This window comes from Eumetopias jubatus, unplaced genomic scaffold (genome assembly GCF_037043125.1).
Source record: "Eumetopias jubatus isolate StellerSeaLion01/CBP00866 unplaced genomic scaffold, mEumJub1_p1.0 scaffold_6, whole genome shotgun sequence".
In the NCBI taxonomy this organism is placed as follows: Eukaryota; Metazoa; Chordata; class Mammalia; order Carnivora; family Otariidae; genus Eumetopias; species Eumetopias jubatus.
In genome coordinates this window covers 11,590,109-11,662,197 of record NW_028274812.1, presented here as the reverse complement: position 1 = coordinate 11,662,197, position 72,089 = coordinate 11,590,109, and positions in this window count along the sequence as shown.

The following is a 72,089-nucleotide window of genomic DNA, read 5'->3' as shown; positions in this document are numbered from 1 at the left end:
TGTGGCAATGTCAATTTTTGTCACAACTGGGGGAGGGCCTCCTACTGGCATCTGATGGGTAGAAGCCAGAGATGCTGCTTAACATCGTGAAATGTACAGAATAACCTCCAACCACAAAGAATTATCTGGCCCCAAATGTCAATAGGAGGATGTTGGGATACCCTGCGTTAGATGAACCGTCACCCAACCACAGCAATGAGGCCACTAAGACTGTTTCTTAGACATTTCTGTATCCCTGGCCCCTAGAAGACTATCCGGCATATGATAAGTCTATTGACTTTTTTATTTTTATTTTATTTTTTTAAGATTTTATTTATTTATTTGACAGAGACAGAGAAAGCAAGAGCAGGAACACAAGCAGGGGGAGTGGGCGAGGGAGAAGCAGGCTTCCCGCTGAGCAGGGAGCCCGATGTGGGACTCGATCCCAGGACCCTGGGATCATGACCTGAGCCGAAGGCAGACACTTAACGACTGAGTCACCCAGGCGCCCAGTCTATTGACTTTTTAAAAAATCCCTCACTGGTCTTTCAAAGATTAGTAATCTTCAATAGCAGGAAATCGTTACTTAAAGTCTAACTAGAATTCTTTTTCCTGCAAATTAGACCCTTTCTTCCTTGCTCTGCGCTTACTGAAGGTAGAAAACTGCTATACACACTCTTCTATATAATGGATCTTTGCATCCACCATTTGAACCCTAGGATATGGAGTCCGACTAGGGGTGGAGGCTACCTATATTCGTGAGAATTCCTAGCTCTGTTGGAGGATTCTACCAAAGATACTCTGGGATGGACAAGCAGGCCCTCTTATGCCTAGATTAAGGCTCTCATAAAGGAGAGGGACATTTTATCCTATCTAACACTGAGAAGGGTCTCTGGGGAGGTGGGAGCCACCTCCAGGTATAAGAAAGTCAAAGGACAGTGTTATGGACAATGGCTTAGAAGGACATCTCAGATGGTGTCCCCGTAATACCTTTCCCAGCCAGACCCTGGGATCTAAGATCTTGAAAGAGGGGTTGTAACTGAAAGCATGAGCTCGGGGGCGTCTGAGTAACATGACAGCTGCAACAGCAAACAGAATCGGCCACAATGAGAGTCGGAAGTGGAGGTGAAATGGGAAGTGAGATCCGAATCTGGGAGGGAAGCAGCATGAAAGGAAGTGCACAGAGTGTCCAGCAAGGGCACAACTCTGTGGACTGTTCTCTAGTACCACCGGGTGGCTCTCCAGAAGCATAAGGAGTATTTCACAGCCCCTTAATGTTGCAGAGTCCAAACTGATCCCTATAATGCAATTTCCCTAGGAGGGCTCGAGGAAACAGCATCAGGCTGAACCCCGTGGGCCTATTGCCTTAGGCTGTGGTGGTACTTATACTCTAAGATACTCTGGTCTCATGCTGGGACCTCTGATGTTTTAAAATATTGTTAAATCACCGAGCCTCTCAGCCTCTAGGAACCTGAATGTCTTTTTGAGTCATATGATCACTGAACTTGTAGAATAATATTCTCCTTTGCTAACAACTATTGACATCTGCCCTAATAGGTGACAAAGATTTTTAAATTTTTAATTATATGTAAACATATAATTTAATTATGTATGAATATATATAATTATATATGAATGTATAATTAAGTTATATAATCTATTATTCTATTGTATATACTTTGATTATATGATATATAATTTATTATATATTATTTAATAATTATATTATATATGAATATATGATTATACGTGAATAGATAATTAAAATACAATTTAATTATATAATCTAATTATATACAAAATTGTATTATATACATAACATAGCTATATATATATCACATAGTCATATGCATATCTATCTGCATTTAGTTATGGTTCTGCACCAAACGCCTCCACAGCGCAGCCATTAGATGCCCAGATTAACTGGTTTGGGTTCCATGTCTTTTACGTACACTGATCACTCCCTAAGGAAGTTCCACTTAATTATGAGGCCTTCTTTCTATGCGCATTACACAATTCACCTGGAGGGAATTCAAGTTCTGATTGCTGATATTATTTGATCTTTCTTTGTATTAGAGCTCCTCCTGTGTCTAGGAATTTCGAGTGAGAAATTGCCTCTTATTCCTCCTCTCTCTCCCTCTTTTCTACCTTGCCCCCTCCCCACCTCCCCTTTCATTAACCAAGCCTCCCATCCTGTCCGGAACTTTTGTGATCACTTCTTCCTGCCTCCCTCTCACCCCAGCCACCACCATCAACCTAGTTCTAATGATATTCCTGGGCTCCTAATTCATGGTGGCACTGGGGCTGTCCCAGATCCAAGCTCTGGTCCAGCTGGCCACCCAACTCATTCCTGGAATATAAGTACATGTGTTTGTCTTGCTGCATCTCTGCTTCTTGGTACTAAAGGTCCAGGCAGTAGGTTCTAACTGCCTCCTTCTGTCCAGCCTCCCGTCTTGGGAATGCGAATGGAGGCTGGAGGTGCCCTCGGCTTTAATCAGTGAGTGTGATTTACCTGGCCTGTCCCCTAAGGAGCACATTTAGATAGTTCCTACAGACGTTAAACCCTTAGTCATTGGTCCCCTCTTCTGGCTTCTAGACTTGTGTACCAACTTCACTCAGCATCTTAAGTTACTATTGTGTTTTGAGCCCAGATATTAATTTTCTACTCTCCTGTTTAAATATATATATATAGAGAGAGAGATACACATATATAATACACATATATCATATATATTCAAATATGTATATATAAATATTTGAACTTGTGTTGCTACATACTTTGAAAGAAGAAATGCTCTAAAGCATGAATCCGTATGCCATCTCAAAAGGAAGACTTCCAATGGCTGCTTAATTTTTTATTAATATTTATTTTCCCCTAATTATAGAGATGATGGACATTCTTTGCAGAAAACTGGAGAAATATACTTAGCGCTGAGATAACCACTATTAATATGTTAGCATATTTTTTAAACTTTTGTGTCTATAAATTCACACACACAAAGAGTCAGTTCATACTGAACACTCACTTTGGTTTTCTGCTCTTATCACCAATTACTGTTTTTCATGTATTATAAATATAGTACCTACTCACTGGTAGAAAATGCATAAAATACAGGAGTACAAAGTTGTATCTCTTTTAATTTCACCTAAGATGAAAATCGTAGTATTTCATTCTGCACATTTAAAATTTTGGGATAATAAAGTTTATCATTTTGAAGGACCCTTTCTTCACAATCCTATATGTTCATAATATGAGTATCTTCCCTGATCATCTCAGTTGGTTTGCAGCACCCAACAGCTCTGATTTTGTGGTTTCGTTTTCTTTGGAATAAAGGCCAGTGCATATCACCTATTGATTTTGTGATTTTTTAATAATTTTTAGCTTTGAAAATGTGCTCAACCCTCAAAAAGAACATGTATTCTCACCTTAATATATAATGATTGCTTCAGTCTCATTAAATGTATTATTTACATTTTCTATGTCATTATGCATTTTTTATTTCCACAATCTTTGAAGACCTAAAAGATCATGTTAAAGGCTTCCACAACAGTCTTTTAACAAAGTTATCATTTTTTCTTTCAAGAAATGTTGACTGATATGTGTAGTTAAGACAGATGGCTCTTAAAAGGACATTTCATAATTCATTGTATTTTTTATCAAAATAAAAGAACTGTGGTTAAATGTTTGTTACCTTAATTTCTATTTTGTCTGATATCAATTCTACCACCTCATACTGCTTTCTTTTGTTGTTTCCCTGATAAATATCTGATAAACACTTAATTTTAAGTTTTTGGTGGTTCTTTCTTGACAAGCAACTCTTGTAAGCAGATGATAGTGAGATTTTATTTTACTTTAATCTTTTCCTCTTATTTATTCCGCATGGTATATGTGGAATTGTTTTTATCATTTTATGATTTTGTTAATGTCCTTTGGATATTACTTTAGTTTTTTGTTGTTGCTGTTGTTTAGGCAACATTTTGCTGCCTTCATCTTCTTTAGTAGTTTGGTAAGTATATATTTTATTTATGATTCTATTAGTGGTTAGACTTACGCTTTCAAAAACATCTTTAGTTGGGGACTGGCTTCAGTTACCTGAAATAGAAAATCATCCAGACCAGGACTCACTGTTCTCACAGAACAGGAAGTCAAAACACAGAAGTACAATGTTGTTCAGCTGCTCCCCAGGGTCATCCATATTCCAGACTCCTCCCCTTGCTCTGCTCTGTGGCCCTGTAAACATAAGACGAGCATCCCACAGAGGCCACCATGTCCTAGAGGAGGGTTGTACCTTTGCCCTCCCACCCACATTCCAAACAGGAAGAGAAAGGAGCAAAGGGAGAAGGGGAAGGGGGGAAGGAGGAGAAGGAAAAGGAGAGAAAGAGAGAATAGGAAGAAAGAAACAGTTGTCTATACCTGTGTAATAAAACTTACCCAGAACCTGCAGTGAGCTTTCTCTTCTGTCTCATGGCTAGAATTGTGTCACACAGCTTCCTCTGGCAACAAGCAAGCTGGGAAATAGAGGATTTTTTTTTTTTTTTTTTTTTTTTTTTGGTCTGGGTCATTTGCCACTCCGAACAAACTGGGTTTTTCTTAGGAAGAAGGGGGAATATTTTAGGCAAACAATTAGAAATGGCTTACCCTTATTTCAAAGGTTGTCAAAGTCAAGAATGAAGCAATCTGTTTTGTCTGCCTGCTTCTGCTCGCCCCCAATTCCCACCCACAACCACGCTCCTTCACAACTGCATTCTAACTCCGGCTGTTCATAAATTTAAACATAAAATTTAAACCCATTTTCTTCCCTAAGTTATAATTTTACATTATATAACTTCTCTTTCAAAGGTTTTAAAATCACACTAAAATCACATTAAATTTATAATGATTGAATTTCACTCTTCAGATTCTTTTGAACCATGAAATTGCCTTTCTTACATTTTAGGTTTTGGTTCTTTTCTCAATTGTCTAAAGTAAAGCATTCAAGTGATTTTTGAAAATATGTGTATGTAGGTGGCGTATACCCCACTCTCTTGCATGTGGGAACTTGTCTTCCCAACTCCACACTCACATGCCGAAATTGTGCATCACATTTGAAGATAGTTGTCATTGAAAATGATCTCAACTCATTCCGGCCTCTGATTACTTTATAGCCAAAAAAGTACTTGCTCTTGCTTAAGTCTAGGCTCTATAGTTTTCGAATTCCAAAAATAAAACAAAACATAAATGTAATTATGAACAGCACGGATCTTAATCAGAGTTTTCTGGTGATATGGAGGCAGCAATCACATTGGATACCATCAACGAGACTTCTAAAAATGTATTTCTCCCACTGCTCTCTTTTCTTAAAGTTCCATCCTTTATAGCAGGTCCCATCTTGCTGCATCTGTGATTTTTCTTGAACATCTGGCTTTACATACCGTCCAAACTCTGTTCATATACTTTTCATTTTTAACTTATTTTTTAATTTGCTCCTTTTTGTGTACAGTTTATAGATTTTAACAAATGGAGTGGTGCAAACTTCACACCAAACAGGATACAAGAAACAGGAAACATCACCCCCAAAGTTCCCTCATGCTGCTTCTTTGCACTCAAACCCTCCCTCTTCCCCTAATCCATGGCAACCACTGATCAGTTCTTCCTCTCTACCATTTTGCTTTTTCCAGAATGTCATATAAATGGAATAATGTGATATGCCATTTGAATCTGGCTTTTTTTCATTAACATAATGTATTTCAGCCTCATCCATGTTGTTGCATGTACTAATAGATTGTTCCTTTTTATTTCTGAGTAATATTCCATTGGATGGATGTACCACAGTGTCTATATCCACTTACCATTGTAGTGAGTGGAATTACATCTCCAGAAAAAAATGTGTTCCTGTTCTTACCTCCATTATCTTCAAATGTGACCTTATTTGGAAAGAGGGTCTTGGCAGATATAATCAAGTTAAAATGGGGCCACACTGGATTAGGGTGGACCGTAATTCCAATGACAGTATCTTTATAAGAAAAAGAGATTTGGATACAGAGACATGAGAAAGAAAGCCATGTCAAAATGAAGACAGGTATTGGAGTGATATATCTACGAGCCAAGGAACGCCAAGAATTGCCGGGAGCCACCAGAACCTAGGAAGAGGCAACGAAGGATTTTTTCCCTAGAGCCTTCAAAGGGACCATGGCCCTGCTAACATTTTGATTGTGGACTCCTAACTTCCAGAACCATAAGGAAATAAATGTCTGTTGTTTTATGCCACTGAGTTTATAATATTCTGTTATGGAAGCCCCAGGAAACTAATAAAATCAGTTGGAGGATATTTAAGCTATTTACAGTTTGGGAAATAAATTACAAATAAAACTGTGATACAAATTCATGTATAGGTTTTGTGTGAACATAGGCTTTTGTTTCTTTCCTTGAGTCAGTTAGGAGTGAAATTGTTGTGTCATATGTTAAATGTATGTTTAAGTTTATAAAAAAACAGCCATGATGTTCACCAAAGCAGCTCTCCATTTTGCATTCTTACCAGAGATGTATGAGCATTCCAGTTGCTCTTCAACCCCTCCACCACTTGGCTTTATCAGGTTTTGTTTGTTGATTTTTAAAAAAAAATTTAGCTCGTAGAGAAAGACAATTATCATATGATCTCACTGATATGAGGAATTCGAGAAACAAGACAGAGGATCATAGGGGAAGGGAGGGGGAAAATGAAACAAGATGAAACCAGAGAGGGAGACAAACCATAAGAGACTCTTAATCTCAGGAAACAAACTGAGGGTTGCTAGAGTGGGGGGGCAGGGTGGCAGGGCTGGGGGGGCCTGGGTCATGGACATTGGGGAGGGTATATGCTATGGTGAGCACTGTGAATTATGTAAGACTGAAGAATACACATACCTGTACCCCTGAAACAAATAATACATTATACGGTAATTTAAAAAATAAAAATAAGTTAAAATTTTTTAAAAATTTAGGTCTTAGATTTTTTAGTTCAAATCTCTCTTCTTTTCCAATACAAGCATTTAATGATAGGAATTTTCCTCTAAGCACCACTTTAGCAGTACCCCACAAATTGTATTTTCATGTTGTACTTTCATTTTCATTTGGTTCAACATATTTTCTGATTTTCCTTAAGATGCTCTCTTTGACCTATGGGTTATTTACAAGTATCTTGTGAGATTTTCAAGTATTTGAGAATATGCCAGGTATCTCTCCCTGGTTGTTATCTATTTTAGTTACATTATAATCAGAGGACACACTTTGAATGATCTCAATTCTTTTATTTCAAGGTGGGTTTTATTGCCCAGAACCTGGTCTAATTTGGTGAAGTTTCCGTGTGTACTTGAAAAAAAAAAGTGTATTATATGGTTATTGGGTGGAATGCTTTAGAATATGTATTTGTTCAAGTTGATAACAGTGTTTTTCAGGTGTCTGTAATCTTGCTGATTTTATATTTACTTGTTTTATCAATTATTGAAAGATGACTGCTAAAGTCTTCAACTATAATTGTGGATTTCTCTATTGCTTTTTTCAGCTCTGTCAGTTTTTGCTTCATGTATCATAAACTTTTTAGGTGCATGCATGCACATTTGGAAGTACTACGTATTTTGATGAATTGACCCCTCCATCATTATGTAATGCTTGTCTTTAATCATTTGAACTCTGCTATATTAATATAGCACCTCCGCCTGTCTTCTGATTTTGTTGTTGTATTGCATATCATTTTCTATCTTTTTAATTATTTATCTCTCTATAAAATTGTATTTATTGTGGGCTTGTTACAGACATAGTATATTTGAGTCTTGAATTTTTCTCCAATTGAACAATCCCAGTTTTTTCTTTGGTTTACTTAAACAATTTACATTCACTGGAATTATTGACATATTTTAATTCAAATTTATATTTTATTGTTTGTTTTTCTCTAGGGCTCCTTGACTTTTGCTTGGCTCACCTCTTTCCTGTCTTCTTTTGTATTATTTGAATATTTTAAAATATTTTCTTTTGACCTATCTGTTTGATTTTAGGCTGTACTTTCTTTTTACTAGTTTTTTAGTCATTGCTTTTTCATAATTCACTTAATTATATTAGTAATTAATATTTCTTATTAAAATAAGCAATTAGTATTACTTATATCAGTTTATATTCACTTAATATTAGTTAATATTTTATTGCTTTTAGCCATATAGGTCCCTGTTTCCCTTTTCTTTACAGTATCCCTATTATATGTATTACAGCTACATAGATTTAAAATCACATCACAAAGAGTATAGGTTTTGCTCTCAACGTTCATATATATTTTTTAAAACTCAAAATGATAATAACTATTATATTTATCCAAGTATTTAACAATTCTGTTGTTCTTTTTTGCATTCTTGATGTTCAATTTTCCACATGATGGCATTTCCTTTGGCCCTGAAGAATTCCTTTAGCTGCTGAGAATATCTTCATTTCACTTTCATTCCTGAAGAAGTTTTTTTCCTTAACATAAAATTAAGGGTTGAAAATTCTTTTTGTTTCCACTTTAACGATGGTGTTCCACTGTCTTCTGGACTCCATGGCTTCTAACAAGAAATCAGCAAACTACCTCCTATATATAACCTCTTTTTTTCTCTGCCATTTTCAAGATTATTTCTTTATGTCTAATATTCAGCAGTTTGATTACAATGTATCTGGGCCCGTATGTCATTAAGTTGATCTTGTTTTGTGTGCATTAAACTACTTTAATCTGTTCATTTTTATCTTTCATCAAAGTCTCCTGTCATTACTTTTTCATAGATTTTTCTTGCATCTTTACTGTACTCTTTTTCCTGCCCTTCAGTGACATAAATGTGAGAGGTTTCTCTATTGTCTTATCTAGCCCTGAGCCTCTTTTCAGTTCTTTTTGATTTTTCTCTCTGTTTCAGGTTGGGTAATTTCATTCTGTTGTTTATGTTCCCTGATTCTTTTTCTGCATCGCCATTATTCTGCTGAGACCACACAATACTTGTTTGTTTCAGACATTATATATATTCACTCTAAAATTTCCATTTGGTTACTTTTTAATTGTTTCCCTTTTTCTGCTGAGGACTTCTGTCTTTTCATTCATTTCAAGTGTGTTTGCCTTTACCTCATCATTTATGGTCATAAAAGCTGTTTTGCATGTTTTATTCGGTAATGCCAGCATCTGAGTCTTCTTGAATTTGGGTTCATTGATTATCTTTTCCCTTGAGAATTGGTTATATTCTCCTAGTTCTTTGTCTGTTGAGTGATTTTGTATTGTGTTATGGACATATTGAATATAATGCTGTGAGACTCTGGGTCCTGTAAAAATCCTCTGGAAAATGTTGGGTTTGGGTTGGTTTGTTTGAGAAGTCAGTCAATTCAGTAAAGTTCAGACTCTAAGTTCTTTCTCATCTTCTGTAGGTGGTAGTTCCAATGGTGATTTAGTTTTGAAAGGTTTCGCTATTCTTTGGGTTTTTTCTGCACATAAAGCTCAGGTGTGATTTCAGGACTTGTGTTGGTTTATGCCTCATAATTAGAGGATACTCCTCTAGCTGTCTTCTCTCAAAAATTCCCCAACTCTTTGACTCCTAAAACCCCCTTTTACCAGTTCCTTTCGTAAAAATAATGAAAGATGAGTTTCTCTTTGGTTTTAAGCCTCATAGTGTTGCACTGTTGTGTCCAATGTTGGGGGTGGGGTACCAGTAGGAGTCGGCCTTGGGATGAAGATAGAACAAACTAAGGATTCACACACACACACACACACACACAAACACACACACACATACTCTCTTTTCAGGCTACTGGGGCCCCTTTTCCCAGATTCTCTGACCATGGAGATGGGTTATCTCTTGGGATTTAGATACCCACCACCACCACATCTGAGTAGTGCAGCACCATGGCTGGAGCTGGATCAGGCATGACCAAGAAAGAAAAGAAATAAACAACAAAACAACAGGGTTGGTATCCTACATTCTCTGACTTTCAGAGGCCTCTTTTCCTGGCTTTCTGACTAGAAAGATAGCTTTATTTTGGGTTTTGCTCCTCACACCTGTTGTATAGTTCCACATCTCAGACTGTTGGCCTTCCATGAATCAAAGTTGAGACATAAAAGAGAAAAAATTAGGAACTTACCAGTACTGGCTGTTCTTAGAGTTTTGACTTCCCTCATCTGCCTGACTGCTATTATTTATTTCTCTGAGTCTTCAGGTAATTGCCTGTTGTATTCTGTTCAGAGGTTTGACTTTTAATCAGTGGGGTAGATAAGAAGTAGTAAGCTTACTCCACCTTGGTGAGTACCAGAAGTCTGTCATTTGCTTATTATGTAGAACAATTTGTCTCTTGACTTCTCTCATTTTTATTCTTTATTCATCACCTAGAACTTTTTTTCAGGTTTTTTTTTCAGCACCTAAGTTTTTTTTCTTGCCATAACATTGATTATACTGAAGTAAAAAAAAAAAAAAAAAAGTAATTTCTCTTCAAGAATTATACCTACCCACCACAGGCTTTTGATTTTCCAGTTTTTAAAGGGTGTCTCACATTAAAGTCTTTGCAAAGTTAAATTAATGCAATCTTTAGGGTATGCGCCTATCATTCAACTTCCTGGTAAAGAAGGTTAAATAATCCAACAAAAGAACATTAAAACTACAAAACTTTAAATCAACTATCTGCTTTTAAGTTAGAATTGTCATTTCATACAACTAAAGGATCAGTAGTCTGTAATAACATGTCTCTTCCTCTCCCACGAGAGTGTGATTAGAAAGGCACCATATGGTAGCAGTCTGTGTTTTATATATAAATGGGGCAGGGGAAGGAGGAGGAGTGAGAAAGAAGGAGATGAAGGTAGTTTTGATTGCTAACCAAGTATGGTAAGAAAAATCAAGATGGATTCCATTTCCGCAACATATAGAACACCTACTATGCAAGGAAGGCTGTGTGCTATATGCTGGAGGAGATTTAAAAATGCACAAGATAAGTTTTCCTATTTCCTAGGAGTTTGGTAGGAGAGAAAACTTGAACACCATTGTTTTAAAATAAGTTGAACTGTGATAATGCCAGAGTGGTCAATGTAAACCATAATGGGTATTCTAAAATGGAAAGAAGAATGAGATGAGTAACATAGGCTTCATGAAAGAGAATCCTTAAAGGCAAGACAGGATTGGAGAATATGATGATTAGGGGAAATGCAGAGAGAATAGACTAAATAGAGTAAAACAGCAGAGAAATATAAAGCATAGAAAGGGAATATAACACATTTCAGTTTTTAGCCAAGTGGTAGGACATAAAATTAAAAGGTACAGGAACCAGACCATCCAGGGTATTAAAAGCTAAGGCACAAACAGTAAACTTGAGAGGTAATAAAGACCCATAATTGAAAGTTGTTGAGCAGGAACAGTAGCATAATCAGACCTATGATTTTGGAAGACCCATCTCTAGTGGGTCTAGAAGAATCTCTAGTGTGTGAACTATGGCAGTGCTTGAGATCAGAGGGATGTGGAGGAAAGAACAACAGCTTCATTACCAGAGCAATCTGGACAAGAGGTACCAAGTGCCTAAGCAGGGTAATGAAAATGGGAATGGAATGGAAATAAGATGGGTTAAAGGTATGATCAATGATTGTCCTGAGTGTCCTGGAAATAGGGAACACAGAGGAGTGGTATGTTAGGGAAAAAGTAGGCAAGTTCAGTTGGAAATAATGAATTTGAATTGCTTATAAGACAACTTGTTGGAGATGCTCATCAGGCAGGTAGGAAGGAAAAGCTCACAAGCACAGGAGAAGTGTTAGCCCTAGAGATGGGGAGGTAAATGGTCAGATCATAGGCATGGATAGAATTGCCAACGGGTGAGGAAAAAAGAAGAGAAAACCATGGGAGATATCCAACTTTCTAGAGCAGAAAGCAGAGAAGAGAGAGCAGCTTTGTAAAAGGGGAAGAGATGGTTTTAAGGAGAAGTGATAATGTGGCAGGTAGTTTAGGAGGATGAGCACAGAGTTTGCAATGAAGAGATGAATGGTGATCCTTACAGGAGCAGTTTCAATTGAGTAGTGGAGGCAGAAGCCAGGCCACAAGGGGTAAGGATGCCTCAGGGACGTGACTGGGAGTAGGGGGTGCAGTGATGTTTTTCCCTTGAAGAACTTTTGCAGCAAGGACCTGGGCTCGATGCATCAACCTGAGAGAAGTTTGGCCTCTAATGCGTAGACCTAATCCGGAAGAAAATTGGGTACCAGCAATCTGAAGGAGACAATTTTCCGATGGTGTCAGATGTTCTTGATAAGTAAGGCAAAAAAAAATGATGTGGAAAACAAGAACTGATGGAGTTGGGAAAAGAGAAGGTCTTCCTCAGAGTGATATGGATTTTCTTTTCTTCAAAAATCTTTCTCATCTCATTTCGGAATAAGATATGTTCCTCTACCCCTATCTTTATTGGGTTTATGTTGCCAAAGAAGGCAAGGGAATGATGTCAAGTTCCAAAGATACAGACTACAAGGAAAGAATATGCTCTTTTCTAGCAGCTGGGGGTGGGGGGTTGGAGAAAGAAAAAGCAAAGCAATAATCTGGGAGGCTTTGATAGCAAGCAGATGTACCACTTTGGCCTAACGTTCAAACTTGAAGCCAAATTCTTGCTATAGCAGCTTCTCTGCTTGGGAATCTCCAGTGGGAAGTTAACTGCCACTCATTCTTCTGGGCTCCACTTCAATTCCCCCCTCCCCAGCCATTAACTGGGAGCACAACCTCAAGGTCCCCCTCTTTGATGCTGGGGAGGTAGAATGTCACTTGTTGCTTAATGGAGAGCTTGGGGAAGCATTAGAAGGTCCGTGCTGTATTTTTCTCAGGCCCTCCCAGCTTGTGCTCTGGAATGGCTCCCACTGAAACTTTCAGGGAGCTGCTACGGTGCCCCGATGAAAAATGTCCTGGAATTTAACACCTGTTTGTGAAAACTGCATTGACATTGGAAGTGAGTAAATGACCACGTCAGCTTCTGCCCAGTTACTCTGACCTCATCTTAGCAGTGGCACTTACATGAAGACTAACACCTCCATGAGGGACAAATGGCACCTTTTATAGCACATTCTTAAGTCTAGGAATGGGGATACGTTCTCCCAGGAAACAGGCTGATGAAGTCTTTCTCCGTCTCTCTGTCTCTGCCTGTTTGTGTGTGTCTCTCTGTCTGTCTGTCTGTCTCTCTCCGTGTCTCTTTGTCTCTGTTGCTATTTTCTGTGTCACTCTGTTTTTGTCTCTCCTCTTTCTCTCTTTCCTCTCCCACCTCCTCTCTCTGTCTGTGTGTGTGTGTGTCTCTATCTCTCTGTCTCTCTCTCTCTCCTCACCCCCTCCTCCCTCCCTGTTTCTCCTCTCTCTTCTCCTCCCCCTCCTCTCTCTCTTTCTCTCTGTCTCTAATGTCTCTCCATCTTTCTGTCTCTGTCTCTATCTCTCTGTTTCTCTGTCTCTCCTCTCCCCCTTCCTCTCTCTCCATCTCTCTCTCTGTCTCTCCATCTCTCTGTCTCTTTCTCTCTCTTTCTCTCCTCTCCTCTCGTCCTTCTGCAGGGACATTTAGGGAATGAGATTTCAGGCCAGGAATGCCTCTGTGCAGGCTACACCTTAGACTTTGGAGGGGCAAAGAGCTGGGGAAGATGAGGGTAGATGGGGTGATTATGGAGAGGAATGAACGCTAGTGGCTCATGACTGGCTCTACCTAAACTTAAAACAAAATCAGTCATTCAGTTCATGAGACCAGACAAACAGGGTAGGGATTAGAGACAGAAACAGGACTGGAGACATAAACTGTTCGACCAAAGCTTCCATATCTTCCCTTGTATAAATATCTCTTGGCAACCCCAGTGAGGGGGTGGCAGCTGGACTGGGTGCCCATACAGCCAGGGACCAAGCCCTAATCTATTGCCTCATGGTGGATGGATCCCTCAAAGTCATTCATGGAAACATCTGGTGGGAGGCTAGGAAGATGAAGGAAACCCAGAAAGTCAGCAATGTGCCAGGTCTCACAGTTATGAAAAGAACAGGAATGGAATAATGAATTCTGTAACCCACAGGCTCCATTGTCAATGAGGTAGCAGAACAGTGCACTTCAGAAGATCCACGGGAGGAGTGCCAGGGAGGCCTTGCTGTCACCATTCTAAGGCCTCCTATGGCTGAGCTGAGGAGTGGAGGCCCAGCCCTGCTGTCGTGTGCACTCCACAGGCTGCCAAGGAGACCTGGATTGCCCACAGTTGCACTCAGGCAAGCCAAGAAGGACATAAATAATCTGTTATTAAATATCCCTATGCTAATGGCATGACTCTGTATTTATCCAGTGCTCTGCCAAGAGCCCACACCTTTATCCAGGAAACCAGAACAGTTGATCTTAACACCTTTGAACAGGTGGAAACTGCACAAATGGGAGAACCAAGAATAGAAAAGCAAACTATACCTCCTATGCACTAACTGTGGCCCAGAAAGGATATAATGTGTAAAGGGGAACTATCAAGAGAAAAATCGCAATCTCTTCAGAAGTCAATGTACCTTTAATTTCAAAAGTACAACTGAGTACCATTTTCTAGACAGATGAGTCCCCACTTCATATCTCTTGCTGTTCTTTGGATAGCTTCTGTTATTTCTCTTCCATCTGTTATTTGCATTTATTTCAGCTAGATTTTTCCAAATTGGAGGATCTTATTTTGGGAGCAATGTATTCCAGAGATGTTACCCCATTTAAAAAGAACGATGATTTTTTTTTTTCAACTTGGAAGAGTATTTTCTGGATCCAGGAGTCAAGTATATTTTCTAGGTTCAGAAATTAACAGTCAGAAACATGCTGCCAGAGCTCCCTACCGAGCATCAGGAAGAGGGGGTGTGTCTGGCCATATTCATGCTGCCCCTGGGCAAGGGTCTCCCTTTGTGCCTCCCTTCTGGAGCACATCAAGTCCCCTTGAGGAAAGGCTTCCATCAGGCCTAACACTCCCTCCTGGGTTTTGGCAGGCAAAGGAACTGAAATAGAAGTGTGTATCTGTGCTATATCCAAGGAGTCACTGTTCTCAGAAGGAAGACCTTCCATCAGAAAAGCAGGGAGGAGGAAAGGGGAAGAAAACTATGCACCTGATGGGAGCATGCTGGGCAGAGGTGGGAAAGATGCCAGGGCAAAGGCAGGGAAGGAATCCAGAGACTCCTCCAGTTACGTCACAACCCAAGAAGAAGGAAGAAGATACCAAGACACCGATTTCTTACCCAGAAGTGACATTTTCACTTTGAGTCTTCTCCTAGATGTTAAAATGTTAAATATATGAAATCGAACATGTGACATTTCTCTCAAGTTACTTTCTTAAGCCTCATCTTCCTTCCACCCTCAACTTACTCTTGGCTCTAACCATGGTGAATTACTACTGATTCCATATGTGCTGCGTGCTTTCCCATAAACATGCTTTTGTATGTAATGAGTCTGCCTGGATGCCATTTGCTCTTTTCTGTGTCTGGCAAACTCCCACTCATCTCCTCCAAGCCAGCTGAAATGTCATCTCTGTGAAACCTTCTCAGTCTCCCAAACCACAGTTGTTATGTGTTCCCCCAGCTGTGTTCCATGCACCCAACTCCTGTCTCATTTATGGCACTTACAAGACTTTATCTTCACTGTTTTCCCCACTGGACTGTGTTAAACTAAGGTGTTCTGTCAACATTTGCCAGTGGAATAAATGGAGGTAAATCATGATGGGTGAACATGCCTTATAATGTAGAAGAATCAAAGCGGGCCAGAAGCAGGTTGACTTGATCAGCTTCCTCACAGTGTGTTGCTTCACTGACAATGTCCACATTGTCACTAAGTGTCTTTGTGGGTCCCATTGCACAGAGACATGGTGGGAAAAATCATAAGGCTCAGACCCAAGAGACACTGGTTCTAATAAGCCTTCTGCCATTAACTGGTTGAGTGAAGTCTTAAATCCACTCACTCTTAGTTTCCTTAGCTGTCAAAGGCACTAATGTTATTTCCTTTACTTTTTCTCACCTATTTTGAGGTTAAAAAAAAGAACTAACAGATGTGAAGGTGTCTAGTGGTTGTATAGGAAAATGATAGTCTAATTGGATTTCCTTAAGCTTTGCCTCCTCTTCTCATCCCACCAATCTGTGCCTGTAAATTTGCCAACAATAAAATAGCAATCATAGTAATAATCATAATAAAATTTAAAATATTTTATTGAAGCTAAAAAACTCTTGCTTTTGTTTTTCATTTATATATTTTAAGTATAAAGGACTTTCATAACAAATTCTTTAGGAAAGGGCATATTAGAATATGAAATAAAATCTTATCACATTAAGCTATGCTTTTAAAGGAACACCTGAACTTCTGTGTTGAGAACAGCTGAACATCTATGAGTCCAACTTTCTATCCTTCTATCATATGATGATGACATCAGAAGAGGTCACATGATCTATGTGCATTAGGGACAAGAGTAGGATTCAGGCCTAGGTCACCATTGCCAGGTTAGAGCTGGACAGCCCACAGTGGGACCAGGGAGATGCCCAGGAGAAAGGTATCAGTAGTATTTCCCAAACTGGAAGGGCTGGGGGCTTGCTGGGCCAGTTTGCAGGCAGGCAGGACAACAGAGGAGCCCCAGCTCTCTCCCTTCCCCTTCCTCACTCTGATCTAGCCACACGGGTCTCTAACACTCGAGGCACATCCAACCTCAGGAGCCACACACTTTTCTGCTTGGCCTGGAATGCCTTCTCTCCACCAGACCATGTCCACATGACTAGCTCTCTCACCTCCTCCATGGCTTCGCTTAAGTGTCACCTTCTCATTGAGAATATCCTTTACCCATTGTAAACTGCAGGCCCTCCACCCAGCATTCCTTTTTCCCTTTCCAGTTTTACTCTTCTGCATAACATTCTATTTATTTGTTTATTGTCTGCCTCTCTCCCCTCACATGTCAACTCCATGAGGACAGGGATATTTGTCTATTTTGTTTACAGCCATAACTCCAGTGCCTGGAACAAGACCCAGCATTGCCTTGAAAATATTTGTTGAGTAAATGAATGAATGAGTAAATGGATAAATGAGGAGGACTTGCAGCAGAAATCATTCCTGATAGACAGTGAGAGCACATTATTCCTCATTGTTCTCCTCTCTTTGTAGGTAAGAACCTCGTCACTAAACACCTGGAGGGTTCCCCTAGTCACAGTAGGCTCTTCCACCCAAACTGAGGATTGCCTGGTTGTGTGCAGCTCAGGGCATTCAGAGAGGAAAGCTGCCACCATTTACTGATACTGGAAAGTGACCTTCAGCTTACTGAGGTTCACTAAGACAGCTTGCCAGGGTTAGAATATTTTAAACTTTCCTGGACATCCTATCCTTCCATGATGATTTAGTTAGGGTTCTAGGATCTTATAAGCCTTAGTTCTTGCTAAGGGTAGAAAGATTAGATTGAATTTGAACTTAACAGTTATTATATTTTAATTCATCCCTGATATCAAGTCATTCACTGGCCATTGGTGGATGGCACGCCTATTTATGCCTAGAGGGGCAGCCTCTAGGGCCTTGTGATGGAAGTGACAAACCAGAACTTGCTAAAACAAGGGTCATTATACCAGAAGTTGCAACCAGAAAGTTACTGACCAGAATGAAAGAGCAGGGACAGAAGAATTTAGAGTCCGGAGCTGTAGATCTAGCAGGTCTTAATAGAGGCAAGATGCAGAAATGGAAACTGCAATGAGTGAGACATTGTGGAAGGAGAACCATGCACGAGCTGGAGAATCCCTGTGGTTCAGTGGTGGGATCTGGTTCAGTGATTTATTACAAAGCAGTTTCTTAAGTAAATACAAAGTCTTTTTTTTTTTTTTTAAGTAATCTCCACACCCAATATGGGGCTTATACTCACAATCCTGAGATCAAGAGTCACATGCTCTACTGATGGAGTCTTAAAGGGACTAAGCTGAGCCAAAGATGAGAAGAGAGGTAATGATATTGGTTAGATAACAAACTCCTCCTTGTTTTCTGGGCCCTTCCTACTTTTAGCCCTGAAATCCCATATCTCAATAACCAGCTCTGTCTCAGCAAATGAGATCCACAGGTGGATTCCTCTGAGAGGCTCCAGCTCAGATGTGTAAGACAAGGGCAGAAGCTGAGAACAAAAGGTCAGGAGGACACACAAGGAGGCTTATGGAGAAGGCTAGGGTGGGAAACGGCTTTCATGAGGAAGGAGAAGGTGGCAGTCAAACCGTGTTGAGAAAGGGGAGCCTGATTGTGTTGAGGGGCTTCTCCAAAGTCTTTGCTAGAATCCAGATATACGGATGTGTTTAAAACGTCCATAGCGAGGCTCAGTCGTTTTGTGTCTTTCAGAAAAAAAAAAAAATGATGACTTTACTTAGACTTACCTAACTTAAAGTCAAATGCACCCAATTCATCCTCAACATCTATGTTTTATCCTGTACAGTAAGAATTTGGGGAAGCATTCAGTCTTCTTCAGGTCACTGCAGCATCTCAGCATCTCAGTGCATCCTGAATCTCCTTGTCCTCAAACCCCATGCTTCCCAGAGTTTCAAACTCACAAATAAGTGTTGGAAAATGGCTTTGCTGCTATAGAAAGATGCAATAATCTATTTCCTTTGTTTTGACCCACAACATGTAAAAATTGATTAATTTGACCTATTATACTTCCAATGCTTTAAGACGGATTGTATTTATCCACCAGGTGAACCAGGAGGCTATTCTTCCAATAGCAGCCATGGATTTGCCCTCCACCAAGTACTTTTTAATTGATTTCATCTTTCAGCAACAGATCCCTTTTATACAGCACAGAACTATACATGGTAGTCTGATACATAAAGCAGATAAAACTTGATCTGCTATGAGCAAAGCAGATAGGGGGATCAGGAACCATCTTATACTCCTTGCCAACACATGAGATACCCTATGGAATACAAGGGGATCTGAGAGCATAGTTTGGAATCTTCTGCACCAACACATTCATACTCCTTTGTCCAGACCACAGGAAAAACAAACAACACATGCACAAGAGATGCGTAAACTTGGGGCGCCTGGGTGGTTCAGTTGGTGAAGCATCTGCCTTTGGTTCAGGTCATGATCTCGGGGTCCTGGGATGGAGTCCCAAGTCAGGCTCCCCACTCAGTGGGGAGTCTGCTTCTCCCTCTGCCCCTCTCCCTGCTCATGTGCTCTCTCTTTCTCTCTCTTTCAAATAAATAAAATCTTTAAAAGAAAAAAAAGAGATGAGTAAACTTAGTGTCATGGTCCCAAGGAAAAAAAAACCTTAATTATATATGAACAGTATGCACCTCATGAGAGCCACACACTAACTACCTGAGCCCTTAGTCAAGGAAACCTATAAATGGTCACCAATATCGACATGTTCTGACTCAGAGCTGTTTGGAGTCCTTCAGTTGCAAGCTTTGCCAACCTTGAACTTTAAAAAAAACTTTAAGGGGATTCCCCAAGCCTGTGTAGATTAATTGTCCTGAGTGATCGACCCTTGCTCTATCAACAACCATAGTTCAGCCATGCGTGAAAGTTCTGATTTGACATGAATAGGAAGAATCAACCCCAAAGTGAATGAGGAGAAGAAACTATCATCTGTTTTAGGATTGCTTTTCATCTTTTCCCTAGTAAATGTATTCAAATAGGCACCTCTCTCTGACTGCTCCAAGCTGCAGGCATCTTTTGGTCACTATCAAATCACAAATGCTATGTGAATTAGAAAAACTAAGGCAAAACAAACCACCTGTGAAACTTGCCATCAGGATGAGGAATTGTTTCCTTCACTATAAGTCAATTTTGTGTAAAAATTAAAAAAAAGGAAAACCTGTCATTCCAAAGATAAATGAGGAAGTAAAGAGAATCACCGCAACCCCATAAACAGCCTACTCTGTTCCGGATTCTTCTGTAGTGCTTTCACATTTTCATGCATAAAATCTAATTAACTGCACAATGCATACTGAAATATAATTCTTGTATATGTGATTTTCTCTATAAACAAATTGAGATATGGATTGACTGTGTCAGCCTAGTAAGGAAGTAAAAACCCCACCCAATCTAAGACTTTAATTCTCTCTTACATCTAAATGATTTAGGGTTAGGTTTGGTTGTATGTGACAGAAAATAAATAAATAAATAACAGTGGTCTAAAAAAAGATACAAAGTTGCCTTCTCCCTCCTGCAAATGAAGTCCTGTGCAGGGCTGGTTTGACACCCATGGTCCTTTCAGCTTGTGTTAGATTATAAACTCAGAAAAATTCTGAACTTTGAAAAATATTTAGCTGATAAGATTTTCAGAAACAGGATTGTTGAGCACTTCCAATAAATTTTCATTTAAAAGTTTAGTGGTTATGGCGCACCGGGGTGGCTCAGTTTGTTGAGCATCTGACTCTTGATTTCAGCTTGGGTCATGATCTCAATCCCTGCATTGGGCTCTGTGCTCAGCACAGAGTCTGCTTGGGATTCTCTCTCTCCCTCTTTCTCTGGCCCCCTCTCCCTGCTCACATACTCTCTCTTTCTAAAATAAATAAATAAAATCTTTAAAAAATGTTTAGTGATTAATAAAGATAATAGCCTTACTAATATTATCTATTATTTTACTATTTTAAATCTTTCCACCCCACCTTCAAAGTAGGTATGGCGGTGATCTAGGTGAAGTCTCTAACATCTTTTCAGACCAGTATTTCTCAAACATATCTTCACATCACAGGTGGGTCACTGTCATAACTGAGGGTCATTACAATCAGTCCGTCATGAGGCAAGGGGCTGTGCCACCAGTAATATGAGTATGAATCCCACAGTAGGTTTTAAAAATTTGATGACTGAGGGCGCCTGGGTGGCTCAGTCATTAAGCGTCTGCCTTCGGCTCAGGTCATGATCCCAGGGTCCTGGGATCGAGCCCCACATCAGGCTCCCTGCTCCGCGGGAAGCCTGCTTCTCCCTCTCCCACTCCCCCTGCTTGTGTTCTTGCTCTCACTGTGTCTCTCTCTGTCAAATAAATAAAATCTTTACAAAATAAATAAATAAATAAATAAATATTTGATGACTGAAAGCATATCTTCTTAAAAGGAGATTGGGATATGAAAACAGAATACCCCTGTGTTCCTGTGACAAAATTTTAGGGATTCCTTTCAATTATGTCAAAATAAACATCCTTTCCTGGAATAGGGAGCTGAGATGTCATTGAAGGGCTAAATTATTAATAATGTCAAAAAAGACACCATAATGCACATAGTTTTTATTTAGAATAAAATATTTTATTCCCTGGGGTTCTCAGAAGAGTTCACTGAAGCAGGTTGGAGAGACCCTTATGAGGCAACCATTTCCAGGATCCCTTATAAGATTTCTGCTTCCTAACATTTTCTATAGGCTATCTCCCAACTTTTATTGAAATGTACCAGAACTATGACTCAGCCTGGGATTCAGCTATAAAGTTTTGGAATGTGACCAGCATGAAGAAAAATTGAGCAGGATAGGGTGTTAAATGACAGGCCAACCTGGTCAGTGACAATCGGGAGACTTGGAGAAACATGAAGGCCTTCCTCAGAGAGTCTTAGAAACACCTGGGAAAGCACCTCCTAAATGTCAGTCATTGTCTAGGTGATGGAAGGAAATAAAACATTCCAAAGTGTCCTAGCTGAGATGAAAACTGGATGCCTGCCTTGGTTGAATTTGATCAACCAGTTGGTGGGTGGCCCCTCCTAAGTCTCTGGACAGGAGTTAATTTGAACACAAAACAATAAAAAGAATCAGATATCTGGTTGTCAGCCTGGCCCCACTGACCAAGGCTGGCCCCTGAGAAGAAAATAAAAAACAAAAACATTATCCCCATTGTTACACAGGGACCTCTAGCAAGTGCAGCTGTGGATAAGGCAAACATCTGAGGGCCTTAAAGATGCTGAGCCCCAGATACAGCCCCCAACACAACAGCAGTGTCTGCACAAGGCCACCAGCAGGAAGACGTGACAGGGTGATGTCCTCACTTCTAGATGCCCCTGAGAAGTGCCAAGAAGAGACTCAGTCAGGAATGCTTTGGTTCTTCATCAGCCAGCAAAACGCATGTCAAGTTATTCACTCAGGGCCTCATCTGAAACCTAGTAAGGCCCAGGGAATATTAAGGTCACTAAAGATGAAAGGCTCAGTTTGAAGTGGCCAGAAATGCACAGTCTCGAAGGAGAGCAAACATGCAAATGATTACAGAACAGCATATCGTGCTCACTGAAGCTAATATAAAACACTATGAGAACAGAGCAAGGTGCAGTGAGTGACATCTAACATGTGAGCCCAGAGAAGGCGTCGAGGAGGAGACAGCACTTGGAAGCACAGACAGGTAAACAACAAAGGGAAGGTGTTCCTGGCAAGGGAACAGGTATGCTGGGGCACAGGGGTCACAGAGACAACGCACAGCGGAGAAAGCTCATTGGGGCAAGGACCTGGGTGACCATGGGGAGGGTTACTGAGTGATTTTCATCATAATCATCAAGATTGCCAATGCAATGTAGGAAGAGAACTCCGGTTAACAGTGTGGTGGAAACACTGGCGAGATCTTCACAGGGACACAAGTCAGGAAAACATCCCAAGGCACTGGTAAGAGTAGGCCTGAACTAAGAATGCTCTCCTTCTTTTAAGACTCAAAATAGCGACAGTTTCCTCGATTATATCCCCTACAACTAACACTACCATCCCCTTCTCCTCGGTACTTCTAGACTACACCTTAAAAATATTTGCTTTCCAAACCACAGTGAGATATCACCTCACATCTGTCAGAATGGCTGGGATCAAAAAGGCAAGAAATACTAAGTGTTGGTGAGGATGTAGAAAAAAAGGAACCCTCGTGCACTGTTGGTGGGAATGGAAATTGGTGCAGCCGCTGTGGAAAACAGTATGGAGGTTTCTCAAGATACTAAAAATAGAATTACCATACGATACAGTAATTCTACTCCTGGGTATTTACCCAAAGAAAATGAAAAAACTAATTTGAAACAATAGAGGCACCCTTATGTTTAGTGTAGCATTACATATAATAGCCAAGATATGGAAGCAACCCAAGTGTCCACTGATAGACAAATGGATAAAGAAGTGCTGTGTGTGGGGCGCCTGGGTGGCTCAGTCGTTAAGCGTCTGCCTTCGGCTCAGGTCATGATCCCAGGGTCCTGGGATTGAGCCCCGCATCGGGCTCCCTGCTCAGCGGGAAGCCGGCTTCTCCCTCTCCCACTCCCCCTGCTTGTGTTCCTGCTCTCACTGTCTCTCTCTGTCAAATAAATAAATAAAATCTTTAAAAAAATTTTAAAAAAAGAAGTGCTGTGTGTGTGTGTGTGTAATGGAATACTACTCAGCCATAGAAAAGAATGAGATCTTGCCATTTGCAACAACACGATGGACCTAGAGGGTATAATGCTGAGTGAAATAAGTCAGACAGAGAAAGACAAATACCATATGATTTCACTCACATGTGGAATTTAAGGAAAAAACGAATGAACAAAGAAAAATAAAAAGACAAACAAAAAACCAGACACTTAAATACAAAGAGCAAACAGATTGTTGCCAGAAGGGAGGTAGGTGGCAGGGGATGGGTGAAATAGATAAAGAGAATGAAAAGGTACAAACTTCCTGTTACAAAATAAGTCACGAAGACAGAAGAGTACAGCATATGCAACATAGTCGGTAAGATTATAGAATCGTTGTTTGGTGACAGAGGGTGAGCCCACTTGCCGAGCTGAGCAGTAAGTAATGTATAGAATTTTTGGATAACTATGTTGTACACCTGAAACTAATACAACATGTATGATAATTACACTTCAATTAAAAAATAAGATAAAATAATTATTTGCTTTTCTGCATTTGAAAGAAGTTATGTGAATTATCTGTCCCTAGCAGTCTATCATTTTCCTGAAGGCTTTGAGTCAGGTGGTGGGTAGGGGCTTGCAGCTAACCCCAGGGTAGAGATCTTCCCACAAATTAACTTTTCTGTTCAGAAACCATTTAAAGAAACTGAAATTCACGGTAAGGAAGAGTGTTTTACTTAACAGTTTTAAGTTTCCGATGGGCCTTCCTGAGTCATCAACTGACTCATTCCACCTGCTCAATTTTATTATTAATTCAAAAAAAAAACCTAATAACAATAGAGTCAAAATTATGCCACATGTTTTGATTTCTTTCCTCCCATGGCATAATTCTCTCATTTTGCCCACATTTTGGCAGTTTCTCTCACTATGCATGCAACAGTGAGAAACATTCTTTTAAAAATATTTCCAACCCCCTCACATTCGCATGAAATTGTTTCAGTTCTACCTTTGTTTCAGTTCTTATATAAGATCCATTGCTGTCTAATATTAGATCCTTGTATTATATGTGACATACTTCTAATGCCTGGTGGGAGTTTAAAAGATCCCAGACTTCCTCCTCAAAAGCAAAATAAGCATTTTGTAATGGGAATAATTAACTCCAATTTCATTATTTGTTACATGTTGGTTTCTTTTTTTAAGTCAAAATCTGGTCACTTTGAAAGGAAATATGTTTGTTGTAATTATTCATGTGAATATGAATGGGTGTATGTGTGCATGCCACACACTTAGGAACTACAGTGACTGATTAATGCCCAATATTCAGTAAAATCAAAGCGAGAAGCCCCAGCCACCCTCCCCCAGCCTTCAGGCCTGAACTCTGGGGACAGCTAAGGTATCTAAAAACAATCACAAAGCTGCAGAGACATTCCACCTGAGTGAATGTTTTCTCTTAGCTTTCCAAATTGGAGTGAAATTTGTGTAGGCACTGAACACCGGCTACCACGTTGGAGCCAAAAAATGTGAACTAATCTTTGTCACTAATTTGGCCAAGTCCGTATCAAATTATCATGGTGAAAATAGTGTGAAAGAGGATAGATAGGTTTAAAATGAGCTTGGAAGTGAGATCCTTGCTTTAAGAAAGTGGGTCTGAGCTTTTTACAGCTGGGTTCAGAAGAGAGATGAAGAACAGGAATGTGGAGGGGCTGGTGAGGAGAAGATGCAGGTTCTTGCCTCCTTGGTATGTGGAGTTTTCTGTAGCTGGAACTCCTCAGACTCTACAATTTCCTCCTGGCTGCTAGGTTTGCAATTTGCACAGGAGGCCCTTAGCCCTCCTGTCTGGACTAAGCCACCTTGCCCCACGAGAATATACAACTGCAGTTCAGCCGAATATAACAAACTTTCTAAAAAATGTGAGTTTCTCTTCCACAAAGTTCTAGTCGATACCAATTTATTTCCACACGGCTCTGCAACATCTTCAACATTTCTGCTCCAATCGCAAAAGTGGTGTTTCAGCTTTCAGTGGTGGAGTAGGCTGAATGGGGGAGCGGCGGAAAAACAAAGAGAAACTTTGCTAGAAAATCTTGGGAAAGATAACTAAAAATGAGGAAAAGTAAACCCATGCTTCGAACTGCACTGGAGCGTGAGCTCTGAGGAGAAAAAGACCTGAAACCAGTAGAGAACAGAAGTTTTTTTCCCAGCTCAAGCACTCAGTCACCCTGTATCTTAGCACAATCTCAGAGGTCCTCAGGACCAAGGGGGAGAGGACTGGGGAAATATCCCAAGAATGTCAGAGAGGCATTGAGTCTCTTGTAAAAGGACTGGCTAGAAACAAACTAACAAACAAACACACATCTTTGCAAAGAAAAAAAAAAAAAGGTAAAACAAAGTTCCAACAATTTCCTTGAAAATTCCGGAAAGTGTCTGGCAGACAAGAGACGGTGGAAAGAAAACATGCATATGAATTGGTATTTTTGTCATTTTACATGTGAAGAAACAGAGCTTTTGAAAGATTAGGACCCAGAGTCACCCATCTGCTGCGTGTGTAAAATGACATTTAGGTTGTCTTTCCTGAGTGTGCTGTCTACTCGAATAGAAACAACAATCTTTACGAGGATTTTCGGCGACCCGAGACTGACCGTTTCTTTTAATCCTTTTTTCTGAGCAGGACCTACTATCTTCACCCTGCTAATTCTCCTCCTAGAAACCCAGATTTGGGGAGGGACCACACTTCCCTCCATTCTGAACCCAAAACAACTCGATTAAAGGAGTATAGTTATGGATGATATATTATCAACATCTCGATCGTCAAGAGGATTTCTAGAACCAAGGAGAGCAACAATTATTATTTCCAGTATTCAGTTGAGGCAGCTAAAACTTTAAGGGGCTGGTGGCTGCTTCAGTTATATAATTTATAGAGAATGGACAAAAGGCCAAACCCTGGTTCTTTGTTTTCTTGTTTCCAAATCCCAGGTCTCTGTTGGGTACGTCTAATGGATCATTTGCAGTGTGATTTACAGAAATACGAACCTGTGGAAAAGTCAGGTACCTCTCTAATGAAGTTCTATATGTATCTAATTCTGCTGAATATAACTCCACTTGTGTTTTTGTTTCCCTTTTTGTGTTTTCCCCCCTGCATCTATAATTGATGTCTTTGAACTTTAAGAAAGATGCTCCAGGGGGAACTATGACAAGCTTAAGGATATCAGGAAACTTGGTACAAAAGCCCCTTTGGCATCTCATCCGGCCTTGAATTTGTCTTCTATCAGGGCAATCTTTTATTGCCTCTTAGGTAAAAAAGACAAATGAATACATTTAGCCTTAATAGCATGCCTTTTCAACTAGAATGCCTCTACCATTTCTCTTCTCCCCTTTGTTGTCCCATCAGAATAAAACATTCATCCATTTATTCAGAAATGTATGTTGAGTGCATTTTATTTGCAAGGCACTAGGGGACAGTCGACAGTGAGGCAATGAAGCAAGGTATACCCAAGCTAAGTTGCAGCTTAGTCGGGAGGGTCCTGCTTGTGGGTCCATCTTGTCAGGTCTGAGTCCTACCTTATTGAGTAATTAGGATCCGCCTCTAATAGACCTTGGGGAAAGCTAAAGCTGAAAATTTAGGGGGTATCCTCCAGCTGTGGGCAAAGGCACAATATTTGTTACATGGGGATGTAAGCTAGCACCTACTATTCTGGAGACAAATATGAGGGTAGATGAAAAAAACTAGAGTTCAAACCAAGCACAAAATGAAGAATAAATAGAAGGTAAGCGAGAGAACAGAGTCCAAGGACCAGTCTGTCCGAGCCAGGGCCTTAGTACCCAGAAGGCTCTAATGAGCCAAGAGCAGTCTAAGAGTTAGCAAGTTGCTGTCAGGATTACCCCCTGGAAGATTTCAGCTGCTGTGATGCTCCAGGTCCTGCAGCCTGCTGGCCTGGCTGGTGCGGTGGATGAACTGAGGTAAAACCTTCCAGCTCTCAGGTGAGCCATTTTAAGAACAGACAAGAGTATTCGGGAATACTGTTGACTCAAATACAGGCCTTCTTGGCGAAGGCAGGAAATCCTTATAATGCAGAAAGTCCAAGGAAGGGGGCCAATAGAACCACGGTTATCATTTCTCAAGAAGTAGAATGGCCTGCTCTCTACTTCTATTCGCTGTCCCCATGCCAACCCAGATAGAGAACACTGCCTCTTCCCCTTGATTCCCCAAAGACTTGGAGAGATAAAAGGAAATTAAACAGTAACACCGTGAAGTAGCAACTTAAAATTAAATGTTAGACATTCCTTGCCTTTTAATTTCTTCCAGTCATCACCACTAATAGAAATTTCTCACTGGTTAAATGTCTCCTTAAACTTCCAGAAAGCCTCTCTCCTTCCTACTCTTCCCCCTTTCGTGCCCCCCCACCCCCACAAACGCACACATGCTGGAGCACCAAGGTCATGTTCCTTTCTCACGCAGAGGATTTCGGCTACATTTTGGGTTCACTGTTTCTCTCCAATCCAATCTCTTGAGCATTGAAGTCCTGCACCAAATTTCAACCAACATACTTTGTTTAAATGAGAGGATTTCTGGAGCTATGCTACTCCTGCCTGAGCTAAAGCAGTTCAAGTTGATTTTTTTTTCTTTTTGGTTTTTTATTGTTATGTTAATCACCATACATTACATCACTAGTTTTTGATGTAGTGTTCCATGATTCATCGTTTGTGCATAACACCCAGTGCTCCATGCAGAATGTGCCCTCCTTAATACCCATCACCAGGCTAATCCATCCCCCCACCCCCTCCCCTCTAGAACCCCCAGTCCATTTCTCAGAGTCCATCGTCTCTCATGGTTCGTCTCCAAATCCGATTTACCCCCCTTCATTCTTCCCCTCCTGCTATCTTCTTCTTTTTTTTTTTCTTAACATATATTGCATTATTTGGTTCAGAGGTACAGATCTATGATTCAGCAGTGCTGCACAATTCACAGCGCTCACCATAGCACATGCCCTCCCCAATGTCTATCACCCAGCCACCCCATCTCTCCCACCCCCCCACCGCTCCAGCAACCCTCAGTTTGTTTCCTGAGATTAAGAATTCCTCATATCAGTGAGGTCATATGATACATGTCGTTCGCTGATTGACTTATTACACTCAGCATAACACCTTCCAGTTCCATACACATCATTGCAAATGGCAAGATCTCATTCCTTTTGATGGCTGCATAATATTCCATTGTGTATATATACCACTTCTTCTTTATCCATTCATCTGTCGATGGACATCTTGGCTCTTTCCACAGTTTGGCTATTATGGACATTGCTGCTATAAACATTGGGGTGCACATACCCCTTTGGATCCCTACATTTGTATCTTTGGGGTAAATGCCCAGTAGTGCAATTGCTGGATTGTATGGTAGCTCTATTTTCAACTGTTTGAGGAACCTCCATTCTGTTTTCCAGAGTGGCTGCACCAGCTTGCATTCCCACCAACAGTGTAGGAGGGTTCCCCTTTCTCCGCAGCCCCGCCAACATCTGTCGTTTCCTGACTTGTTAATTTTAGCCATTCTGGCTGGTGTGAGGTGGTATCTCATTGAGGTTTTGATTTGGATTTCCCCGATGCCGAGCGATGTTGAGCACTTTTTCATGTGTCTGTTGGCCATTTGGATGTCTTCTTTGGAAAAATGTCTGTTCATGTCTTCCACACATTTCTTGATTGGATTATTTGTTCTTTGGGTGTTGAGTTTGATAAGTTCTTTATAGATTTTGGATACTAGCCCTTTATCTGATATGTCATTTGCAAATATTTTCTCCCATTCTGTCGGTTGTCTTTTGGTTTTGGAGACTGTTTCTTTTGCTGGGCAAAAGCTTTTTATCTTGATGAAATCCCAATAGTTCATTTTTGCCCTTGCTTCCCTAGCCTTTCACGATGTCTCTAGGAAGAAGTTGCTGTGGCTGAGGTCGAAGAGGTTGCTGCCTGTGTTCTCCTTTAGGATTTTGATGGACTCCTGTCTCACGTTTAGGTCTTTCAACCATTTTGAATCTATTTTTGTGTGTGGTGTAAGGAAATGGTCCAGTTTCATTCTTCTGCATGTGGCTGTCCAATTTTCTCAACACCATTTGTTGAAGAGACTGTCTTTTTTCCACTGGACATTCTTTCCTGCTTTGTCAAAGATGAGTTGACCATAGAGTTGAGGGTCCATTTCTGGGCTCTCGATTCTGTTCCATTGATCTATGTGTCTGTTTTTGTGCCAGTACCATACTATCTTGATGATGACAGCTTTGTAATAGAGCTGGAAGTCCAGAATTGTGATGCCGCCAGCTTTACTTTTCTTTTTCAACATTCCTCTGGCTATTCGGGGGTCTCTTCTGGTTCCATACAAATTTTAGGATTATTTGTTCCATGTCTTTGAAAAAAGTGGATGGTATTTTGATGGGGATTGCATTGAATGTGTAGCTTGCTCTAGGTAGCATTGACATGTTCACAATGTTGGTTCTTCCAATCCATGAGCTTGGAACGTTTTTCCATTTCTTTGTGTCTTCCTCAATTTCTTTCATGAGTATTTTATAGTTTTCTGAGTACAGATCCTTTGCCTCTTTGGTTAGATTTATTCCTAGGTCTCTTATGGTTTTGGGTGCAATTGTAAATGGGATCGACTCCTTAATTTGTCTCTCTTCTGTCTTGTTGTTGGTGTACAGGAATACCACTGATTTCTGTGCATTGATTTTATATCCTGCCACATTACTGAATTCCTATATGAGTTCTAGCAGTTTTGGGTGGAGTCTTTTGGGTTTTCCACATACAGTATCATATCATCTGCAAAGACTGAGAGTTTGACTTCCTCTTTGCCAATTTGGATGCCTTTGATTTCTTTTTGTTGTCTGATTGCTGTGGCTAGGACTTCTAATACTATGTTGAATAGCAGTGGTGATAGTGGACATCCCTGCCATGTTCCTGACCTTAGGGGGAAAGCTCTCAGCTTTTCCCCATTGAGAATGATATTCGTGTAGGCTTTTCACAGATGGCTTTTATGATATTGAGGTATGTACCCTCCATCCCTATACTCTGAAGAGTTTTGATCAAGAAGGATGCTGTACTTCGTCAAATGCTTTTTCTGCATCTATTGAGAGGATCATATGATTCTTGTCCTTTCTTTTGTTAATGTATTGTATCACGTTGATTGATTTGCGGATGTTGAACCAGCCTTGCAGCCCAGGGATAAATCCCACTTGGTCATGGTGAATAATCCTTTTAATGTATTGTTGGATCCTATTGGCTAGTATTTTGGTGAGAATTTTTGCATCCATGTTCATCAAGGATATTGGTCTGTAATTCTCCTTTTTGATGGGGTCTTTGTCTGGTTCTGGGAGCAAGGTAATGGTGGCCTCATAAAATGAGTTTGGAAGTTTTCCTTCCATTTCTATTTTTTGGAACAGTTTCAGGAGAATAGGTATTAATTCTTCTTTAAATGTTTGATAGAATTCCCCTGGGAAGCCGTCTGGCCCTGGGCTTTTATTTGTTGGGAGATTTTTGAGGACTGCTTCAATTTCCTTAGTGGTTATAGGTCTGCTCAGGTTTTCTATTTCTTCCTGGTTCAATTTTGGTAGTTGATACATCTCTAGGAATGCATCCATTTCTTCCAGGTTATCTAATTGGCTGGCATAGAGTTGCTCATAATATGTTCTTATAATTATTTGTATTTCTTTGGTGTTGGTTGTGATCTCTCCTCTTTCATTCATGATTTTGTTGATTTGGGTCATTTCTCTTTTCTTTTTGATGAGTCTGGCCAGGGGTTTATCAATCTTGATAATTCTTTCAAAGAAGAAGCTCCTAGTTTCATTGATCTGTTCTACTGTTCTTTTGGTTTCTATTTCATTGATTTCTGCTCCGATCTTTAGTATTTCTCTTCTCCTGCTGGGTTTAGGCTTTATTTGCTGTTTTTTCTCTAGCTCCTTTAGATGTAGGGTTAGGTTGTATATTTGAGACCTTTCTTGTTTCTTGAGAAAGGCTTGTATTGCTATATACTTCCCTCTTAGGACTGCCTTTGCTGTATCCCAAAGATTTTGAACAGTTGTGTTTTCATTTTCATTGGTTTCCATGAATTTTTGTAATTCTTCTTTAATTTCCTGGTTGACTCATTCATTGTTTAGTAGGATGCTCTTTAGCCTCCATGTATTTGAGTTCTTTCCAACTTTCCTCTTGTGATTGAGTTCTAGTTTCAAAGCACTGTGGTCTGAAAATATGCACGGAATAATCCCAATCTTTTGGTACCGGTTGAGACCTGATTTGTGACCTAGGATGTGATCTATTCTGGAGAATGTTCCATGCGCACTAGAGAAGAATGTGTATTCCGTTGCTTTGGGATGGAATGTTCTGAATATGTCTGTGAAGTCCATTTGGTCCAGTGTGTCATTTAAAGTCTTTATGTCCTTGTTGATCTTTTGCTTAGATGATCTGTCCATTTCAGTCAGGGGGGTGTTAAAGTCCCCCACTATTATTGTATTGTTGTCAATGTGTTTCTTTGCTTTTGTTATTAAATGCCTTATATAATTGGCTGCTCCCATGTTAGGGGCATAGATATTTACAATTGTTAGATCTTCTTGTTGGATAGACCCTTTCAGTAGAATATAGTGTCCTTCCTCATCTCTTATTACAGTCTTTGGCTTAAAATCTAATTTGTCTGATATAAGGATTGCCACCCCGGCTTTCTTTTGGTGTCCATTAGCATGGTAAATTGTTTTCCACCCCCTCACTTTCAATCTGGGGGTGTCTTTGGGTCTAAAATGAGTCTCTTGTAGACAGCATATCGATGGGTCTTGTTTTTTAATCCAATCTGATAACCTGTGTCTTTTGATTGGGGCATTTAGCCCATTTACATTCAGGGTAACTATTGAAAGATATGAATTTAGTGCCATTGTATTGCCTGTAAGGTGACTGTTGCTGTATATTGTCTGTATTCCTTTCTGGTCTATGCCGCTTTTAGGCTCTCTCTTTGCTCAGAGGACCCCTTTCAATATTTCTTGTAGGGCTGGTTTTGTGTTTGCAAATTCCTTTAGTTTTTGTTTGTCCTGGAAGCTTTTTATCTCTCCTTCAATTTTCAATGAGAGCCTAGCTGGATATAGTATTCTTGGCTGCATATTTTTCTCGTTTAGTGCTCTGAAGATATCATGCCAGTCCTTTCTGGCTTGCCAGGTCTCTGTGGATAGGTCTGTTGCCAATCTAATATTTCTACCATTATAAGTTACATATCTCTTCTCCCGAGCTGCTTTCAAGAATTTCTCTTTGTCTCTGAGGCTCATAAGTTTTACTATTAGATGTCGGAGTGTTGACCTATTTTTATTGATTTTGAGAGGAGTTCTCTGTGCCTCCTGGATTTTGATGCCTGTTTCCTTTCCCACATTAGGGAAGTTCTCTGCTATAATTTGCTCCAATATACTCTCTCTCTTTCTTCTTCTTCTGGGATCCCAATTATTCTAATGTTGTTTCGTCTTATCATATCACTTTTCTCTCGAATTCTGCCCTTGTGATCCAGTAGTTGTTTATCTCTCTTTTTCTCAGCTTCTTTATTTTCCATCATTTGGTCTTCTATATTGCTGATTCTCTCTTCTGCCTCATTTATCCTAACAGTTAGTGCCCCCATTTTTTATTGCACCTCATTAATAGCCTTTTTGATTTCGATTTGGTTAGATTTTAGTTCTTTTATTTCTCCAGGAAGGGTGTCTCTAATAACTTCCATGCTTTTTTCAAGTCCAGCTAGTATTTTTAAAATCATGATTCTGATCTCTAGGTCTGACATCGTACTAATGTCCATATTGAGTAGGTCCCTGGCAGATGGTACGATCTCTTGTTCTTTTTGCTGAGGTGATTTTTTTTTCGTCTTGTCATTTTGTCCAGAGGAGAATAGATGAATGAGAGAACAAAATGCTAACAGGTTAACAACATCACCAGAAAATATACTCTACTCTAAACAAATCAGAAAAGACCTGAAACCAGGGGAAAAGAAAGAAAAAAGAAAGAGAAAAAAAAAGAAAAAGATAAAGATAAAAACAAACAAAAACAAAACAAAACAAAAAACAGAATATGATCAAATATGAGCAGGCTAGTGCATAGATCAGTGCCACGCACTAGATTTTGGGTGTATTTTAGTCTGTTAGAAGAAAGTGCCTCCTGAAATTTTAAAGAAAGAAAGACTTATATATGTACAAAATAAGGGTTGATACAATGAAGGGATGGAAGATGACTGTAATGATGAAAATTATAAAAGATTTTATAAAAGGAATTGATAAGATAAGAAGCTGTTTGAAAAAAGAAAGAAGATTTAAAAAAAAAAGAAAAAAAATGGGAGAGAATGTGATCAGGCAGGAGACTAGAACAAAGCCATACACTAGTGATTCAGGGTATATTTTGATCTGTTAGAAGAAGCTGTATCTCAAAATTTTAAAGAGAGAACAACATATATATATATATATATATATATATATATATATATATGCCAAAAATAAGGGTATCTACTATGAAGGGATAGAGTATGACTCTAAAAATGAAAAATAAAAAAATTTTTTTTTCAAAAAGGGATTGATAAGATGTTGGTTGAAAAAGGGAAAAAGAAAAATTCAAAAAAAAAACAGTTAAAAAAATTAACTTTGAAAAACTAATGAATCATGGTAAAAAAGCCATGAATTCTTTTTTTTTAAACAGATCTTTTTTTTTTAAGATTTTTATTTATTTATTTGAGAGAGAGAGAGAATGAGAGAGAGAGAGCATGAGAGGGAAGAGGCTCAGAGGGGGAAGCAGACTCCATGCTGAGGAGGGAGCCCGATGTGGGACTCGATCCCAGGACTCCGGGATCATGACCTGAGCCGAAGGCAGTTGCTTAACCATCTGAGCCACCCAGGCGCCCCAAAGCCATGAATTCTATGTGCAGTATTCCCCTAGCACTGGAGTTCTCCCGTTCTCCTTGATCAGTAAACTTGGTCTTGGCTTGCTGGCTGTTCGTGCTGATCTTCTGGGGGAGGGGCCTGTTGCCGTGGTTCCCAAATGTCTTTGCCGGAGGCTGAATTGCCCCGCCCTTGCCGGCCCGGGCTAAGCAATCTGCTCGGGTTTGCTCTCAGGAGCTTTTGTTCCCTGCAAGCTCTCAGTACAGCTTTGGAGGATGAGAGTGAAAATGGTGGCCTCCCAATCTCCACCCGGAGGAGCCGAGAACTCGGGGCCCCGCTCCTCAGTGCGCCCCCAGAGCAAAGCAGTCAGTCACTCCCGTCTCCCCGGTCTCCGGCCGCACTCCGTGCTCACCCGGCCTGTGACCAAGTGTTTCTATCTCTGGCACCCAACTCGGTGTGGAGTCTCCAAACCCAGCAGATCCCTGCGGTGCACTCCCACGCCGCTCCTCCTGGGGGAGGAAGGGGAGTCTCCCCAGATCTGCCACTTGTTGGGTCCCTGCTGGAGGAGCAGTGGCCCGACTGTCACCGATCACAGTTTATGGCCACCCCGAGCTGAGAGCCCGCGCCTCGGCTCCGTCTCTGCAGCCGGCTTCCTCGCTCCGATACCTGGGAGCTCTGCTGCACTCAGGCACCCCCGGTCTTTCTGTGACCCCGAGGGTCCTGAGACCACACTGTCCCGCGAGGGTTCCTCCCCCCGCTTAGCCACTGGCGCGACGTCCCTCAGCGGAGCCGACTTCTAAAAGTTCCGATTTTGTGCTCCGCGGCTCTATCACTTGCCAGAAGCGGCCTACGGAGGCCCCCTCCCCCGCCGTCTATCCTCCCGAATATCGCCTCGAATTCACTTTTCCACACGTCCTACCTTCCAGTAAGTGGTCGCTTTTCTGTTCAGAGAGTTGTTGCTATTCTTCTCTTTGATCTCCTGTTGAGTTCGTAGGTGTTCAGAATGGTTTGATCCCTATTCAGCTGAATTCCTGAGACCAGAGGAAATTCAGGTCTCCTACTCCTCTGCCATCTTGCTCTGCCTTAAGTTGATTTTAATAGCATTCTTTTACCTTTTCTATTACAAATGTTTGGCTCTCTGCTCACTTGACAATAGCAAAACAAGCCTAGAATAAAGAGAGCTAAAATGAAAAAAATCTTAAATGTGTGCACATAGAGGTATGTGTGTGTGCATGCATACATACAGCAAGAAGCCTGATTGGTTAGCTTTGTGGTGTGGTTCTGGGGTCAGAAGGGGACTAGAATCAAGACCTACTAAACCCTGAATTCAATCCATGGCGATTGAGGTCACTGTCATATTTGCCTGTGACCAGAACTCCTAAGTCTAGGGCAACAGTGAATCTATGGGTGGAGGCCAGGAAGGAGGCTGGCCTTAAATAAATTTAGGATTGAGTAACCAGAGTGACTCAGAGTTTGGGGTCAATTCCATGGTTGCCATGTAAAACAGGAGAACCAAAAAAAAAAAAAACATAATTAATCTGAAATAAAGTATAATGGTATTGGCTAAAAAATAATTCCTGTTTGCCAGGCAGCCCTCAGGAGAACACTCTTGGATTCAATTATAATAAATAACTGATATAAAGTAGATGTGATTTAAAATACATATCACTGAGAATATGTTGAAATATGTCTCCTTTAATCATACATAGAATCTTAAATGAATTCATTTCAGAAATCCCATATAAAGGTAAATTCTTAATCAATGTGTATTATTATACATTTTTAAGTCAATTTGATAAACTTGCAAATTACTTTAGCAGTAGTAATTTTAGAAAAGTGAGTGATAAGCTGGTAATTTTATTTACTAAAGCTAATTTAAGCAAATACTTATGAATCTATTAAGGAGTGAATCATCCTCCATTCAACAAGTTAATAGTGACTATTTAGGACATGTATTTACCAGTATAAATTAGGAAAAAAACACCACCAAGCATAGCAGACATTTAAATAATCTTATTTAATTAAAATAAGCTATGTATGCTGGGGTTTTTTTCTCACAAACTTATAATTATATTAATAAAAAAGCATCCGTCCTTTACAAATTTGAGCCATTTTAATTACAAAATTTGAAGTTGTGAGCATTATGAACAAAGTTTACATTATTGCAGGCCTATCAACTCAGGAAACTTTAAATACTGGGTTATGCAACTAATTCAATCTAACTTCCTTCCCACGTGTTTTGAACAACTGCAAAAGCAAGATAAGCTGCCCTGTTTTTCAGTTCCCAGATGATTTTAAAATTTAGAAGAAATGCATTTATAAAGTGTTCAACCGTGATAGTAACAAAGTTAAATTTAAAATAACTAAAGACCATTTAAAAAATTTTTTAAATGCTACAAGCTTGATGAAAACAACAAGGAGTGATTCTGGAGCAATTTCTGACAGCAGTCTGTATCACATGATAGACCATCAAGATATACCAAAATATTATATTCTTTTAGAAATTCCTCTTACAAGAAAATCCAAAACAAGGTAGAAGATGTATGCACAAATATTCCCTGCAACACTAGAGCAAAAGGAAAAAACGGGTGAGGAAACTTCAGCGCCAAAGATGAGAATGGTTCAATTATGTATCTTCTCTTCGCTGAAGTATTACCGGGTAAGTTAAATAATAACCAAAGTTCTCATAATGGTATGGAGAAATCCTTGTTGCACAATGAAAACTGAAAACATCAACTATACGATCAGCTTCCATGCTATTGTTATGATGACTGTGGATAAATGATGGAAAAGCAGGTTGCGAAGAGAGAATAAAGCGTTTTGCTATAAAAAGTCTATTGTGAGAACTGCTCTACCCTGATCCCAGGTCCCTCAAGGTAGAATTCATCTGCTTGTTATTACGAGAGAAACATCTGCTGGTAGAGTAGATGCTGTTTGAAGGAGAAAATAAAAGAATTATGTACATGTGTTGGAGGAAAAAGAAAAAAAATGCATGGGCAAAACATTTTTCTTGACTTATTCTCAAGATTAGAACAGAGGATATAATATGGGTTAAGCAGTTATGAATATCGTTATGAGTTGAACTGTGCCCCTCCCCCAAAAGATATGTTCAAGTTCTAGTCCCTAGTACCTGTGAATGTGACCACTCGGAAATAGTCTCTGCAGATGTAATCAGGTGAAGATAAGGTCATACTGGATTAGGGTGACCCTTAATACAATGACTGGTGTCCTCATAAGAAGAGGAAATAGTGGACACAAACACACAGGGAAACCACCAAGCGAGGATGGAGACAGACATTGGTGTGATGCATCTGCAAGCAAGGTGGATGCCAACCACCAGAAGCTGGCAAGAGGCAATGCTGGAGTCTTCTCTAGGGTCTTCAGAGAGCACTGCCCTGCCGGGACCTAGACATTAGTCTTCCAGCTTCCGGGACTGTGACAGAATAAAACCCTAATATTTTAAGCCACCCCGTCTGTGGAACTCAGCTCCAGCAGCCCTAGGAAACTTACGCATACATAATCAAGGTAATTAATATCCAGGCACCATCTAGTCTACAATATTACTTTCTGATTATTAACACTTCTGGGGCAAGAAATTAAAATATGCTCTTCACCTGTTACAAGAACAGTCCTTACAAAACTCTTTAAAAGTTAGGGGCAAGAGTTAGGGTCATTTTGAACTGTGCTGCCAGTACCATATGCCCTTAAAGGCGTTGCTGAGGGTGTGAGAAGAGCTGGATCCCAACACTGACTCCACCATCCACCTCTGGTGACCTCCGGCACATCCCACCCTCTCTGTGCTTGTTGCTTGCTTTGTAAAATGGTGATAATAATAGTCTCATTGGGCTATTGTGAGAACTACATTAGCTAATAAATGTAAAGCAATTAGAACAGTAGCTGGCCCATTATAAGCATTCAATAAATGTTAGCTATAATTATCGTGTCTGACTAAACATTTTGGTTCCATTCCCATTTTAGAATTACGAAAATTTCACAGGCATATTTTTAGAATGCATATATCAGTTTGTAAATTACTTATAGATCACTGTATCAACGCTTCTCCCCCCCAACTCCGTCATTCCCACCCAAAGCGGCTTGCATAACCTCAGGAGCCCTTCTCCTAGGACCAGTGGGAGTGGGCAGGAAGGGGAAGAAAGGGAATAAAAAAGCGGCATCAGGAAGGATCGCAAAGTATGAGAAGCTTGGTGGTCTTGGTTTGATAAGCCAGGCCCTCGGATCAGCCACTTCTTCTGCTGTCTGTGTAGGAAGTGTGACGTTGGTCTTCGTTCTTCTCCCGCTGGTCCAGGGAGAGCCACCCAGAGAGCTGTGCTGTCCTTGGGTCATGATTTTGTGCTCGCCATGATGCTGTCCCATGACAGAGCCTTCCAGCATCATCAGAGCGGCTCCATTCCGCCCCATCAAGCGGAGGGGTACGTTATTTCCAGGACAATTCAGGCAAACAGAGTGGAGGATTTGTCATGTTCCGCTTTCACTTTGCTTGGTGCTCACTCACCAGCATCTGCTAATACTTGCCACTATCCTGCTCTTAACAGCTTCCCAGAGATCTTAAATATTTATTGCCACCGTCGCCACTTTGCCCAACTCTCTGGTATTTCTGCTGCAATCCCCAAGGCCTCCTTCTTTTATCTTACCTAATAGGACAATATGAGAGTGAGCCTCCAGCTAAGAAAAGGCTGGAGGTGAACAGTTCTCACAGCGGGAAGTGCAACACTATTCGGTGTCTGAGATTTTGAAAGAATAGTTCATATTTCTGAAGGCCAAATCCAAAATTTACTCCCGTTGAGAAACTAATTAGCTATTTAAATGCCCTGACTAATCTTCCAGGCTTTCTTTCACAAATTAAGTATAAAATAAGATTGCCCCGATAACTTGTATATGGGGTAATTTTTCTTTTTAAGTGTACAACTTGAAATCAGTTGCAAATGTAGTATCCAAATGCGATTTAGTCCCAAGGACTCGTCAAGGCTCATAGCCACCCAAAAAATAAATGCAAGAGGGAAACAAGCTTGACAGATACCTGTGTTGTCAATAGAACCAAGAAAAGGGTCTTTGTAGAGAAAAGGGGAAAACTGCAACTCATATTGTGAATAGTGTTGGCGCTGACATGTTGCTGGCACCCAAAAGAAATAGCTTTTATTGGATGTCAGCTTAAGAAGAAGAAAAGAAAGGAAACGGGAAAAAAAATTAGCTGAATGAGTACAAGGGAAAAGATCAATAACTCCCTCTGATGTTTTTTTGGCAAATTGGCCAAGAAAGGACTGAAGTCTTCACTGGCTGACAATCCTGGCATCTTTCCCAAATAGAAATGTTGCAGCCAGAAAATACACTTAGCAAATTTAGTGAGACAATTAGTTTGGGAATATGTATTAAAAGACAGAGCACAGACCAACAAATTGACTGTCATCAAGGTGCCTCGGTCCACCCAGATATTGCGCATCCGGAATGGGTGGGGTTCACCTGGGCTGGTCCTCCCCACCGGTGAGGACACAGGGATCCTAACACCCAGGTTGTGTGCTCCGCATCCAGTGTGGGTAGTGTGACCAGGTAATTTATCTTCCAAATTCAAACACTTTAGGGATGAGGAGGTGCTATTAATAATCATGCTGGGCCAAACATATAAACCTGCACCGTCCCAGGCAAAGCAGGGTGCATTGGTGTCCTAACAGGGACACCCAACTCTCCCCGAAATCCATGGACTTGTAGTTACAGACCAGGATCCTTGAACTGGGTCGCTGCTTTTACAATATGAGCCATCACTTGCAAGAAGCCACAGGTAAAAGGAGAATATAACTTGAGTTCTATTTGTCACTCCTGCTGGAAAAATTACTCCAGGTCACCTGACCACCTGACATCAGGACAGCAGTATATCCTTCTGCTGGATAGCTGGATAGCGTTTGCATCCAATCAAGGAGATTTTTCAACCCAGAGCTTTCATCATGGATTACATAGGGACAGGTGGGCATCATTGTTATTAATTGAAACGCAAACATAATTGAACAAAACCAACACTGCAGTGTTTATTTTCATTAAGTTGTGGTATCCAATCATTCGAGAAGTTGGGAGAGAATGAAGTAGAGTTGCAAAGTTCTACTTTGCTCCCAAGTGCAGCAAGTTGGTCAGTTTGTGCCCATCATTTTACTTCTTTCAATTTTCATCATTTTCAGTTTTGTAAAACAATTTTTTTATTACCATAGAAATGTAAGTTTTCCTCTCCCTCTTTTCTATCTCTTTTTCTCCCACCCCAAGCCACCCAGGTAGTACAGCTTTGAATTATAATAAGTGTACATTTGTTTTTATTCAGTTTTGAGTCAAGCCATGAAAATAAGAGATGAACTGAGATACTTGTGGAATTTTGTTCACTGTCTGGAATATGGAAAAATGTCATTTAGCAGCCAGGGCCTTCTGACCCAAACTTTTAATTCATCCTGAGTGCTATCCTGCAGAGACTGAGACTTCCAGTGTCTTGTGATGTGGTTGCCACAGACTCCTACTGTATTAGGTTAAGTGCAGCTAGAGTAAGATGTATAATGTGTTTTACTTTCAGAGCACTATCCCAGATAGGGGCCTGCTTACCTTTACAAGAATTTTGTGAGAAGTTGTAAAGAAAGTGTATATATGACCTCTTAGTGGATCAGGAAACTGAGACAGAGAGAGAAAGCTGCTCAGAGCCACACAACTGATCAGAGATGAGCCTAGCAGTGGACACTGATGTATCTAACTTTCACACTGACCCACTTTTTTTTTAAAGATTTTATTTATTTATTTGACAGAGAGAGAGCAAGTGAGAGAGAGAGAGAGAGCACGAGCCTGGGGGGCTTGATCCCAGGACTCTGAGATCGTGACCTGAGCTGAGGTAGACGCTTAGCAGACTGAGACACCCAGACACCCCTCAATGACCTACTTTTTTAAAGAATGTCCTAACTTGATTAGAATGTTAAGATTTGTCACCTTGTAATTCATACTCATTCAATTTCTAAGGAATCTACTTCTGATGGTTGGTCTCTATAATGTACAATGTATAATTACAAGTAACAAAATCATAGAATTGTGGGGTTTTTAATGTATTCCTGGGGTGTTATGCAATCCAACAATGTAACCCACATTTCGAACTCAAATATGAGAGCACTTACAACTATTCTATGTCCCTTACCAAATTCAAAACCTTAAGACTTCTAAGAAACAAAATCTTCATAATTACATTACCTCAACCAAACTTAAGGAAAAACAATATGGACTCTAATGTATATGCAATTAGGAGATTCACTTTATGAAAGCATTAAGTCACTCCCAATGTTTGGTTACACATTTCCCACATCACCAGTATAGTGGCAGCACCAGAAAATTTGATATAAATTATTAGAATAATAATAAATACTTTCAAAAACACTTACTAAAGATATTATGATCATATAACAAATTGTCCAAATCAGCAAACAGAATATCAGCACAAGAGGGATAAACCGGGACCAGAAGCATAAACTAGGACTGCCCAGTTGTCACACTGGGATATATTATCACTCTAGCTGAAGTTGAAAGGAAATTTGAGCAGAGATTTGTAAATATCATATTGACATAGTACAGCTTTTAGTAGGAGATGCCATGAAAGTTCTTTTCTAATTGTGACTTGCAAAACTCAAAAGGCTGATCTTTTTTGGTGATGAACAGTTCAGAGTAAAAGAAGTTAAAAGAATCAAAATAATATTTTTCCCAATTCTGATAATTTAAGAAAACAGTTGGGGTAAGGGGGTGGGGGAAAAGATAGAAAATATCTTTCCTTTGGGCTAAAGCCAAGGACAGCCTCAAAGGAGATATTCTTCGGAGATGAAAAGTCAGAGGACCTATCTAGGAACATGACTGAAACCCCATGGGACATGTGATGTGTTGGGTGGAAGGTTTCTAACACAAGAGGCCTACTGAATTTTGGAAAGTGAACTCTGAGGCTAGGCCTTTTTTTTTTTTTTTTTTTTGAGGCTCTTTGTTTTTTTCCATTTTTATGCGTGGGCTCTTTGTACTTTGAAGTTCTAGCCAGCTTAGAAGAGAAAAACTTGCACTGGTGTTTGTAGTTGGAGTGAGAGCTGTGTTTTAGTGGACACTTCCCCAGTAAATGGACTGCAGGCTGATCATGCAGGTCCAATAGAGCCTATAATCACTATCTGATGCATCTCCAAAATGATCCCAGACTTGGGACCTTGTAAGGTAATTCATGAAGCCATCATCACTGGACAGCTACACAATTCATGTACACAGCTAGAAAGAATATTCTGTTGCCACTTACCCGAAGAGGTTAAAAGCATCCAGTACACTACCTATTGAAACGGAAGCAGCACTGAGTCCTCTCATTTCACTCTTGATTCCTGGCACCAGCTTCGTGATCCTGCAGGGACATTCTCGTTAGGACTTGTTGCTTCCACATTCAATGTTATTAGTGGCAAACCATTAGGCCAACAGTTATGCCCTGCTCTTTTGTTCTTGAAGGAAACATCTGTTCTTTTGTCAGGGAGCACACGCCAAAATCTCTGTGATTATAAGCAAGAGGGCTCTTCAGGGAGTAGTCAATGCATCATACAGCCTGGAGCACAGACCTTGAAAACTTCCCACACTCCTGTCCCTGCAGACTCTGGATGCTAGAGAATTGCTAGCTGGTGGCAAGGGGATCCCCACCCGTAGGTCCCAAAGTAGGAAGAGGGAGGAAGATGAGTGGGAGGTGTTGGGGGTGGAGAGAATGGGGGTTAATTATTGATGAGGCTGCATTAAAAGCATATTTATATACTCAACATGAGCATCTAAACTCCCCACATGGATCTGAAGCCTCTAAGTGTGTGCTTGTGGTGTCCCGGCATGCTGTGTCATACGTAAGGCTCATGGCTAAGGGAAGAAAGGAGCTTGAGACCGGAACACACTGGGGAGTGTGCAAAACATGACCAATGGAAGCACTTAGCAGTCCCTGAGTTCTGACTTTCCAGTTCCCTCAAGGTACAATGCCTGTGTCGCATCCTTGGCTCTCAAGGCCCCACAGGCAGACTTAAGAGCCTTGCTGCCTGAGTCTGAATTCAGGTTCCATTCATTCTACTGCTCTAATGCTAGAGGAGTTATTATCTCCTTGAGCCTCATCTTATTTATAAAATGGAAGCAATAATGGTACCTGTGGTATACATTAGCTAACATATGCAAAATACCCCTATTACAAAATAATACAGGTGTAAAATCAATAATCTAAGTTTCTATCTTAAGAAGTTAAAAAAAAAGAGAAAATTAAGCCCACAAAAAGAAGAAGCAAAGAAATGACAAAGATTAGAGTAAAATTAATGTGAAGTAAAAGCAAACAAAAAAATAGAGGAAAAGCTGGTTCTTCAAAAACATAAAGTTGACAAACATCTTGCTGGATTTAGAGAGAGAAGGAGAATACAAATTGCCAAAACCAAGAATTAAAGAGGAGCTGTCACTGAAGTTCTTGCAGACACTGGAAGGTTAAAAGGCCAAATACCATGACTAATACTATAAGTAAAGTTGATAACTTGAATAAAATTATTTCCTTGAAAACCACAATGTAAGAAAATTGACTGCAGAAGAAATACAAAATTTAAGTAGCCTTATATTTGTTAAAGAAATCAAATTCACAGTGAAAACAATTTCACAAAGAAAACTTTAGGCCCAGTTGGTTTTCATGCTAAATTCTACAAAACATTTAAGAATCAAATAATATCAATCTTTAAATGAAAACAATTTCAGGAACTAGAGGAGGAACAATATTTCCCAACTCTTCTTAGGATCCGAGCATGACTCTGATAACAGACCTAACAGAGACTTCAAGGAGAGAAAACTATAGATAAAAATCCCTTGTGAAATATATGCAAAATTATCAACAGTATATTAGCAAACAGAAATCAACAACATATACAAAAAATATTACGCCATGACCGGGTACCACCTACCCAAGGAATGCAAGGTTGGCCCAACACTCGAGAATCAAGCAAGATCATTTATCACATTAACAGAATAAAGAAGAAAAGCCATTCATGTATTTCAATAGATGCAGAGGTTATACTTTAGAAAATTCATTGGCCATTCCTAATAAAATTTTTCAGCAAACTAGAAATAAAAATAAGTTTCCTCATCCAGATACAAGGCATCGATGGAAAACCTATGGTAATAGCATACTTAATGGTGAAAAAATAAATGCTTTGTCCCAAAGATTAAAGACAAAGATGTCTGCTTTCACTACTTACCACTATTATGCAATATTGTACTGAAGTTCTTACACAGTGTAATAAGGCAAATAAGAAATATAAGGCATAAAATTAGAAAGGAAGAATTTTATTTGTAGAAGACACAGTTGTCTATACAGAAAATTCTAAGGAATCTCCAAAAAGAGGTACAAAAATTCCTAAATGAATTTAATAAGGTCACAAGTCAGGTCAATATACAAAAACCAAATGTATTACTAGACACCTGCAATACACAATTCAAATTGAAAGGTTTAAAACAATAAAATTCATACTAGCATCAAAAACAAACAAAAAATGTAGTCAGGAATAAATTTAACAAAAGATATAAGAGATCTGTGTACTAAAAACCACAAAACATTGCTGAAAGAAATAAAGAATATAAATAAATGGGGCAATATATCATGTTCATGAATTGGAAGACTCAATTTTATTAAGATAAGCATTCTCTCCCCAAACTGATCTCATCTTCAAGGCAATCTTGTTTACAATACCATCAGACTCTTTTTATAAAAAATTAACAAGGTATTCTAAAATGCATGTGGATATGCAAAGGACATAGAATATAGCCCAAACAAGTTTTGGAAAAGAAGATCTAAATTGGAGTGCTTTCACTACCTGAGTTCAAGAATTACTATAAAGCCATAAAAATCAAGACAATGTGGTTTTGGTGTAAGGAGAGACACAGAATGAAACAGAATGGATTCCAGAATTAGAAGCAAACTCATATGGTCAATTAATTTTTGACAAAGATACAAATGCATTTCAATGAAGAAAGTGTAGACTTTTCAACAGATGGTGCTGAACAAGTGGCCATCGGTATGGAAAGAAATGAACCTCAGGCCTCAAAAATTTATTTGAATGTATTAAAGAACTCAACATAAAACCTAAAATAGAAAAATATAAAAGAGAAAAATTTCCACAATCTTGGACTAGGCAAAGATTTCTTAGAACATGAAAACATTAAGTATTAAGGGAAAACCAAGAAATTATACTTCATCAAATTTAAACTTCTGTTCTTCAAAAGATACAATTAAGAAAACGAAAAGGTAATCCACAGACTGGGAATATGCTTGGATGGATGGTTGGATGGATGGATGGATGGATGGATGGATGGATGGATGGTTGGACAATAGAAAAGATAGTCTTTTGCAACAATATATCTTGTCCCCCATAATTCTTGTCCCTCATGTCTATGTTATAGGAACAATGATATGGGTATAGATAAACTAATACACTGAGCACCACCTAGGTGTCAGTGCCAGTCAGAAAAATAGAAACAAGAGGTCTAGACCCACACCTTCCAGAGAACACAGTATTAAAAAATAGTAAGGCATTTTCTGATAAGTCAGCAAAATAGTGTCACATAGTACCATGTAGTACAGTCAAATCATAATCAGCTTTGTTAGAATAAAATTCTATTTGGTGTTTATCTGATTCAGTCCATCCTCAGTAGCAGAATCTAGACATTATGCATAACAATACTGACAGGATTCTTGTAATTAGATATCTAAATTTTTTATGTTTTTTTTTTGAGTGCCTAACATTGATCTGAGCATTTGAGAAATATTATCTTGCTTAATGGAATGGCCCTATGAGGTAGGTGTGTGATTTCAAGAACCATAGCATCAACATCATCTAAGAACTATTAAAAATGCAAATTCTCAGGCCCCATCCCAGATGGACAGAATCAGAAGCCCAGGGTGTGGGTCCCAGCACTTAGATTTACGAAGGGCCACCCAGATGATTTTGATCAGATTACAGTTTGAGAATCACTGGTCAAAAGTATTGGCTTCTGCTTAAGAGCTGTGGTCACTCTTAGGATCTATTAAGTGCTTTATCCAACTTCTATCTTTAAGCACTGAACCTTTAGCTTTAAATTTTCAGTGATGGTTTCCTTTTTTAAAAATTCCACCAAATCTGATTCTGGTTGGTGACTTTGCAGCTGGTGAAGCTTTGCTTACTGTGGCTATATTGACATTCTCTTTGGCAAATGTGTATCAGATTTTTTCCTTCTTTCTTCCTTCCTTCCTTCCTCCTTTCTTCCTACCTCCCTTCCTTCTTTTCTTCTTCTTCTTCTTCTTCTTCTTCTTCTTCTTCTTCTTCTTCTTCTTCTTCTTCTTCTTCTTCACTATGGATGAAGAAGTGTTTCAAAATTTCTTGGCAGGAAAATACTCCACCTGTTTAGAGGAACAACTGAAAATTAAGTCCATCGTTATACAGAAACAAGAATGCCATGTTACTTTCCATGTAACCTCCTTAAACATCTTTCTGGTAAGAATGCCTCACTAGTCTAATCAGTTGGGGCCATTACAGAGCTTCGGAAAAAGGAAGCTCTTCAGAAGAGTCTAGGTTGATGAGGGTCAGGCAAAGGAGGAGCAAATAACACAAACAATGAATTCAGAGTTTTGTTTTTAATAGTAAAATATTTTGGTTCTCCCTCTTCTAAGCATCAAGTGGGAAATGTTCTGTGCACTGAAACAGAAATAAGAGCTCTACATCAATAAAACAAGAACACACATCACCAACCACACACATGGTCCTTGGCAGTAGATCTTGGCTGCAGGACTCATAGGAAACACAGAAACAAGGAGGGGGAATCCAAGCACCAAACCAGAGATGGCAGAGCTCATTATAAATAGCTATTTTTAAATGAGAAATCAATAGCTTTGGAGAGAAAATAATCAAGTTGTAATAATGAATTAAGAGAGGGGCAGAGTGTCTGATTACTCTCAAGGAGCTAGAAGGGATGTCAGTTATCTTCTAGTACAACCTCCTGGTCTTACAGAAGGAGATCAGGTCCTTCTGGTTGGAAGAGAGTAATTTTCAAACCAAGCTCAGCTGTTCATTAGGGGTAGAGCTGGAGACTCAGACCCTGGTCTCTTGGCTTCAATTTGTTGTGGGCAGTTAAAGGCCCTATTCTTCATTAAGTGCCAAATGATTGAACATCAGACAAGGGGAGATCATCACTGACTAGAGGTTCAATTAGAAAAGCGAGGCTTGATTTAAGCTCTAAGGGGGATGAATAGCAGAGCTGGTGTGAGGACCTGGGTCCATAGGAGGCTCTGAAAAGACCTCACGGATCATGAAAATTGTATCCATGGTCCAGGAAAACTAGCCAGTTCGGCCCTCTCCTATGAAGAAATGGGCTGCATTTTCACTTGGTGAGATATCTTCCATGGACACAAATTCTACTTTGTGATCATCAGCCTAACAGGAAAGCACAAGTCACAAGCACAACTCCTATGCTCCTATCCGTGAGTCATACCTGCCCCTGAGTGACAACAGTGTCTACTCCAGAGAGAGTTTTTGAAAGCAAGCAGGCAAGAAAGAAAGAGTCATTGTGATGCTAATAGGGGATGCTGCAGTTTGGAGTTGTTTCCTACAGTTCTTAAAAATTTATAAATAGGGTTTCTGCCCCGATTTGCATTCTAAAAAGATGGTCTCTTTTTTTTTCTTTTTGTTATATTACCTGATATTGCTCCCCTCAATTCAAAAATAAAACAAAATGAAAAGAACAGTTAACGTTCAAAATGTTTAAATTATGCACAAATAAAGGGAAATAAGAACAAAAAGCAATACCTCTTTGTCTCTCAGTCTGCCCTTAAATGTTCCTGTGAAAATCCATCTCATTATATTCATGGGTCCTAATTTTAGGAATAACAGACACAGTGGGAGACCAGTGGCTGCTGATGCTGCCCTTGTTAACATCATGAATTGTGTGGGGCTTTTTCCTACCCAAGCACCGCATTTTGGAACAAAGGAAAGGAACAAGGTGGTTCTGCTATTATCCAAATTGGCCTCTGGCATCTACTCTGGGAAATGACTGAGGCCAGGGGCTCTTTCTCAGGTATCCGTGGGGAATACATATGTGCGATTAACCCAACTGGCCACTGGGTGTGACCACACTCCACACTAAAGGAAGCAGAGGCCGTTCTCGGGGGCTTTTCCCTGACAGAGTTTAGACACGCACGCACACATGTGCAGACACAGACCATGAAGGCTTCACCCTCGGAAGGGAAAGTTTAAAAAGTCAGTCCATGCCTGATTTTAGCTTCCAAACAGGAGCGTCAAGTCAACTCTATTAATTGTCCTTTTACTCCAAAACGTATGACTCCTCTTCTGTTAAAGAATGAGAAACAGTTCTATAATTCCCGATAACACAAATCAAAAGAAACCACTGTCTACATAACTTGTTAAAAATGAAAAGGAAGAAAAAAGGGGTCCCTAGAAACACACAATGGCTAGGTCTGAACACCCCTGCAGCAAAATCTGTCCATCCAAAGATCATATGCCTCTGATCTCCACTGCTGGTGGCTTCTGTGGCTGGATGGCAGACACAACACTTGTCAGGTTGCCTTTGAATGTGAGAGCCAAGTATCTTTGCTGTAGTAATTTAGACCCACATCCACTGCAATTTTAAAGAAAACGGATTCATCCATGATAAGGACTTGGGTCCAAGTGACCTGTAAGAGAGTTACACTTACTGGCATCTTATGATATTATTGACAGATTAGGCTTTTTCATTCCTTTTCAAACACAGAACGCTCTTTAAATGGTGAAGCGAGATAAGGAGGGATAAAATCCAGCATTGCAAAGCAACATAAAAAGGTTAACCACTCACATTGTTTTTAATTCAGCCCTTTAACTACCTCCATTTCCAGTCTCCAAAAAGATAGCCACACGTGCACATGCACACATGCCCCCAGGTGGGAGCCTATTTTCTTTAATATTGATCTATCGTTTAAATTGTGTCATTCTCTTTGAGCCTACACAAAGGGGTATATTCATTTGATTTTACTATTTTTCCCCAAAGGTTCATGGTGCTTTCACAAGGCTTTATTAAAGATTGGAAATAGGCACATTATGTCTCCATGAAGAAGCAGGGTCCAACATTGCCCTTAAGAGCACATCTTTTTTTTCAACATTTTATTTCAAAGACATCCTTAATGTGTGTGTGCAGTGCTCAGAAAATATTTGTTGATTGCTAACTCTATGTCTGAAAATCAGTTGGAAGATGTTTTTCCAAGCCTGCCAATTTACAGAGATCAGCTAAGTGCCTGGCATTCCTCCATGTTCCTTAGCTGAGGATAGTTTTCTTTACAAAAATGTTTTTGTGCAGAGTCTAAAAACTGAGTGAGAAACCACAGACTCAGAGCTCAGACTGGAAATCTTCAATGGGTCCTGGAGTCATTATATTTTTACACCAAGCACAACAACTGGCATTTAATTTTCAATGAAATACTGCATCCTACCTAATGTCTTAGTGCCAAAGAAGAAAGTTGGGAACAATTAACAATAACAAAACAAATCTCATAGTCTAGGATTTTCATTCATACCATGATGTACCTTAATTTTTTTTTTCCAAGAAAAAAAAAAATGTGAAGTCTTGCTTGTGGTCAAGGGTGCATTGAGAGGTATTATAGCATCCCAGGATAGTAAAAAAAGCAGTAGCTGCTTTTTCTTAAGAAGGAAATTTTAAATGTACACAGTCCTTGTTGGGATGAGGCTCAGAGACCAGATTCACTTTGGGCCATTTTCTGCTACTGCTCTGGACTCAAATCAATTCTAACAGTAATGAGCTAACAAGGAACAAGGTGGCTTCTTTAAAGTTAGGTTCATGTCAAACTGCAGTGGGGGTTATAAGAACCAAAGACAAAAGTCAACTCAGAGACTACTGGTTGTTCATTTTTGTCAATTAATAATCAATGAGAACCATTAAAATTAGTATACTGGAATTAGGAAGATCTCTCATCAATGGGGTCAAGTTTAAATGAAAAGAAGACTGAATTTCACTTGGAAACCAGGCCTTTCTTTATTTGAAACCTGCTTGCTTTTCTAGCCTTGTTTTCCAGCAACGCTGTGGTGAGCCCTAACCCAAGATTCCCTGAACAGACCCGCGTTCAAACACCCATATTCTTTGCACATGCTGTTTCCTACACCTGAAGAGCTTCCCCCAGACCTCCCCCTGCCTGCCCCACTTAAACTCTTCCTCACATTTTAGGCAAAGCTATGTTACCTCCTATAGGAATCCTCTTTCAGATGCTCTTCTCTGAGTGGGCCCAGCCCAGGAGATTGGAAATATACTTGTCCTGAACAGAATTTAATCCATTGTTTATACAATGATCATGTGTATTCACACCTGTCTCCCACAGCAGATGGGGAGGTAAACACATATTTTCCTATTTGTGCCCCCACAGAGCCTTGAACTGTGTGCAGTACTTTGAAGGCACTCAATGAACATTGACTAAAGGAAGGAATGAAGAAGGCATGGAATGAATCAGTAAATTAATCAACAAATGGACAGATGAATAAAATCCAGACTTGGGTAGTACAGTCCAACAGACAGGGGCTCACCTATAAACCAGGGTCAAATAAAGGCCAAGATAGAAAGCCACCTCCTACATAATGGAAACACTGCCCTGCATATCTTCATGAGGAAGCAGATTCCAATTGGACCTTGAAGAGCACATCTTCTTACAGAGGACCCACCCTTCTGCCAGAAATGGGCCTCTCTGAGCCAACCCTTTTCCAATTTGGACTATGAATTAATAGGTGGCCTGGAGAGATGCATATATTATAGCAAGAGAGCATGTTTTTAAATAAGTGGAAAAAGAGAAAGCAAAACAAGGGTAGAGATACTAAGATTGCCCAAAAATGAGGTTAATACAAAGATACCCATGATAGAGAATCGGTACTTGCAATGGGAAATTCATGAACTTGGTTCTCACCTTTCTAACAGCCAGCACAACTAGGGAAAACTGAACAGTTACACAATTCAGTTTTCACAAAACAAAAACAGGCTGATTATTCAGGAAAAACATAGCTATCTAGGCAAAAGAGGAATTTCTCTCAGGGGAAGTGTACCTATTAACTTTTACTTGGAAGGAAGTATTTTTTTTTTTTTTTTTTAATGGGAAGAGAGATTGGTAAAGTGGAGACAAGGTTCAGAATGGAGGACCTGGTAAGAGAAGACAGTGAATGTATTCCAATACTTTTGGCTGTAGGGACATGAGTGAGAGGAGAAGGAAGTTAGATAAAATTCACTGTGAGTAAAAAGCAATGAGTTTAAACTCAGCACAGTAGTCTGGCTTAAGAATGAAGATAGCACTGTTTTATCCTCTCTAGTGTTGATCTGTTGCTTAGATCACTCAGAATTCCCACAGGAAATGTGATGAGTATTTAATAAGCTCAGAGGCACCCCTGGGCACCATGTCACTTCCCCACCCCAGTGCTGGGCCAGCAGGTGACAGGAGAGGTGAGGAGGTTGCCATTTACCACCAGAGACACCAAGCAGTGCTTCTGGGCCACCCTTTCAACATCCCTGTCCTAGAAAAAGAGGACACAAGACGGGCTGACCCAGTGCATGCCTTGTGGGGCAGAGAGGTTATTGGATGTACTCAGGACTGGAAGTCCTGGCAAGCACCTCCGTTCCTTAGATTGGGCTATCTTGGGAAAAGAGCACCAACTTCTGATCCTCCATTTCTTCATCCATAGAAAGAGTGTAATAACTTTGTTCCCTAAGTTATCTTGAGAATGAATTGCGAAAATACAAATGTTAAAGTTATTGTCACAAAATGACAAGAACTAACCATAGCCATAGACTTACTTCACCTTCTTAGAGCAAGTACCTCAGGATAAGACTTGACTGGATCACTTCACTCTGCTGATTGCTTCTTCCGCTGGGCAGAATCTTTTTAGATTGATGCAGTCCCACCTTTTTTGTTTTTGTTGCCTGTATTTCTGGTGTCATATCCATGAAATCATTGCCAACACCAATATCAAAATGACTTTCCCCTTTGTGTTTTAGGAGTTTTATGATTTTAGGTCTTATGCTTAAGTCTTTAATCGATTCGGAGGCTTATATTTTTATGTCTGGTGTAAGATAAGGGTCCAATTTCATTCTTTCTTTCGATGAAGAGACGCTCCTTTCCCCATGGTGTATTCTTGGACCCTGGTCAAAGATCAGTTGACCATACATGCGTGGATTTTATTTCTGGGCTCCCTATTCTGTTCCACTGGTCTGTATATCTAGCTTTATGCCAGTGTCATACTCTTTTTATTATTACAGATTTCTAATATACTTTGAAATGAGGAAATTGATACCTCTAGCCTTGTTCTTCTTTCTCAAGATTATTTGGCTATTTTATCATTCTCTTTGAACTGTAGAATTGTTTTCTACTTCTGTAAAAACTGCCATTGGGATTTTGATAGGGGCTGCACTGAATCTGTAGATCTCTTTGGATAGTATGGACATTTTAACAATATTAAATCTTTCAATCCATGAACACAGGATGTCTTTCCATAAAGGCAATTTATGGAATGGGAGAAAATATTTGTAAATCATATAACTGATAAAGGGTTAATCTCCAAAATATACAAGAAACTCCTATAAACTCACTAACAACAAAACTAATAACCTGATTTTAAAATGGACTGAGAATTTGAATAGACATTTCCCCGAAGAAGACATACAAATGGCCAACAGATACATGAAAATAAAAAAAAAAGAATGATCAATGTCACTAATCATCAGGGAAATCAAATCAAAACCACCATGGAGTTGTCACCTCATACCTGTCATATTGGCTACTATTTAAAAAAAGGCAACAAGTGTTGGTGAGGATGTGGACAAATCAGAACTCTTGCACCTATTGGTGGGAATGCAAAATGGTGTGACCACTGTGGAAAACAGTATGAGGTTCCTCAAAAAATTAAAAATAGAACCATTCTATGATCCAGCAATCCCACATCTGGGTATTCACCCAAAAAACTTAAAATCAGGATATCAAAGAGATATTTGTATTTCCACATTCACTGCAGCATTATTCACAATAGCCAAGATGTGGAAACAACTTAAATGTCTACCAACAGAAGAACTGATAAAGAAAATGTGGTATATGTACACAATGGAATACTATTCAACCTTAGAAAAGAAGGAAATTCTGCAAGATGTGGTAACATGGATGAACCTGGAAGGCATTATTCTTACTGAAATAAGTCAGCCACAGAAAGACAAATGTTGCATGATTGCACTTATATCAGGCATCTTAAAAGTCAAATTCATAGAACTAAACAGTGGAATGGTGGTTGCCAGGGGCTGTAGGGAGAGGGAAATGAGGAATTACTGATAAGGGGCATTAAGTTTCAGTTAGGCAAGATGAATAGGTTCTAGAGATTTGCTGTACAACATTGCACCCATAGTTAACAATACCGTATTTTACAGTTGAGAACTTGTTGAGAAGGTAGATCTCATGTCAAGTGTTCTAACCACAAATAAGTTTTATTTTTAACTTTTTTAAGTAAAGTTGGGGGGGGGAGAGTGACTTGGGGTAAGCAATGAGCCTTAATGGGGATGTGAGTTAGTCCAGAATAGTCCAGAATTCTCAAAAGTCCACTCTTGTCATCTGCCATTAAGATGCACCAAACTACAACCTCTGGTTGCTTCAGCTCTTGGGAGGAAAGGTGTTTATTCTCAGTATATACTCTTGCTTGGGCCCTCTTTCTCAATACAATGGGTCTAAGATAACTGAAAACAGAAGCTAGTCAAACCACCCAAATTAAAGGATATTTGGGTGGGGTAAGTTAGGCTATAAGCTGCATCAGGTTGTTTTTGTGTTTGATGCTTCCCCACTGTATTCCCAGCACATCAAACATAATAGGTGATCAGTAAATATTTGATGAGTGAATAAATATAGTAAAGAACACTAGGAATTGAGAGTTTATTCCACTTACTATATATGTAATGGCATGCGGTAAACAAACAAACAAACAACGTGTTGGTGCTTGGAGATGAGGTCTTTGGGAGGTAATTAGGTCATGAGGGTAGAGCCCTCATGATGTCTTTCTCTATCTTCTCCCCACCCCACCCCAGTGTCTCTCTCTCTCTCTCTCTCTCTCTCTCTGCAAACCAGGAAGACCACTCTCATCAGGAACTGTATTTGCCAGCACCTTGAACATGGACTTCTCAACCCCTGAACTGTGAAAAATCTGTCTGTTGTTTAAGCTACTCAGTCCATGGTATTTTGTTATAGCAGCCAGAGCTAAGACATATATATAAAATTTTAAGAAACAGCAAAACAGGCAATAGACAGCTGGTTTTCACCAAAGTAGTCTAGGAGTATTGCAAAAAACAACCTTGAATTTAACCCTAAATCAATGTACTAAAAGTGCATGGCAGCAAATTTTAAAAATTACATTATCCAACAGTACCTTGTTATTTTTTTAGAAATTTTTTACATTTGCTTCCATGAGTATTATAAAGTGCAAAGATCAGTAAGTTCTATTTTATTTTTCACATTTATAAGAAATATTCCATTCATTAATTCATTCATACATTCATTCATTTTTTTTTTCAGTAAACAATGACTGTGGGCCAACCAAGAGCTCAAGCCCTATGGTAGGTAATTAATGAGAAAATTAAATATGCTTCTGCCCTCAGAGACTTTACAGTCTCATGAAGGAAGCAAATATCTGCATGTAATTATAATACAGTGGATTAAATACAAGTATAGAGGCAAAAACAACAGTTTACAATAGTAGCACTAGGCCTAGGACCCAGTCTACAATCAAAGAGCAGAAGAAGGATTCCTCTAGGAAGATGAATCTTAGCCCAATCTTGAAATTCACATAAAACTAAGCTGAGGAAAAAGGTTGGAGAAAGGATGACCCAGGTAGAGGGACAGTGCATGCAAAAACCTGGAGACAAGCACACATGTCCTCCTTAGGAAACTAAAAGAAATTCTGTATTGCTGAACAGTAAAAGAGAGACAGAAATGCCTTGGTGAAGACTTGACCATGCACAAGAAGCACGGCATCTACACCTCTCACCCCTACTCCTCCCTCCCAGGCCCTTGGAAGGTGTGGGTCACTGATCACAGCCTTCCCACAGAACCCAGATGCAGCGCTGGAATCCTTCTGAGCGTGGCACTCCAGCACGTCAACTCCAATGTGTCCAAGCGCAAGGTGAAATTGGCTTGCCGTGTTTGCTATAGACGATGGGGAGCCTCTGATGGTTATCAATAGGGGAAGAAGAGTAGCCAGATGTAAAAGATATTTGTGGTAGAACCACAGATAGTGATTTGAGAAGGGGTCAAGACAAAAGGGAAAGAATACTGTTATATCTTATACATGAATTGTCATAAGACATAAGCTCTTCTCGTAGCCTGTGTTCAAAGAGGAATTAAAAAGCAAGCGGTACAGAGCCCATCGACAGGGACTGAGCTGGCTGGCGCAGTGGCTCTATAATTAACGTAAATTCCAAAGAGAACACATTTTAGAATTTTCCCTCAGAAGCTTCCACACCTCGGCTACACTAACATTTGCTCCTGGAGGATGAAGGTGCTAAAGTTTATTTAGAAACAAACAAACAAAAAAATCATCTCATAATGAATGCCACTACTTCACTAAGGAGGAAAGGCTGTTCTTTGTAGCAGCTGTCTTACCACCAGAGAGTAAAGATCTAGAAACTTCAATAAGAAAAACTCAACAAGAAGGGAATAATAATTTGGTTTGGTCTACACTGCTGTTAGAGCTGGAGCAGTCAGTGACTTTCAAAATAACCTTAACTGGGCTTGTTGAATTAAGAGACTGAACCATTTTTTTTTTTCACTTTTTTTTTTACTATCCCAGTAGAACTGGCACTTGTCAGTCGATTTGTTTTTAATTCCCAGGTCTCCCTGATTTGTCTGTACCCACTATGTTTTGGTTTTTTCTTCCTTTTAAGTGCATGAGGAAGGTTGGAGTTTTGATAATCCATGTCCCCCCAAAGGCTCCAGGGATGCAGGGAAGCAAACAGAGCCAAGTTGAGAGAGGATCTATCAGAAGGGAAAAAACACAGATAGGAAGGCCTCCTCTTATGACACGGGCGAGGTTTTTCCCAGGAATGCTGGGGAGGTGACAAATCAAGCAGAGGGAATCAGATACTCAACGCCAGGCATTTAGCAAGGGGAGACAGGAAGAGATGTCTGGGTCGGTTTTATGTATGGGTAGTGTTCGGCAGGCTCCAGGCACCCGGGCCTCCGGCACCGCATTTCGGAGGCCCCTATCTCTGGTACGTCTAGACTTGAGGACAAAGACACCGAGAGGGTGAGGGAGTGCAGAGGGGGGCAGAGCACAGAGAATGGGGAGGGGAAATTCCTTTCTCAGAGCACCTGATACCAAACAAGTGAAACTGGAGAACAGAGTTGTGCTGTTTCAGCTGGGGGAGAGAAAGAGATTGAGAGAGAGAGAGAGGGATGTTTATTTGAAAGTAGCAGAGAAGGTTAGGAATCTGGGAACTCTGCCCCCAATGCTTTCACTGTCTACCGCCCTGTCACTAAAATACATTTATATTACCATTCTGCTTTTCTTTTGTTTTGTTTGTTTGGGGGAGGTGCTTCAAGCAAAACTAGGAGACACTATGAAGAAGTTTAAGCTCGTTGATTTATGCTTTATTCTAGAAAGGATTTAAGAGGAATTTTAAGGCAAGATGCAGGCCCCACCCACCCCCCCAAATTTATCAAAACTTATGGAGTCATTTTACTTTGCTTTCAACACCTAAAAAGCAAACCCTTTTGACTGACAATTCATCTGTTCTTTCTCTCTCAAGGAACAGCTGTTATGGTCCAGAGACTTGCAGAAGAGATTGATGCAGGATTGTGGCGAGATGGAAATTATGACTTTGGTCGGTAGGGGTACAATCCATTTCCACATAGTGAGCTGTTCTGTGAGCCGTTCACTGAACGGATGGTTCTAGAATAAAGTCCAAGCCAGTTCTTTACTTTCCCATCGGACGTGATTCTATTTGAGGTAGGCATCCTGGAATTCCCTTTTCCATTCTAGTATTTGTCTTCAACATTATCCCCCAAACCCACCTGACCCCAGCCCCCAAATACTCTGCACCTCTCCTCCACCCTCCACATGGCAGGTTCCTGGGCAAAGTTTCCTATTCAGATAGTCCAGAGCAGAGTTCCTACAGGATCCATAAATGTGGGGAGGGGGAGTTCTTACTAATATAATTCACCTCTTGGAACAAAACCTCAACTGGGTATTTTATGTTAACAAAATGAATAACTCCTTTTGTGGTCTTCATACTTTCCGTCTGGAAAGGAGCAGATAGAGAAACATCTATCCTGCCACAGAAGCTGCATCTTCTAATTGTGCAATATTGCTATTTCTCTTCATTTCCCCATTAGCAGTGAGGCAGGTAAGTTTTGTTTTGTTTTGTTTGGTTTGGTTTGGTTTGGTTTGCTTTGGTTCTTGATGGTTTCTGTTTTGAGAAGACCTCTTTAAAGACCTGCCAGCTCAGCTGTAAAAAATTTGCTCTGGATTGAATCTTGGCATTTATAGTTGCAGTCCCAGAGCAGCCTTTTTTTTTAACACTAAATTTGGATTAAATCTGTTAAGACTCTTCTCAAAATTATGAGTGTAAAAATAAAATTCAGGAGCTTCATGAGTTCCTTGATATTTTGTGTTCCTACTGTGTGAAGAAAACAGATCCTAATTTCTAAAAAAAGAAAAACTGCCAGTCTGTGATTAAAATTTCTTCCGTAGGCATGTGCCCATGTCTGTGGGTGAACTTACCTAAATATACAATATATTCATTGACGTCTTGTACGTGCACATCCTTTAAGCCGTTTCCAATAAGGAAATGTTAAGCAAACTCCAGGCCTGGTCTTTTGAGCCCAGCTGGGACCCCTGCTCATCTGTCGGGCCCAGGAGGAAAAAGGAAAGGCCGTGAGCCACAGGAGCCCACCAGCATCCCTCTCCCTGACCCAAGAGGCTCCTGCAGGTGCAGGGACTGAAAGCCTGGTGTCCCCACCAGGAGCACATGTCCTCTCTGGGCAGCAGACCGTGTTGACTGACGCTGCTCACCTTGTCAAGAGAGCGGTTTGCTTTCTTCCATCTCATCTATGTCTCTCCCGTCTGCAACCACCGCCAAAGTGTTAATGACAGCTGTGATGTCACTCAGCCTCCTAACCAGCTCTTCTTTATTTCTCAGCCTAGAGACTTAGAAAAATATTTCTCCTATCTTCCTGTGTCTTGTTCACATTTTTTTTATTTTTTTTACTATATTAAAAGGGTCCCCAAATGTAAATGCTTAAAAATGTTGTTGAGTGCAAAGTCTCATGCCAACCCCTGTCCTAATCCCGCCTGTGTGGTCAGGATCACCCCGACAAGAAATCATCTGTGTTGGTTCCTCTATGGTCCCTCCGAGGTTTCTTTGTGCAAAAACGAGTAGAGGAAAATGTACTTCTGTATTCTCTTTCGGATGACGCCATTGCGCACCTTGCGCTTTGCAGTTAACGACAGTGGTGCATACCTGCACCCAGAGGTCTTGCTTACTCACTTTACTCGTCCCCAGTCCCTCGCGTGGCTGTGTGGGCAACCACTGACTTTGTTCTCGGGACGTGTGCGATTTCCAGTCTTCACTGATCACAAATACTGAAGCAATGAAGAACACATTCTGTCTTCTGTACTCTAACTCCCAAATGTACGCTTGTACCTTTGTTAATTACCCCTCCCCCTTTGCTTCTTCCCTCCAACTTTTTGAGCCACAGTTCATTTTCATAGCTCAACGTTGTATTGACCTGAGTACTTGGTGTCATGACTTTTTTTCTTAGCAATGACGTAGTTATAGCCCAACATTCTGATATATGTTTTCATCACTGTTAAATTCTCGAACTTTGGGTTTGCATTCCCTGTTTGACCCAAGAATTATTTAACAGTCTTATTTTTATTTCCAAGTGAAAGGGACTTATCCTCTATTGAACTGCAGATTCACTGCACAGTTGTCAGATAATTTGGCTGTGCTGTTTCTACTTTGTTAGAATTTATTGAGATTTTCTTTGTGGTGTAATTCATAAGTCATCAATTTTTGTGAGGGACCTATGAACACTTAGTAGAGGGAGGTTTGTGCATTTGAAATATCTGGAAGAGCTAAGTTACATTGTTTGGGTCTTCTCTAGTGTTGTTTTTTGTAGGGGGCAGACGATTCGATATATCTTGTTCTGGGAGAGATGAGGTCAGTCTCCAGTTATTAGTGAATATTTTAAACCTGCTGTGGTTTTTGCATCATGAAATTTCCCACTGTCGTTTGCTACATAAATATTCTTAATTATCGCATCTTGTGTGAATTATAGTCTTGAGAATTACAAAGTTTCGTTTCTGTCATTATTAATGTTCTTTGGCCTGAATTCTACCTTGTTCGATGTTAAGATTCTGACCTTTATTTCTATTTCTGTTTACATTTTCCCATCATAACTTTATCTGTCCTTTTACTTAACTTTTCTTAAGTGCTTTTTAGGTGTCTCATTTGTATACAGCATAGAGTTGTGTGTGTTTGGTAATCCACTCTGAATTTTTTTAATAGGTCAGTTAAGTCTATTTTTATTTACTCATATAACGGACATGTATGTTTTCTAGTCTGTGATATCAATTCATATTGTGTTTAAATATACATATATATAATTTTCACCAAGTGGTTTTTTTTGTGCTCCTTTTTGTTTGCTATTGCCAGGTTTGTTTTTTTTTTCTAATATTTAAAAAGTTAGGGGTGCCTGGGTGGCTCAGTCAGTTAAGCACCTGCCTTCGGCTCAGGTTATGATCCCAGGGTTCTGGGATGGAATCCCATGTTGGGCTCCCTGCTCAGCAAGGAGCCTGCTTCTCCCTCTCCCTCTGCTGCTCCCCATACTTGTGCGCTCTCTCTATGTCAAATAAATGAATAAAATCTTTTTAAAAAATTGAAAAAATAAAAATAAAAATTTATTTGTTTTGTTCTTGGAGTACTTTTATATTAAACTTTAATTCCCTCTTTGCTTTAGACATTATGTATTCATTTCCTATTATAAGCAACAATTCTCTTCTTTCACAACTAATTGTAAGCAATACTACTATTGCCTTTTATAATTGCCTTCATACTATAAAATAAGTGAAAGCTTTCACCACCTGATTTGTCAGCTTCAAAGGGTAATTTCTAACTCAGTGATCACCTATGGGCAAGCAATGATTTCAGATGACGTTCCACCCATGCTTCCCCTTCTCCCATTTTTGTTGGTATATTATTTCTACATTGCAGAGCATATTAAATGTACTTGTTATTTTGTTACAATAATCTATAGTTTTCCTTTAGTCTGAGTTTCAAAGTTAAATACATTTAATATTCACCTCTAGTCCTTTTTCTAAAATCTACCCAGTCCCTCTTGGTTGACTAAAGCTCATCCTCTAGCAGATTACCACTAGATATGTTCAAAATGGTTTGTTGGTAGTCTTTATAACTGCAGAGCAAATTGCCTGGATACGAAATGTTTGGCTCACACATTTTCCCCTTGGGTATCTTGTGGCTTGCTCCATGACTTCTGCTGTGGGATGTTGCTATGAGAAACCTAATGCCAACCTGATTTGCATTCCTTCAAAAGGACTTATCTTCTACCTGGATGTCATAAAGGTACTTGTTTTATCTTTAAAATCAAATATTATAATAGGTTATGAGTTACTGTTAACAGTTTAGGGTCAATTTTCACTTTTAGTACATACATACATACCTTGAAATCTATTCTATTTCAAGGGGCACCTGGGTGGCTCAGTCGTTAATCGTCTGCCTTCGGCTCAGGTCATGATCCCAGGGTCCTGGGATCGAGCCCCGCATCAGACTCCCCGCTCAGCGGGAAGCCTGCTTCTCCCTCTCCCACTCCCCCTGCTTGTGTTCCTGCTGTCGCTATCTTTCTCTGTCAAATAAATAAATAAAATCCTTTAAAAAAAGAAGAAATCTATTTTATTTCAAGAAAAATGTCATGAATTATAGCCTCAATATTTGTTCTGTTCCTGTGTATTTGCTTTTTCATTGGGAATTCCAATTACAGAAATGTTAGATTTCCTTTGCATCTCTTCTATATCATTTTTTCGACATCCTTTTTTTGAATTTTTTTTTTCTATTGTCTTATTTCTAATCCTTATATTCCTGTTCACTCTTCACATGGTCTTATTCTTCCCTTTTTTTCCTTTGGTGAGCATATCTCAATGGGTTGTGTTTTTTTTTTTTTTTTTTAATGTTGAAACATAGCTCCTACAAGTATGGCCAGGCCTATTATTAGTGTAAATATAAATTGAGGGCTCGCCATCCCTTTCTGCAGCAAGGTAAGCACTTAGCCTTAGGAATGGAAATGGTGTTGTAGGGATCACTCTGAAAATCCCGCCTATTTCATAGATGACCCACCCAGGATTTTAAATACTGTAGAGTACCCATAGTCATTTAATCAAAACAGTTCATTAAAGCAGATAATCATTTTTTAAATTATATGTGAAAATTATAATTCATGTAAAAATATATATGTAAAAAATATATATTTACTTTATAAATGTATAATACATATACTTTAAATGTTTTATTTTAACTAAAAAAATTTACTCGCCAATCTTTTGATTGGTCGATAGTCAATCCTTGTTTTCAGAGTGAGTGACCAGTGATTAGAGCTCCACACCATTTTGCTTGTTTGTTTTTGCATGACTCACACTCATAACGCAATCTCTATGACTTCTAGTTTGTTTCTTTAAAGTTGAGAGAAAACGTAAAGACACTTGGGGAACAATATGGGAGGGGGTTGACCTGTCTTAACTTTCCTGGTATCTTACAGCCATCTCGTTCACACCTACAACAGCAATGTTTCAATAACGTTATCAAATCCTTATTGAATATTTCATTTTGCTTTCATAGACATAGTAACACCTCTCACACTCATACTTCATTATACCACATAATATTTTATTAAGAGAGAATATGATAATAACTCATTCAACTGACGTAAACCCAACTGACTCTGAGATGTGGTGGGAGCAAATGTGGGTGGGTATACTGAAAAGCAGCCTACTGTGGGTGGGGAGCCATCACACAGAAAGTTAAGAGCACTGGTTGATTTGGTAAGTCAGCTTTGTGCATCACCATTAGGAGAGCTCCTACTGCTTTATGCGTTTATATAGCTCTTGCTAGGGTGTCCAAGGCTCTCCAGAGCTCTTTACTTGTTACAGATGTGGAATGAGCTATTCCCTGTAAAGACAGCAGAGGCAGATCTGTTTTCTACTTTACTGCTGTAAAACATAGATTCAGGATTCTGCTATTATATGCTCATATATTATATGCTTACGGAGTTATGGCACTCCCCACTGAACCTTTCTGTTAATGCTGAACGCTGAGTCCTTTGTCCAGTTTTTGGGACCACACCATTGCCTCCTGCTCCAGCAGCCTTACTATCTTTTTAAGAGAGTTTGTTGTGTTCAGGACCCTCTAAGATATGCTGTGGCAATTTTATTCCTTTGCTTTATTTCTCAGCATCAAGCCTACATCAAAATGCTCCCACTGCTAATTTTCCATTTTATTTCTGATGAAGCAGCTAAGTTGCGTTGATGAGTTTCCTTCACAAGAACATTGGTTTCCACTAAGATTCATATGTGGTCATGGAGTTCTGGCCTTTGAAGGGTTAAGAAAATGCTATGAGCTGAATGTTTGTGTCCCTCTACCCCCTGAAATTAATTCTTGAAGTTCTAATCCCCAGTATGATGGTATTTGGAGGTGGGGCCCTCAGGAGATAATTAGGTTTATGTGAGGTCATGAGGGTAAAGTCCCCATGATGGGATTGGTGTTCTTAGAAGAAGAAGAAACCAGAGCTTGCTCTCTCTTCCTGCCATGTGAGGACACAGGAAGTAGGCAAACCAGAAAGAGGGCTCTCACCAGAACCCAATCCTCTAGCACCCTGATCTCAGGCTGCCCAAACTCCAGGACTACGTGAAAATACATTCCTGTTGTTAAGCCAGTCTACAGGATTTTGTTAAAGCAACCTGAACCGGCTAAGACAGAAAATAGTAGAACAACTTGAAAGTCAAGCAAATTAGTATTGAAATAGTGTCCCTTGGTCATCATGAGGTAACATAAATAGAGTTCAATCAGCTAAGTTGGTTTTTTTGGTTTTTTGTTTTTGTTTTTGTTTTTGGAGAACCAAAGGAACCGAGATCCTATGATTCTCAAAACATGATCCACCTGCTTACTTGCTTCCCAGGCTGCATACAGTCTCTTCCTCCTTTCCCAATTTTTATACTCTTGCTTTCTTTCTAGCTCACCTTCATATTTCTGTGACTACTTTTGGAGGTTTTCGCTTAAAGATTTATAAACTGTGGCTTGCACTCCCTCAGTAAAGGGCTGTTACAAAATAGTATATAGTAAACACAGCAAAGCCTTAGAAGGGAACAGTATTTTGATTTAGATAAGTTGAACAGTAAAATAATTGCTTATAAAGGAGCACATTCATTCAGGTTTGGATGAAATACCTTGTTGGGAAAACAAGTTAAAGTCTATGTGTATTATGATCACATTTTTTGTAAATATAAAAAGTGTAAGAATATATATTTACATGTGAGAATGTATATATTATGTTTAAGTGAATGAATGCTAAGAAAAGAAAAAAACCTCGAAGAACAGAGACCGAAATGTTACTGTTAACCTCCAAGTGTTGCAATTAAAAAGGCCTTTTTTTCCTCCTTTATATTTTCTGTACTTTTTGCATTTCTCAAATAAGGATGAATTATTTATTAGAAAAAAAACTGTTTATATTTGTTGAAGAAAAAGGAACTCTGATGAACATATGTTACCAGTATATAAAAATACATGTCTAACCCACCACAGAGTTAATGTCAGCCAGATCTCTCTTGTACTCCTTCCAGGGAAATTTACTCACTGAAATCCCAAAACATTAATAATCTCCTGGGTGTAGTCTTAAGACATTAGGGTCAGTCATCAGTGTGTACATGTCCATAGATCTGTATAATGGAGCAATATAAAGATATTGGGGGAATCATTAGTCAGAATGAACATTCATAAAATGTGAAAAGAACATATTTGAAAGTCAGAACCCTCCTCCCAAAAAAGACTGTATTCCTCAAGTGCAAGGACCGATGAGACAAAGTGCAGTATTTCTTCATCCTACCCATGTGTCAATCAACTAGAGGGTAACAGAGGGCATAAGCACCAAGTATCAATCTGCCTCAGGCACAGGCCACTAAAAGACGAAAACCGTCTTTGTCAGCACACTGCCAAATTCAAAGACTAAGAAATTATTAAAATGGAAAATTTGAGGGTCTTATATTGATTCTTTTTTTTTTTTTTGCAGAAGTGGATCTAAAGCAAAGCTTGGAAAACAAGAAGTGCAGGGAGTCTATGAGAGTGGAAACTGAAGTTAATCTGGAAATACCAGGAAGAACTAGACTGGCCCCCTGGCCCCCCTGCTGGGTTGCTGGTGCAGAGTGTCAAGACATTCAGTGCTGTGGGGATTTGGAGGGAAGAGAGAAGAAAATACATGAATGATTTATATTTATTTCCAAAGTATAACATTGAAAAAAAGAATATAAAACCCTCTATGTTGGCCCTGGTCCATTTGAGTCCAGGTGGAAAGAATTCTTCCTACTTATTGATTTGGGAGGAGTGAAGAAAAGTGTTACAGAGAGATTAGAATAGAAAAAGATAAGAGCAAAGTGATATGAGTTGATTTACAATCATAGTGCCAATTAGAAAGCAAAATATTGATTTCCCAGAGTTTTCTTTACCTGTGATCTCCCTTCAAATGAAAGGGAGGATGGAAATTCATCTGTTCTAAATGGCAACATTGAACAAAATTACAGTCAAATGGCCATTCATTCATTCATCCAACAAGTATATATTGAGGCAATGCTACCTGCCCGGAAATATGCTAAGAGTGTAACAAGGTCCAAGACATAGCCTTTGCCTTCAAGTGATCTGCTTTCAGTTCAGAAAGAAGTTAATTAAAGACAGCATTTCTTTTTTTTTTTTAAGATTTTGTTTATTTGACAGAGAGAGAGCACAAGCAGGGGGTGCATGCGGCAAGCAGAGGGAGAAGGAGAAGCAGACTCCCCGCTGAGCAAGGACTCCGATGAGGGACTCTATCCCAGGACCCTGGGATCATGCCCTGAGCCGAAAGCAGATGCTTAGCCTACTGAGCCACCCAGATGTCCCAAAGACAGCATTTCTATAAATATCGCTTCTCTATTTTTTTCAGTATTATTGAGCTACAAATGACACGTATAAGTTTAAGATGTACGGCATAATGACCCGATTTACATATATCGCAAAATAATTACCACAATAAGTTTATTTAACATCTATCGCCTCATACAATTACAAAAATTAAAATATGCTCTTTTCTTTGTGTTGAGAACTTTTAGGATCTACTCTCTCAGCAACCTTCAAACATACAGTACGGCCGTGCTAACTATGGTCAAAGGCTAACATTACCACCCCTACACTCATTTATCTCATAACTAGAAGTATCTTTGACTATGTACCTTTGTATTTCAAAAATCACCCATTAGGGGCACATTTTTTAAGTTTCTGTAATATGCTAGGTTCTGGGTTTAGAGATACAGAGATAAGTCATAAAACCTGATCTCTGTCTTCTAGGATATAATAATCCAGCACAGGTTCAGCTATATTATCCAACAAGCAAACAAACAAAACATAAACCTCCGGATTTCATAATATGACATTGTAGACTCAACCCCTACCCCTCAACTACAAACATGTTGAAATGGCAGATAGAATTAAACAAAGTTAAATACAAAAAAAAAAAGAACTCAAAAGAAGGAATTCTCTGGATGCCAACCATTATAGAAATTAAGTTCTTGTCTAATATAAACAGAAAATTTATAATAACTAACTATATATTTGCCTTAAAATCCATGTCAAAGAAACTAATGGGATTTTAAAAATCTGTTTTGTTTTTTCTTTGGTATCTCAATAAGTAAATTCAGAACGCTAAAACCTAGAGAGGATTAAAAATGGGTTCTTATATAGTTTATATTCCCATGGGCTCTTTTTTATCTCCAATAAATGTAAACAACTTTGTTTTTCTCGTATAAAATAATACAAATTTACATTTCAAAATCAGAAAGAAATAGAAAAATGCAAGTAACACAAAAGAAACCTTTTTAAATTCCAGCAGTTAAGGATAAATACTATTAACACTTTGTAAACTTCCAGACTATTTTCTTTGTATTTACTCCCCAAAACACAATATGAACATATACATATATCTATATATTTCTTACATTTACAAATTTTAGTTTCATATAGACCACCACTTATTAAAATTAGAAACCAAACACTATGCACTTACAATTTTAAAAAGTTACTATTAGAATTTTAAAATTACTATTAAATTATTCATAGGTTTCTGGAAAAATCGTAATGCACAGTTTGTAAAATACCTGAAGCAGAACAACAACAAAAATAATAAAACTCATATTGTAACTTTATATCAAGGCTTGTAGGATACAGCTAAAGCTGTACATGGAGAAAAGCATTAGTCTTATATTAATAAAAAAATTGTAGAAATGCAATGAACTAAAAATTCAAATTAAGAAGTTAGAAAACTAGGCACCTGGGTGGCTCAATTGGTTAAGCAACTGCCTTTGGCTCAGGTCATGATCCTGGAATCCCGGGATCGAGTCCCACATCGGGCTCCCTGCTCAGCGGGGAGTCTGCTTCTCCCTCTGAGACTCCCCCCTCTCATGCTATCTCATTCTTTCTCTCAAATAAATAAATAAAATCTTTAAATAAATAAATAAATAAATAAATAAAAAGTTAGAAAACTACCCACTGAGCAAACTCAAAAGAAACTTGAAAGGTGGAAATAAAAAAATTAATGACAACAAAATAGAAACAAATAATATGTCTGAAGGATCAGCAAACAAATTTTTATTTGAAAAAACTAATAAAATTAACCATTGGTAGCACTAAGAAGTAAACGCAGATGTCAAAAATAAACACTATTAGAAATAAAAAGAAATGTAGGGAGCCTCAGTTGCTCAGTTGGTTAAGAATCTGCCTATCGCTCAGGTCATAATCTCAGGATCCTGGAATAGAGCCTCACATCAGGCTTTCTGCTCAGCAGGGAGTCTGCTTCTCCCTCGCTCTCTCTTGCTCTCTCTCTCAAATAAATAAATAAAAATCTTAAAAAAAAAAGAAATAGTATCATATAGGGAAGCAGGTTTAAATTTAACCACTTACCAAATGTTTCAGAAAAATATATGTCCTGTAATGCAAAAGTTTCTGGAAATAAAAAGGCCTAGCTCCTTAACTTATTTCATATAGAATAAAATAATTTTGATGAAAATACGTGAAAAATCGTAAGAGAAAGGAATATTATAGGCCAATATTTTCTATGAGTAGAGAAGCAAAAATCCAAATGAAAATATTAGAAAAGCAACCCCTCACACCCGTTAGAATGGCTACTGTTAAAAAAATAGAAGATAACGGGTGTCGGTTAGGACACGCATCATCTATAGACCACAATCACGATTATGTTAAACTGGCTGGGAGAGAAACACATAGATCAACAGAAGAGAATAGAAATCTTGGAAAGAGACCTACACAAGTACAGCCAACTGATTTTTGGCAAAGCTGTAAGATCAGCTGGACAGAAGAAAGACAGTTTTTTCAACAAGTGGTGCTGGAGTCACCTAAGTCCCACATCGGGCTCCCTGCTCAGCGGGGAGTTGATAAGGGATGATAAGATGATAAGATGATAAGATGACTTATCCCTAAGTCATCTTAGGGATAAGGATATCCCTAAGATATCCTTAGGGAACTAATGAACCTCCCATCTTCTATTAAAATTAGCTGAAAATTGATTATAAATTTAAATGTAAAACTATCAACCCTTCAGAAGAAAACATGAGATACAATATTTGGGACCTAGGGCTGTTTAAGAGTTCTTAAACATAATACCATAATGCATGATCCATAAAAGAAAATAAATCACAAAGTTGTGGTTCATCAAAATTAAAAACTTTTATTCTCTGAAAGACCCCTCTAAGGAGATGAAAAGACAAGCCACAGACTAGAAGAATATTTTTGCCAACCACGTATGTGACAAAGGACTCACTTCTATAATGTATAAAAATTCTGAAAATTAATAGCAAAACAAACAATCTAATCAGAAAAGGGGCAAATCCTGTGAAGGGACATGTCACCTAAGAAGATATATGAATGGTGAATAAGCACAAGAAAAGATGTTCAACATCACCGGGCATCAGGAAAATGCAAATTAGAACTGTGATGAGCTGTCATCATACACCTATTAGAATAGCTACAATCAAATAAGGACAGAACTAAATGCTGGTGAGGTTGCAGAGGAACTGGATCACTCATACCTGAATAGCAGGAATGCAAATGGCACAACTATTTTGGAAAATAATTTGGCAATTTCTTTAAAAACTAGATTATGTTGGGGGCACCTGGATGGCTCAGTCAGTTAAGCATCCAACTCTTGATTTTGGCTCAGGTCATGATCTCAGTGTCATCAGATCAAGCCCTGTGGTGGGCTCCATGCTTAGTGGAGTCTACTTCTTTCCCTCTCCCTCTGCCCCTCCCTGTTTTCTCTCTCTCTCTCTCAAATAAACAAATAAATATTTTTTAAAATGAAAAAATAAATAAAAACTAAAATGTGCTCACCACACAACAACCCAGCAAACACTCATATGCATGGGTCCTAGAGAAATAAAAACTTAAATGTTCACAAACACACATATGAACATTCAACTGATTCATATCTGAGGGAATCAATTGCTTCCCCCAGATAATATAACATTACCGCAGTAGAGGTTAGCTACCCTGAACTCCAAATGTGGGAACATTCTAGTTCCACTTGACATTCCATGACTCAAATGAGACTTCTCTACTCGGCAAGGTTTGTCATCATAGGCAGAATCCACACAGATCAAAATGGAGGATTCAGTTTGTGAGAATTACAAGAAAAATTTGGTCTTAACAGGAAAGATGCTTGTAAAAAAATTTCTATAAAGAAAAGGAGAAGAAGGCAAAAATATATTTGGAGAGACAAAATGGCAACATCCTAAATATATTGGCATATTATCTTTCAAAATAATTCTCTAATGGCTGCTACTGGTTAGTACAGTTTAGCCTGAACTTTTGAGGTTTTGTCTGGGGGCAACACCATCTGAGTAGTCACCTTTGTCTCACTGGAATGGTCAGAAATATAACAGTATGAAAGGGAGCAGAAGATTTAGCCAGGCTGCAGAATATGCCATTTATTCCATGTTCAAAGACAATAGTAGAGAGGAAGCCAAGAAGATGTCTTTCTTCTGTGAGAATGCCATTGTTCATCATGTTCTAATTATGATATTTGAACTTAAAAGAATGAACAGGAAGCTCAATCAGCAGCATAGAGTGTATCTCCTCTGGAAATAGTTCTGAACGATTTAAATGGCAGACTTATGTACCCTGGACTGACCCACAATTACAGCAATACCCTGTAATACTCAGAACAGTCTGCAAAGCTGCATTTCTTCCTTCATTTATGTTCCAGACAAATTATAAGGCTGTATGGCAGAGAAAGAAAACATTGCTAATCTTTCATGACTGTTAGGTGGTTTTACTGAAATGCAATTGTGAAAACAAATTTCTCAGGTACAGAAAAAAATACATTATGCCATTTCCTCAATTTGAAATGAATTCATTTATTCCTTAATCACAGAAAAGAAAAAGCTCTCCAAATCTAACAAAAGGAAATGTGGGGAATTTCTACAAAAGATCATTTTGAAATAAAATGAGAAAAGACTTTAAGAATCCTTCCATTCCATAGAGGACCACAGGCAATTAACAGAAACTGTGGTCCCAGCAATCCAGGATTAATACTTTCATTTGGGAAATCAACATGTTTGGGAATCTGAAAAGAGGAAAGCTACGTGAAATTAAATCATCTTGGGTCATTACCTATCTACAATATTCACTCCACTCAGGCACACTCAGACATATGGTAAAGACATAACTGTCTCTACTTCCATTTGAGATTTTTTTCAATAAATGAAACTCCAACCACAAAAGGAGTTGACAATGTGAAATTACAAAAAAGCTGTCAGAAGGACTGTGTGGAAGACGCATTCACCATAAGCACAAGCGCTAGGAATCGGAGAAGCTTTTTAAATGGATTCAGAGACCTTTGAAAAAAAAAAAGAAGGTCTCCTTTTCCAGTAATTGAATTTGACACCAATGTTCTTTGGATGCTAAGGCTGTACAGGGTATTTTCCCATCCGCATCTAGGCTAAATTGGAGATGGTGACCTCTGATAGACTAGAGCAATCTAGGAAGTAATAGAAACCTCACTTCATAGAAACTGGTGACAGGTTGGGATTAAATGCTGGGCTGGCCAGGAACAGTCAAATTCCTTTTTGAGGAGCCTACAGGCTTCCAAAGGAATGGAGATTTTTTAAAGCATTCTATAAATGCTTCCTTTCCAACTTGCTCTAACTAAATTGAAAATTATAAGATCACCTCAAATGTGGGACACAGACAAGCCTTAAATCCAAATGAGATGTCCTAGGTTCCTAAATGCAATACCATTTTCCTGAATTCAGTAACAGTGGATAAGGATTGGGGCATGTAGCCAGAGGTTTATGTACAAGGATGTTCCTTGCACTGTTGTTTAAAATAGTGGGGGGGAAAAAACTAAGTAATCAAGAACAAGGGATTGGTTAAGCTAAGGTATGTCATAAAATGGAAGTTTATACAGTCATTAAAAAGAATCTTTCTAAAGAACATTTAATTAAAGTAAATTTCTCAAACTATATTATACATATAATGGATATACATAAATATCCACACACGCTTAGAATAAATACTCAGAAATTATGGAATGATCATCACTAGGCAAAGCCATTACAAATGGTTCTTGTTTTTTATATTCTTTTGCCAATTACATACAAAGTAGCCCAATGACCATTTTACAACCAGGCAACTGAAAAACAGTAGCTAAGAAAGTACAAATGTGATTACAGTCACTTTAACCACTAAAATTTTGTCATATTTACTTGCTTATTAATTGTTAATTCATTTGTTGAATAAGAATTTATTAAAAACATTGTGTTAAGACTTCTGAGAAACAAGGCCTAGAGAATATATATTTGCATAACCCCCCTCCCAGAAATTCACCGAAGAGAATAAAAGAAAATAGAACATGAAATTTCATCTGTTATAAAACCAGGGAAATGACACAAACCTGTACAACAAACTCTGAAGAGTGGATACAAACTACAAGTAAATATACCTATTAAAGGAGTAAATCAGTTTCTCTAATCATTTCTTTCAAAAATTAATTGGTTGAATAATCTCTGATACATTCATATCATTAGAAGGATTTAGATGGATGCAAATTGACTTACAGAGATATACTAAATAATAAAAGAAAGATATTGAAAAGTATATGAATATAGATGTAAAACAAGTATATACATATACACATTATTTTAAATTACATATTCCCATAAATAAATATATGTACATATACAAATAACTATCTATAGATATATATATCCATTTTTATAAGACAATCACTTTTAAACTATGTAAAATCAAGATTATATATGCATAGGAAAGAGAAAGAGAGGTGTGCCTAGTGACTCAATTGGTTAGGTGGCTGCCTTCAGCTCAGGTCATGATCTCAGGGTCCTAGGATCCAGCCCCAGACCAGGCTCCCTGCTCAGAGGGGAGTGTGCTTCTCCTTCTACCCTCCCCCACCCTGCTCATGCTCTCTCTCTCTCAAATAAATAAATAAAATATTTTCAAAAAAGAAAAAAGAGAGAAAGACTATATGGGCATGGAAAAAAATGTGAAAGAATTGGCACCTGCAAGAAGTTAACCTTAATAAAGGAAGAGAGAGCTACTTGGATGTCAAGTATAATAATCAAAATTATTTAGAAATCATACACATAAATTTCTCCTTCCACCTATGACACTGTAACT